We start from the raw sequence: 72,089 nt of genomic DNA on the forward strand, positions 1-72,089 counted from the left end.
ACCTATATAATATCATAACCTCCTGTGACTGGTTCCTTCTAAACGTTAACTTGCCTTGTGCATGAAAAGAGATGCTGTATCTTATGCGAAACAATGAAAAAATAGCTGAAGAAATAACCATGTGTATCAGTCAGTACGGCAGGCGAAACTCGGAGGCCAATCGTACCAATTGCGGACAGAGTAGATGGAAACGCAAATAGGGTGTTATTAAAGGAAAGGCGGTGACTTATTTTTAAAGCTGAATAAAATGCTCTCTCTGGTTGTGTAAGTCTGTCGATCGAAATACAGTTCCCAGTTGATTAATCGTGGAAGTCTCGTTCTCCCCTTTATAGTTCGATATTTACTGACTCGTTCCTTCTCATTTTTGTCAATCGATGAAAGCATTTTCGTCTTCCATATTCAATCTTACTTTGAACAATGTTATATTCTGACCTTTACTGCCATTAGTTTTGATCAACGTACAAAGACGTGGCCTATGCGCCCAGTTGACAAGATGTTTTGCGAAATAGTGAAGAAATATTTGAGCATGGCCATATATGCGTGGGGGCTCGGGAGACATCGATGTCACAGTCTTTCCTGACTGTTTACATGTAGCTTAGGGGATGTCAAAGGAGATGAATCAGTTAGTTGAATAAAACAAAACTTTTCGGACATCATATTTTGTGTCAATTTTGTCAATGTCGGACTTTGGATTTGATTGAGAAACCGGAATCACCTACAGAGATGTTTACATTAAACACGGACGCACATTTGTTGTGCCGCTACTGTCGGTCTCAGTCGTGATGTCTCTCCCATAAAAGTTCAAAGCTATAAGCTTGTCGTTTCGATGCACAGCGGTACACAGATGACCAGATATTGTTTGTGCTTAAAACTAGTCTAAGCAATTTTACGACTGTCTTTGTCATCGTGTCTCCCCGTGAATGTCCTTGAACCTATGGCCGTGACCATTGTTTTACTGTATCCGTTAGAGTGTAAACGCCTGCTCGTCCCCAGCAGAGGACTTGTAAAAACATTATGCTGTACATCCGTGTACACTGTGTGCATAAGCCCCTAGACCTAGTTTAATTCTATTATGGAAAGGTAAGTAACTTTAAGAATAAAGGGTCGTTAGAGTTGCTAAAATTGCGAGAAAAACAGAACGTTTTTCCAGTAGCTTTATAGTTCTGTGCTTTCCGTCCCCGTCACTAGAATAGAATCGTCCCATTCCCGAGCGCTATTGTCCATGATGTGCTGTTGATTTGTATTCTTTCGTTGTGCAATTTCATTCGTTTGAAGTAATTATCCTTTCATATGACTGCTCTGTGGGACTCTTCTGGAAATAAAAAACAACTGTATAATGAAAGACATAAACTTCAACGGTGATAGGTATACAATATCGGTTAGATGTGCGAAGGTATACAGATTACAAGTTATTTTAGAAGTTCTCAAAACTAGTAAAAACAATTCTGCTCATTGATAGTGTCTCCTCGTGTGAACGTCCTTGAATCCGTGGCCGCGACCCCGGGCCGCGACCATTGTTTCTGATGTGTTCGACGGTTGATGATTGGTAGATATATCCAAATTTGAAGACTGAACACTATTACGTGATCGATTGTTGGCATGGTTAGGTAAAAGGCGGTGTAGAGGCGAGACGGCGAAAGTCCACGGGCCAAGGGAGCTCGAGCAGGAACAGTACATCGCATGCTTTCTTACAATGAATGAACCATCGGTTTCCATAGCTACTACGTGAAATCCGGCCTCACCGATGTCCCTGTCCTGATTCGGAGAGCAATTTCAAACTGCGTGTTTAGGTTCAGATGTCCGATTTTTTGATTTACAGAGAACGCCTTTCTTGATTTTACATGTAGCTGTAATTATCACATGAGAGCAATTAAAAATTCAAAGCCAAATAGCCAGCGGGAAAAAAAAATTCGACGACTCGGTCTGACCAGCGCTCGCAATGAAAAAAATTTGCAAAGTCTCTGAAGTCGGTATCATTGCTCCGCCATGTTTATTGTTGGTTGTACGGCCAGTTTAAAAGTCATGGACGTTCTCCACAGTAAAAATTCATATAAGTGCCATACCACGAAGTTCCCTGTGCATTTCAATATGTCTATTTGGAAGCAAAAGCGTCACAGACATCACCAGTTGCGAACTCTACCGGTTTTCGATACGAAAGATGCAATATATTATCAGAGCTGTTCACGTTGTGTTTTGAGTCTGATATCGAATATAACAGGAAAAAACTAACGATTAGAGTGACGACAGAGACCATGCCCGATATATACGGGAAATTGACATCAACTATTGCATTGAGCAGTGACCTGAAACTTCAAACTGATATTTAAATGTCGATAAATAAATAAAACATCGAAATGCCGAGAGAGAGAGAGAGAGAGAGAGAGAGAGAGAGAGAGAGAGAGAGAGAGAGAGAGATTGGTTTACGCTGTCGCGAACTGATTATAATCTTTCGGATATGACTTCAGTATAGACGCTACACAGACATCGAAAATGTACATCTACTTTCCAGAAATTGTAATAAGAGTAGAACAAATCCAAAAGTATTGGTTGAAGTAAATCTTCAGATGTTGGTTTTCCAACTTTGCGAAGTCAGACCATACTTACAGAAAATGGCCGTCAGAGACTTCTCTTAAAAATATTATCTGCAACACCACGTTTCTTATGATCGGTGATGTCAATTTTTATTATTTTTACAAAATATAATGCATTAAACGCTCTTAGATTATCTAATCTGCCTGTGACGGAGTTGCAATATATTTCAAGGGCCGGCACACGATGTCACATTCGACGATTTCAAATCGTAATTATTTTTCTGGTCGAATTGATAGGGTTTTTACGGTAATCAACCCCGCGCTCGCAGAGGCATGCCATGCTGCGATCGATGCAAATTACAAGTGGCTATTTCGCCGCACGAATTTCAATAAGACAAATAATAGCAAAAAGCAAAATCGAACCTGCACAAACTATATTGTGTGTTCGGTGGCAAAAAAGAAATCATCAATCGAGGGTACGCAAAATGCTTGCGACAGGGCCAGCTGAGGCACAATGTAGGTTTGTGAAACTAAGTCTCTGCGGGAATTTCCAACGTGTTTGAATTCCCGGCTGACTTGCAGCGATTTCGAAGCTGTTATCAAATTGGTTGGCAGAATCTTACCGTTACAATTAAATAATACAAATAAACTCCCTAAGTTGTTGTGAATAGTGACAATCAACCAATCAGATATAACCTTGCAAACACGCTGCGAGTCAGCCGTGAATTCGCGCTAAATTTTAGATCGCCAACCTAGAGGGCCCGGCTAGGCCCGACTAGGCCCGACTAGGCCTGGGTTTTTCACTTTGCCCCAAATAATCGTGCTTGCTGTTGTAAAACACAAAAAGTCGTAAAAATACAGTTTTGCGACATGTTCTCTCCGACGACACGGAGTGAACTCACTGTTTTGTATGTGTGCCGTAAAGTGGTATGCTCTTGACAGTGGTTGCCATTCTCTTTGTGCAAGTGGAGCATGAGTCGTATGACAGTCGATCGGCTTCACGCGATAGTGTAATTGCACCCTGTGCTTGGTAAATGGATGTAAACTTATTCGAAGCCATGGATCTCGGCAAGGCTTACTGTTCAACGTAAATCAACACCAAGATGAAAAAGTACAAGTTTACATCGTAGTCGAAACGGGCTCAGTCGACCAAGGAGGCCACATATTGCAGCTACGTAGTGCGTGAGATGCAGACAGTTTCAAATTATGTGACCTTGGTTGTTAGGGATCGGCTCTCACTTACCAGAACACAAATCTGCACTGAAGAGTAACGAAAACGAAACTTGAATCTGCTCTCTTGACGGATATATTTATCAAAGTAAAACTTTGAAAGACGGCTGTGCTCAATGAGTAAACATGTAAACAGGTAAAAGGGTTGCAGATGTACATGTGCGTATGCATTGGCAGATAAACACTAGCAGAGCAGTTGTTTGTGATCTCAGCTTGATAATAAAGAGCTGCAGCCAGCTATGCACATTGGAAATCACACAATCTTATTACTCTTATGCAAAGATTTTAATTTGGATTAGGTTGTGGAAAAATTCCAAATTCAAAGATGTTTTCTAGATGGCCAAATCTACAGAAAACTAATTGTAGTCTTACATTTCTTCTGCGACATTTCATTCACATTTGGTAATAGTCCTTCATTTAACAAGAATGTAGTTCACGTTTGAATCTGTTTTTTCCCTCTTTGAATTCACTTCATATGGCCAAACTCTTGCTTTCTGTTACAAATTACTAGTACAGTTATTATAAATTTAGGGCAAGTAATTTTTCCTGTCGGGGCAAATAAAAATGAAATTCACGTGTCCCACGGTTGGTAAGTTTGAAATTTTTTTCGAGGCCTGCTGTATGGGTTGATTTTTGTGACGTGTACTCACCAATTTTCAAGAATTTATAAATTAGAATGAGTATGTGGCAATGACAAAATGTTGTATTATACCAATCACAAAGTGCCACCAGATTTTTTAATAATTGCCACCTGATTTTTATATCCGGTGGCAAACTTTTGCCACAAGAAATAAAAAGTATTTCTATCCCTGCTTATTAAAGGGACATTATTTGTATCTTTGACCTCATTGTTGCAAACAAGCAGTAGCCGACCATAGACAACTTCAATCCCATTTGCGTACACCTTAAAGAAAAACCTTGGGTCTGAGGTTTATGGAGGTTACTGTTAACCTCAGAGTTGGCAGGTTTACCTGAGATCAGTAACCACACTGCAAACTGCTATCTGGGCCGCTGTAAGCATCCGCGTGTAAAAAAATAAACCACACGAAGTGAAAGTCAAAAGTGCAGTATTGCAGTTTCGGGATTCCCTATTACTAATCCAGTTTGCTCAGTTACATGTTGACGGTCAGTTTTTGATGGAGATCTTGACGGCCAATCCTGCTTTTAGATACACCATTCTTTACTGCTACAGAGCACATTTTGGGCATTTCAAATGCCTACCAGTACCAGCTGACAACGACAAGGCCTATAATTGCGGATCTTTTTCATCTCGTTTGTTCCTCCGTATGCATATGTAGACTTGCCCAAAGCCTTTGTGCATAGAAACGTGAAAACAGAGTAAAATGACGGGATATTTAACTTCAGTAGACAGTCACGTTATTGTCGAGGTGATCGCGAAATTGAGCAATGTACCGGTACTTTGGCGACTGACACTTACATTATGTACCGGTACATTGTTGGGTGAAAGCTAACTCTGCGTGGCAGGGCAGTGCCAAACCGCTGGCAGCACCACGGTTGCGGCATGCAGTTTTCTCCACCAAAAACAACCCATTTTTAATCCAAAACTTGCATTGAGTTTCGTTTTCAAGCACACCCACCTCGCCTGGGTACACGATTAGCCCTGCGTACAGGTCTGTGTGTTCCCAGCGTTTTACGGCGTGGAGGCCGTACGCAGGGCTTTACTCGTGTAGGTACATGATGTGCTCAGCTGCGCTTCTTACGTAAAGTCCACTTTTGGGAGTGGGTCGGAGGCACAGAGGCCGTAAGCGAACGGGTCTAGGCAACTGTAACTGTGATGTACTCACTTTTGGTTCGAAATGCGATTCAACTGATACAATTAATTACACGATGCACAGAGAATAACAACTTTCAAACCAGATCTTGTGTGTCGAGAGGTGACTCCAATCGCGAGTAGTATCAATGACAGTACTCCCCGGCGCGGTGTCACAATGTCACTGATGCTACACACCGTGCAGTGTTCAGTCCGAGTGCGATGTTTCCAGGTTCAACAAGTGATCATGTCGTGTTTGCAAATGAACCAACGTATTGGCAAGAAAATGTCCTAAAAATCTTAAAAATTGACGAAGTTTTGCTAACGATCAAATGCACAGGAAATGCATTACTCTGTACCTGTTTCACTATTACCACAGCAATCTGACATCGATCGTTTTAGTTTTACCATTGACCCAATTGCGTCTATGGTTTCATTTGTTTCACAGTCCGTGTCATCGATACTAAATTGAAACTTAAAAGCAAATGCCCTGCTTAGTTTCACTATTTGACAGTAGTTTGTGATACGTGCATTTGTTTATGCGCCGTGTGCTCCTCGATATCCATTGTGCTGAAGTTAGTATGTAGGTCACAGGCCTTTTATGTTCCAGCTGTACTTTGATGGTTGACGTATGCGTAGTAATATTGGTTATGTGCAGGGGTTCAATCATGGTGGTTGGTTCAAATCGCGCTGACCCCCTACCAACATTGAACCTTGCCGTAAAAAAGAGCAAGAATGTGGTTTTACATATCCTTGAAGCCATCCATAGTCACAATTTAGGTCTTCCATTGATTTGACCGGGGATTTCAGTCATCGAAAAAATGAAAAAAAAAAGCCAAAAGATACAAATAATGTCCCTTTAATTATTATGCATATGGTATCTAATTCTAGGCTAACCAATAAGGCTACAGTGCTTATTTTTGGTACACAGTGCAAAGCATGGGATCAAACCATTTCGCCGACATGTCAACTGGGGTCAAAGGTCAATGACCCTAAATATTACAAAATGCGAATTACTAGGTAACTTAAAGATATACTGTCACCTGTTCCAATTGTGCCATAGTTACTATTGAAAGAGAACATCTAACCAACCACAGAGTTTAAGCGGGTGGCCACTTTTTAAAAACAGCGCCCTCACATGGGCATTTTGAATACCAAGGAATGCCCTTTGACCATACATGGGGATATTTAGATTACAGGTGATTGTATACCTTTAAAGGGCTAGATGGTTAATATTTCAAAGGTTAAAGCACCTATTGCAAATTAACATATACCTCATAGATTATGTACATACCTAATTCTAGGCTAACCAATAAGGCTAGTGCACTAATTTTTGGTGCACATGCAGACACTCTCGAATCTGGGTCCGAAATTTGCATATTTCTAAACTATGCAAATAATATGTTAATGAGGTTTGGTCATCCGCAGGTACAATCCAAGCATTAGGGGAATGCTCCATTAACTTAGAAGTACCCGACTAACCCGAGTTGGTTATCAGAGGATTAATCTCTATGTCAACATATGCGAACAGATTACCTTTTAGTGTAAACAGAACATTAGCACTGCCGGAACTACTTTTAGCATGGCCAATGCCAGTCGGCGCCTGACTTGATGATGGCTCCCCTGTCCGGCATTCAGGATTTCCGACCAGCGTTAAAAGTGCCGTCTAGCACTTGCTGTTACTTTGAGGTCATCATTTAGTTCATAAAATTGCATGAAGAGTTTACAAAAACAATGGTAGTATAGAATCCCTTTCAATAAAATGCTGTTAATTAATGTACGCTGATTTTGCATACAGAAAGCTATTTTAGCTGGTTGAGGGTACATTCACAAAGATCATTGCCCTTTGAACTAAAGTTTTCCTGTCGCACAATATCTCTGTACGATCGAAAGGAGACAACTGAAGATTTTTTGCTTTGTATGAATGTTTATAACCCTATAAAAGAAAGTACGTAGCGAAAATCAGCACAACAAAACAGGACTTTTACTAAAATGTACTCTTTCAATTTCAGTTCAGACTCAATGAGTGGCATTGCGGAAAGGTGCATGCAATGCAATGAAAGTCACGAGTTGGTGTCAACGGATCCAGTCTTTGAATTATCAATGAACACTCACTTATTTTTCTGGTCAAAGAGCCAAAGGCTACTTGTCCATCGCAACAAGCCCCTCTGTTTGCAGCGTGTTCATTTTTAGCCAGATGCCGGCCAAATTGACCGGCTACTTCCGTATTTTGGCCAGCTACTTTTCAGCGATGTTTCGCTCTCTAGCCCCTAAATTCTGGTTTTGATGATAATATTTGATATTTTTGTTGTCTTGCAAGCCGGAGATAACATTTCAGAAGTGCCGATGTGGCTATATGTAGTCTAGCAATTTACGCCCACGAATAGCCGACCATTGCTGAATAAAGCCGACATTTGTTTCTCTCAAACGCGAAAGAGAAGAAAGATTCTCAAACGCGGAAGAGAAAGTCGACGCTTGAGAGCTTTGGTTTTCTGCGTAAGAGTAGGGCCTTGTCTGATGGGTTTGGTAGGTTTTTGATCAAAAGTAAAGCGACCAAACGTTACTGAGTCTCATTTTTATGTAAAACTTTAAAGAGCTCCCCACCTAACTATCCAACTATCTTGTGAATTTTGCGTACGGTCTCTCGCTGCTGCTTCAGCTGAACTCGGCTACATACTCGGGTATGTAAATTTGGTTTTATCCCCAAGTAAATCGTCTTGTGCAGAGTTCATAGTTTGTATACATATTCATAGTGTATATCTGCATTCTGATTGGAAGTTAAATGCTTTCTGACCTTGCCAACGAAAACGACGCAGTGTTTAATGCTGGCGTGCAGCACTGGGTAGGGGCAAATGCGGAAGTAACTTGTCGACGAGTATTTTGCTCTAGCGACTGTTTATTTGAAGATACCAGGCTATCATTCTTCACAATGATACTTGTTTTGCTATTTACTTCCTTGGTAGGCATTATTAGTGAATTTATAACATGAAACCAGTTTTTATACCATTTGTGCACGGCAACATCGCCGAGGGAAGTGTATGCAGTACAGCATGTACTGTGTGGGTTTCACGCTGTGTTGGTATACCGTACCGGACTATCGGCTCCATGCGTGAATACGTGATGACATACCTAATTAGACATATGGACTTATTAAGCTTAAAAAGCAGTCATTTTTCAGTCTACATTAAAATTGTTGAAATTCAATGAGAACGCAGTTGAACTTTATGTATATACACATGTGTATCATTTGTTTTAATGATCTGCCACCTTGGTGTTGGTAGTAACATGGATGTACATCCATGGTAGTAATTGTACAGACAACACATTGTGAATGACAGAAAATTGATCAGGATATACATCAGTCATCGGAACTGTCTCCATCTTCTTCTTCGTCATCTTCATCTGTCTATTCTACTACTTCAACCATGTTTTCTTCAGCAAGATCATATTTGATATTGATCTCATCAATGTCTTTGATTTCCAATGCTTCTGTGGTTTGCCCTTTGTTGGTTTTGTCAAAAACAATGTCATCAATTAAGCTGTCACTCTGATCTCCCAATATTGGCACAATTTAAACAATTGCACCTGGGCCACAGGCATTATTTGACTTTGTACATTTGCAAAATTTATTTTTGCACCCAGATTTTTAACATTACACCCTTTGGTATAGAATGCCATCCTTTCCTGTACTTGGGACAAATTTTCTTGTGAATCCCATATGGGTGATAACTTGTTACCATTGACAACATAGCCAGAGTTGTCATATCCACGTAAGACAATCTGGCCCCTTTCTGACTGTGACCATGAATCAGAGATGAAACAAGTTCTGAGCCAATGGTATTTTAAAGCTGTTGGGTTTGGAATTAGATCCTCCTCTCTCTGAATTCTAACTTGGATGGTATTCTGATTTTTTCAAGCCACTAAATATGTAATTCCAATTCAGTGTCAAATGTTTCATCTCGTTTCATGGCTTTAAAGGCGCCCTTCTCAATCTCAGGTTCTCGCATTAGCAAATGTGTCAATAGCTCATTTACAGTTTGTCATTCTTTTGTTTTCCATTGAATATTTTATCAAGTACATAATATTTATATTAGATAAATCTGATAATTGAGTGGGGGCTTTAAACTGGTCATATGGGCTGTCATGTTGTGATTCAAACTCACTGTGATGTTTCTGGTAGTAAATAGTTCCAATTAAAAGAAAGAGAGACAGGTCTTTCTCCCAGGTGCCACACTCTGTGTCTGCAAGAGTGCCTGAGGTCGCGGTGGCAATTCCACCAGAAACAAATTCTGAATATTGGAAAAATTCTTTCTGAAATGCTGCTTTTCCACAGCCAACAAAAATGACAAAAAAGTCACAACCAGATGTGATATAGAGAGTTTGGAGACATTTTGCTCTTATGTCTTGATCAATTTAAGCAAGATCTGGATCATTTGCTAAGGCTTTAATTAATTTATTTAAATGTACATATGACTGATCACCTGCACGTGCACTGAGCTGTATAAAGATGTTTCTGTCTGATAGCTCAGATGCCATCAGAGGTAATCCGATGTGGTAAACATCTGTATCTGGCGAGTATATGAGTATGTTCTAGTATGTGCTAGGCGACTGATGCCGTATGTTGTGGGTTCGAATCCGATTGAAAACTATCCGTATTTTCTATCCTGGGTCGGTAACACTGCTGGTGGACAGAATTGTCCCCGAGGTTATCGTTCGCCCAGTTAAAGCGATGAAATTCGTTTCTTCGCTTCGATAAAGTGTGTATGTGCGATGTATGATAGTGAGCATGCGTGCGTGAGTGCTTCACGAACTCTACAACGTGTTGAAAGGGCTCAGTCAGAAAAATGTAACAACTTAGCCGGCTATTGAACCACTCTTTTTTGGGAGTGGAGATTTAGCCGACTGGTTCTGTCTCAGGCCTCTCAGCTAGGCGACTGATGCCGTATGTTGTGGGTTCGAATCCGATTGAAAACTATCCGTATTTTCTATCCTGGGTCGGTAACACTGCTGGTGGACAGAATTGTCCCGAGGTTATCGTTCGCCAGTTAAAGCGATGAAATTCGTTTCTTCGCTTCGATAAAGTGTGTATGTGCGATGTATGATAGTGAGCATGCGTGCGTGAGTGCTTCACAAACTCTACAACGTGTTGAAAGGTCTCAGTCAGAAAAATGTTACAACTTAGCCGGCTATTGAACCACTCTTTTTTGGGAGTGGAGATTTAGCCGACTGGTTCTGTCTCAGGCCTCTCAGCTAGGCGACTGATGCCGTATGTTGTGGGTTCGAATCCGATTGAAAACTATCCGTATTTACTTAAACAGGGACGTGGCGCCATATACGTGTATCAGTTTCTTCATGATTTGAAAAATATGCAGGGTATTCATGAGAAGGGTAATTTCCACTCACAATTATTGCTTTGTCTTTCTTTTGCCCATCAAACCCCCTGCAATGACAAACTCCTTGTCAACTCCAAGATAGGGCTTCAGAAAGTCTGGAACTTCTTCACACAGAAAATTCACCAATAACCGCTTAGTTTTTCGTCACCAAAAAAACATCCAATTTTCTTTTGGAAGTACTGTTTGCAGGTCACTTGATTCATATGCTGTACATTTTTTTTGCTTTACCATCTCTACGTCGCTCTTTCCAATCTTTAGGACTTGGTAAAGTTTCAAAAATATAATATTACAAATTGATCGAACTTCAACGTTCAAAAATTTAGTTGGGGATTTACAACACAGGGCAATATAGATGGACACCAGCAAGGGATGTCAGCAAATTTTTTTATTTGCTTCTGCTTGTGACAAGAACAAGTCTAGATATGGATGTCAGCCTTACCTAAGAATACTTTCAATGATGTGTCAGTCACATTTGACCAGCATGGGTAAAACTAATCTTGCAGACAAAAATCTGGATAATTCTATGCTATAGATAAGTACTTTTAATAAAAGGGAAACCCTGATTTCTCTGCCTACACAATATGCATTTTGATTGTTATGATATGGTTTAATATACTGTTTAACTCTTACACTGTTCAAACTTAGTAAACCATCACCAGATAAATGAGTACTGGTATTCTTATTTCCATTTTGGTAGGGGCGGATTGTTCTGGGGAACACCATAGGAAACACTCTATGATTAAATTAATTCATTGTTTGATTTACTGCACAAGTTTGATGAAATACTCAATTTTCCATGTTGTCAGCACACTTGTAAATGTGGAACAAACAAAAAAAAAAACAGTTTAAGACTTCACTGGACACAAATAATGACACCACTGCTCAAGTGTCATCAGGCTAGGCTGACAAACTGAATCAATATTGAGCATATCATGCTAAAATACAGCAGCTATAATACTAAAAAATTCTGAAATCTTATGAATTTATGTAACTCAGAACTGCAAAGTAAACAACAAAACCAACATCTTGTCCACACCATTGTTTAAAATAACAGTGACTGACAGGCAAAAATAACAAAACAGCAAACATGGAATTTAGCCATTTTCATATTGGCCATTAAAGGGACAAAGTCACTCATTTTTGACCAAATTTTGGTCATTTTAATTTCTGTTGTATATATGCTTTTCTGCTGCTCACTGAAATAGGCTAAATTGCAATCTCTGGTTGTCACAGCTCAACTCATATGCATGCAAGGAAGGTATTTACCAACAATTTTAACATAGTTAATTTCACATGTTAATGTGTCTTATTAAAGATGAAAATTGAATTGCAATAACCAGAGAGTGAGCATATTTCAGTGGGAATAATCCATCAAAAGAAATTTAAATGGCAAAATAATGTCAAAAATGAGCAACTTTGTCCCTTTAACTTGGAACATATCTAGTACAGATTCTTGTCAGTGTCAAGCAGCATGACCATTACACAATTGAAGTAATAAAATTGTGGCAATGAATATTTTTTTAAAATTGATGCATTGACAGACAGTACTGTAAAATGTTGACAAAAATAGCTTTGTCCAAAGTATCATAATATTAGCCATTTCTGAACAGGATGTAAGATTACACCACCATGTGAACTCATAAATATTTCCAATGAAAGTGCAGTCCTCTGATGAGTGACGCTGAATCATGTACCAGTATGTTGTACACCATGGAGGCAGACACCAAGCATAGCATTATGTGAAAAAATTTAAAGTCTTTGTACTAGATGACTGCTTAACAAGATTGGCAGTCTGCTTGTTTCAAAGCTATTTAAAAGCTTTCTTCTGGGCCTATTTGATATCATACTTGACCCTCTGGACTTGACCTGCAAGCTTGGTACGTACATTGTATTATGGAAAATGACAGTAACTTTTACATTATTTTAAGTCAGAGATTCGTCATACAAGTCATTAATTTCACTCAATTATTTCTGTCTGTTCTTTCTGACTGTCAAAATTGATTGAGGGTCTAAGTATTGAAAGTACTTAATTTAATGATGATTTTCATAAATATGTTTCACTTACAACTGGACTAAATTGTCACAACTTCCAAGTGTGACTGTGAACATCATTCTGTATATATATACAAATAACTTCAACGCATTCAAGTTTGTTTACAAGTGTCGCGCTGTACCAAGAAGTTCTCTGGACGTACACTGTACATTTTAGCCTATCATTTTCAGTAAATAAAGGTCTGTATGTTTAAATGATTGACTTATTGGTTTATGAAAAATATATTAAGGATCAGTTGTGTGTAACCGGCGTTTTACAGCCTCCTACCACAGGCCGTATATTTGGACTTTATTTCCTCTCCCAGCAGCAGCTTCATCCAGTGTTTGGTGAGTTTTGCAATTTCTGCTTCACCACACTCCTTAAGTGTGTTGTTGAGCAATAAAGTAAAGTATAACACTGGTAATTAACGCACAGCCCTGCCAAGCAAAGCTAGGAGCTACCACACTCTTTTGGTAGTACCGTGGTATCATATATTGCTTTACGTAGCTGCAGTTTCGAAGCTGAAGGTTTTGCCTTTTTTCAAATTTAAGCTTTTAGTTTTTAGGATTTGATCAAGTTGACGTCCTACCTAAACACCAGTCCAAATATTGAGGTACAACAGCAATATTGCCCTATGCTAGGAGGATACAGTTGTACTGTATGTGCACCACTGTCGCTACGCGAAGGCTTACATGTACTTACCCAGAAGAGCTCTCTCTACTGGGTGCATAGGCCTTTGCGTTGCGATTGTGGTTGCACCTGTGTGTGATGAGTATGCCATTGTTGGAGGCAATCAAAGCAGCCAATAGCTGAATACTCTAACCATTCCCGTAGGGCTAAGACTGCTACACCAAGTCAATGGCATATATCATGTAAAGTAGGAAGTAAATATGTGCCCTTTCACTTTGGCTTTGAAGTGCAGATGTGGAATGCTGTGATTCAATAGGCTGTCCAACAATTCCAATAATGAATGCCCAAATTGGCTTATAATGGAGTAGAGCACACTTATACTCCACTAAGAATGATTGTAATAAATAATGTTCTTCAAATGTTTTCTTTTATATTAATGCACAATTGTGCCTGCCATTTTTTCTTATGAATTATAATTTAACATTTATCAAAATATTAGTGAAATTCATAATTTTGGAATGTATCACGTTGACCATTGAGGGAATTACTGCAGAAACACGATGTGACATATTGATCTCCACAGCAATATAATTGGTTCATGTACAATATATTGAGCAGTTTAATCTCTACGTGGGGAGGAAATAATGGAAAGTATGTTTAAAGTGTATTCCTGGTACATATATACAACTACATGTGTGTGCATGACCCAATTATTCACTGAATTTATTATATTTCCAATAGACCTGTAGAGAGCAGCCTAGATAAGGGAGGATTAGACTGATCCTGATTTGACACAGAAGTGGCAAACACTATGTCATGATAATCAAGTTTCATATTCTGAAATGACATTGGGATTTCACCATATTTAACCAAGTTCAATCTGAATAAGTGATCAACATGGCTAATTCACTGTATAAATTACCCACATTAAATTTCAACAAATGTCATATATCCTGCCATCAACAACACAAATGAACACTATCCATTCCAAAGATAGTACCCACGTAGTAAAGCCAATATAAACTTGAAAAATGCCACAAGTAGCCATACCAATCAGATGACTGTACCTAAATATTTAAGTATACTAAAATCATTTTTCTAGAATCAAAATTATCAATTATCACACCAAAGCTTGCTCTTAATTTCAAACAATAGTATCTCTAAAAACTAAAATTCATGTACCTAAAAAGTGACTGATGCAGGGTGGAGCTTGGCCTTAAACTTTAAAGGGAAGTGGCTTATGCAAGAGAGGGAACTTTTGTTGATCAACAAAAAGTGGAATGAGAAATAATATTGTCAAATAGTTAGGTTCAAGATTGACTACATCAGTAGAACAATGTAAGATATTGTGGTAATATCCAGCAGTGTTTTTGTTAAGGGCGGTACCTAGGCAAATGTTACCAGGGTTCCCAAGTCATTTTACCAGGGTTAGCCTTGGTATATCTGTGCAGTCTTACTAGAGGACAACAGAAATTTTACCAGGGTTCCCATTGTTCCCCAACCTTAGCAAAAACACTGTCCAGTGTTTATTAACAAAACACACTACATGGTACAATGTGCAGCCAGAATGCCATGAATCATAATATCCTTTTAATATGGTGGGTCAGCTGAGAAACAATAGATTGGATTTGCTATAAACTTAATGGCGATAAGAATGGCAACAAGAGAGACAATTCTGTTTAAGATAATGGTGGGGAAGAGATACACAGCGAGTTGGGAATGAGCACTTAATAAAAAGTAAGAGGCAGTGTGTGAGTGATGTCATGTGACCATAATTGCCTACACAAACAATTTTTTTCTTCTTTTAGTGCACCGACAACAAGCCCAAAAATTTGTGTCCCTCCCCCTTAGAGGAGTTCAAAATTTGTGACCCTCCCCCAAATCCCCCTGGCCCTCCTTTCTGCTAATTTACGTCCAGTCCCTTATGGTATAGATTAAGTAGTCTTTGAAGTTTGATGATGGGATCTTACAGTGTTTTTGTTAAGGCTGGTACCCAGTAAATGTTACCGGGGTTCCCCAGTCATTTTACCAGGGTTCCTCTTGGTATCAATGCAATCAGATCAGGGGACACAGAATTGCTACCGGGGTTCCCAAATCATTTACCTCTTTTCCCCAACCTTAGCAAAAACACTGTCTATTGGCGCACACTGAATCAAAACATACCTTCAAGTATTACCATTTCAGCTGTCCAATTCTCAGGCAGTGCCTCACTTATGATGCTGCATGTGTCATATCTTTTTTGTAATACTTTAGTTGTGTTTGATTTTGAGCTTTGATGGTGCATAGACCCATCTGCATCACAGATTGCACGTGGGAGGGGAATAAATTGCACAAAGCCTTTAATAGGCACACCAGATTTTATTGAGTGAGCAATTTGCCTTTTTAAACAGGTGTCAACTATTTTTTTGTCAGCATCAGCTGTACGTGTTCTCCTTTTTACTACAACCTTCCTGAACATGCATTTTTAATTTTCTCCTCCTCACAGGAGCTTCTGTACAAGGTTTATGTAAAAGCCTAGTAGAGATGTAGTCTGCTAGAGCTCTTTGACCTACTTCATAAAATGTCATCAAGTCTTCCTGAACAACTTTTCCAAAGATTTTTTTTCAGGGGTTGCAGCAAAAACAGAGCTCTCACAGATTTTTTTATAATACGCTCGGCACAACCCCGCAGTCTCCCTCATTCCCTTCTGCATTTATCTGTATCTGTACACTTTTGCCACTCTTTTCGGGGGTTATTTCAGAATGCAGATTTTTAAGGCATGAAGCCCTGAAAGGTAAATACTTTGCCATGTTGTCAAGCAATTCAGGAGAGGGCTTATGAACTGCAGTTTTGACACTTAAATTGATAAGTTGTTCATGGGCTTCATCAAGTGCAAGCTCTCTCCAGCTGAAGCCAGTTATGCTTATTGTAAATCCCCAGACTGCAGGTGATCTAGGATGCAAGATGGTGCTTGCAGCAAATCATGGAGATGCCTTGGTAGGAGACGAAGATACTAGGTTGACCAATCAAAAGCATGATACAAAGGGGCTAGCTGCTTGATTGATGCCATTCTCAGTTGCCAATTACTGCTACGGAAAGCCATGTAAAGAGAGATATAAGCAAAACAACCTCTGTGCACAGGGAAACTATCTCACACAAAAAATCTCATTCATTTTACTTTGTATCACCTGCAGTCCAGCCAATCTGGCATTAGCCTGATACCATGGATTTAAGGGCATATTTCCATTGTCAAGGTCACAGAGGTCATAGTCACTATCAAGCCATTCTGTGTGTAAAAGCAATGAATACAGACCATCCCCTTGTCGAATGATTCGAAAAGGTTCAACATTCTGAAACTTTGAGCCAAATGTGTACAATAGCATTTTGTCATGGGTATATATATCTGAACAGGACATTTCATGGCATAGCATAGACAGAGCAGCTCTGCGTAATCACCAGGTACTGTACTGGTTTGACCTTTTGTGACCTTTCAAAAAAGTAAAAAAAATCAATGGCCAACAAGATAGTTTTGTTCATCGCTTGGCAATATTTTCTCAAAATACGTGTCTCATCACTAGCTGCCAAGCAAGACAGCAGTATAATTTCTTATCACAAGTTCTAGCTATTTCAACACAGCTAGACTTGTAGGATCTTGCTTTAAACTGCCCTGATGGGCTAGTTTTCTGAGTACAGGATATGCAGCTATTGCAAAACATTAAACAGTGAAGTGGACTGACATTGGGTTGACCTACATCAATATTTTCAAGACTTGTAATGACAAAACTATCTGGGGTGAAGCAACTGGCAAAGTTTTCCTTGTGGGGTACTCAAAACTGTCCTATTCATGGTATCTCTGGCCTTAGACTTTGAACAAATCATGCCAAAAGAGTTGAGTAGGGTAATTAGGGAGCCGTCATTATTTATGGCCCGGGGGGGGGGTCAGAGGAATCTGAGGTGGGTTCACTCAAAAAATCGAAAGTTACAAGGGTAGGGAAAGACACTAAGGGTTGTCCGATTGCCCAGGGCAAAGGAAAGTCACGTTCGGGCAATTGAACCTCTGATGCCACTTGCCCTACAGGACAAGTGGAAAAAAGTAATTACCTAGAAATCGAATTCACGAGAGCGATTTTCTAGCGAGGGAACACGGTATCATATTATGTCATTGTGAACATTTCCATAAGATTTTTCGTAAAATTGCATGAAGAATTGATGAAAGAATCATATAATCACGTTCAATAAAATGCAATTCAAACAATACCACCGGTTAAATACCGTACGCTGATTTTGCATATGAAAAAGCTGTTCAGCTGGTGGAGCGTACGTTCACCAAAGTTCATTGCATTGACTTTGAGGTTACGGTGTCTCACAATATGTCGATACGGTAAAAAAAAGAAACACACAGCGGTTTTTGTGCTTTGTATGAGCGTTTATAATAAGGTAAAAATAAAGTCCAGTGGTGAAAAATCACCACAAAAATGGGACTTTTACTAAGACGTACTCTTCAATGTTAACTTGTTGAGTGACAGTGGATGGCATCATGGCAAGACCGCATGCAATGAAAGTCATGAGCAAGCTTAGATGTCAATGGGTCCAGTCTTTGAATTTTCAATGAACACTGACTTAATTTTCAGGTCAATAAGCCAAAAGTTACTTGTCCGTGGCGACCATTGTAATCTCTCTGTTTGTGAATTTTCCCATTCTAAAATGACTGTCAAGAAGCAATTGGAGCGAGATTGACATCGACAAATTCAGCTTCCAAAATACATTGAAAAACACCGACGCCTTAGGTTGCTGGTTTAAATTCTATTTAGTCTGTGCATGAGCATTAAAGGCTGTTATTATATGTTATTATACAAACTGTTATTGTGTATGTTATTATACGAACTGTAAGAATTTTTTCTATGAATATGAAAGCTGTAATCTTGAAATTTGTTGATCTAAAAAAGGCTTCCTCATAATTTTCTGTGGTTTTCTTTAAATTCTACCTATTTACAGGATATAGTCATTCACTGCTTTAAAAAAAAAATTCTTTATTGAAAAATTGGACAAGTAAATTTACATTTTAACCATTATTTTGATTTCACGCCATACTACACAGAAAACAAAGCATGTGTGTCCCAGTTAAAAATATTCAACACTTTGCATTACTCTGTTGTTTCCGTGAATATTCAAATGATATATGCACGGTGTACCTGTTTTTGCTATATTTGCATGGGGTGCCATGGGCACACATTTATTATTTTTCTTGTTCAAAATTGCATATGCAGTCTCACTTGGCAGTTAACAAAACCGATGTTTTAGCTTTTTTCAAACACGTAAATTATACTGGGCAAGTGGTTTTCCAATTCGGACAAGTGAACTGAACCACCCACTTGCCCGAAGGGCAAGTGGATAAAAAAAGTGTCTTTCCCTGAAGGGGTTGCTCAAAAGTGGAGAACAAGAAAGGGGGGGGGGCTACTCAATATGTACTGAAGCATTTGGTGGAGGTACAAATTAATACAACAATAATAGTAAAGATATGTATATTCATACCTGGTATTTGTGTACACACACACGCACATATATATATATATATATATATATATATATATATATATATATATATATATATATATATAGATAGATAGATAGATAGATAGATAGATAGATATATATATATATATATATATATATATATATATATATATATATATATTATATATATATATATATATATATATATATATATATATATATATATATCATTGTCTCGCGCTGTCGATGCCAAGGCAAGTCGGCCATCAGCGGACATAGCTTTCACCTCGCCAGCGACGGATAGCCATAGTGATTTAGAATATGTACGAATAGATATATGAAGTAAAATGCAACAACATATTCGAAACAGTAATTCTCATTCTTAGGGATGCCGTGGCTTTTGAAAATATCACACAAGTTTTCGACCGCGACCTTGGCGAGCGCGAAACTGAGATTCAGTTCGATGACACACATTGCATGTTTGTTTGTTGCCACAACGCTGCCGTCACCGGTCTCCGCCAGTGTAAACTCGGATCCTGATCTTTCGTCAATGTTGTCTTGTGACGGACTGTTGTGTTTGCAGTGTCACATATCTCGCCCGTAGATACATCCTAATTTTTTACTTTACGGAAACGAGATCTGTTCTGTTGTGAGTTTCGTCTGAGTCAACTTTCGAAATACATCGGATTCCACTGCACTGCACTGCAGAGATTTTAATACAGCTTAAGGCCATCGTCTGGGCTAATGTCGGTCAAAATGCTCAAAAAATCAAATTTTATTTTTTTCCTTCATTGTCACCCTCGACATGAATACTTTCAAATAAGCTATATCATTCTTCAAAAAATATTAACTAAAATCGAGAAAAATCGCGTTTTTTTCCCACTGACCCCTGGTCAAATTTTATTTAGTCTAATTATATATTCAAAACAGGTAAATCGCTATTTTTGGTTGCCTAAAAACTTTGTTGAGTTATGGCATCATGTATGAAGTAGTGACCATTTGCTTGCTTATTGAAGCAGCTTTTTCAGAGGTAAAAATATGGCGTTGTGGAAATTGTGAGTTTGAGACTAATTGCAGTCTAAAAAAGCCAGATCAATGAGTAATCGGGAAGAAATTTGCAACAAATGATTCTGTTTTATATTTTGTGTGGATATTACTGTAAGGCATATGAAGATTTTCATTCAGGTATAGCAATTAAACCAGAAAACAAACCATATTAGACGTTATGGTGTCCATATACATAACAAGTAAAGAATCTCACATGAATTTCATTATCATGCTGATTATAAAATCAATGTTTTTTTTTATAATTAACAGTTCATTTTTCACTTAGAAAGCAATTACAACCAGGCTTTTGTAAATAGAATTCTAACTGACAATTTAAACTTGTCCAATACCCTATTTTGAGGTCGTAAACTTTGCATGAAGTATGAGTATCACCTTTATGTTGTAAACATTTCAATCCAATACTCCTAACAATTGTGTTTTGTACTGCATTCGTTTCTTGTGGCAGTAATAACTCTTGAAAGAATGGTTGGAATGCAATGAAAATCAGCCAACATATGTGAAATTTAATACTTTACAAAATAAACCTCAAAAAACAAGGTCATCCAATCATGTCATAGTAGAAACTTGACGGAAAGTTGTGAAATTTATTAATTTTCAATCTTACCGAGATGACTATGATTTAATTTATATTGACATCTTATACAGTCATAGATTTAGGTTCATATTGTAATACATATACATCTGAATGCTACAGAAAAAATTTGGTTGTTGTATGACTTTTCGTTCAATAGATATCTTTGCCACAAATTTCCTCATATTTTTAACCCTGAAATTGTCGCCATGCCAACCGAATATCCGGTTTTCCCCCTGCACTGCATTTTACCATCTACTGCAACAAAAAGATGACAAAATCTGAAAACAAGGTACTACACGGTTAGTGTTTTAAAATAGCCCAGACAATAGCCTTAAGAGCTGTCTTCGCTACAGCCTTACTCTGCGCGCTGCAGGTTTGATTCTGAGCGAGAATTTTCGGAACTTTTTGTGTGATGAAGGACATTTATCGTTGTTAGTTGAATGACTTTATCCTTTTTCCTCCTATGTCGTTTTCCCGAAGATTACACCGTACTCATTTATTCAATTGAACTTACGTTGAGGTGTAGGTTTCAGGTTTATCGCCAACTGGGATCGCCAGGTACGACGTCCACATTGAGCCTTGCCTTACGACTCGACTGAAGCCTTATAGGCGCAACGCGACGTTACTGAGCCATTAAAATAAAACGATCGACGGTATACCCATTCGATTCTCGGGATGGCCAGAGTTTTAGATACTCAAAATTTCGTTGCATATGCCTTCTATGTTTCCATGTGCGGTATTGTTGGGTCAACTTTTTGTAAAAATGTCATGAACACGTCATCGATCACGATAAATCGGTCTGTGTCCGTCCTGACGTGCAGATATGAACGGTACCATGCAGGAAAAAGTTCCAGTTGATGACGTACAACAGGGGTAATATAGATTTCTTATCTGTGCTGGTGTACGTCACACAGGTGAGATACGGGCCAGTTCATTATATATATATATATTATATATATATATATATATAATAGATATATATATATATATATATATATATATATATAATATATATATATATATATATATATATATATATATATATATATATATATATATATATATATATATATCACACAGGTGGAGATACGGGCCAGTTCATGTGATAAATATTAAAATATAAAAATATATATATATATATATATATATATATATATATATATATATATATATATATATATATATATATATATATATATATATATTATACACACAATACGGGTGGTTTCAAGTAGAAACTAAAATGTCATTACACTATGTGTTTCACATTATTGTGATCTTCAGACGAGAATGATCAGTTATTCGACGTGGCAAGCCTTATGTTAGAGGCTAGTGTTTAGTACATTTTCCAGTATTTCCTGATTAAAGATTGATATACTTGCCTGATCATCGTGAGAAAACGTCTGCTTTCTATATTCTACATTGCATAGGTTACCGATAGGGGAAAATGTGTAAAGCAAGCCAATTCTGATTCTATATGAAGTTTAAAACCAGTGGAATGCCTTAATAAATATTGAATTTGAATCAATGTATGTCTGTTGCTACTTTTTTGTTTTCAAAAAAATATAATTGAAATCAGGGAACTGGAATATAGGTTTTTGAATACTGTCTCAGATTTCTGTTCCTTTGAGATTTTAATTTATAAAAAAAAACCTGGAAAAGTAATCCCCAAGTGCCACCAAATAACACCATTTTAATCTTTTTTTTTTCAAAAGCTCCTACGGCAGGAGGGGGACACCCCTGACCTCCCCCGCGACCAATTTTGCTGTCGCTTGTGGCACTTTCGCATCACATCTTCGCCCTCTTTTAAAAAAATCCTATAGAGAACATTGCATGTCATCAGAGCACTGGATACAGACATATACATCAGCCCCTGTCACAGCCAAGGAACCTCTTTCCAACACAGACCTGTATCACAGGGTTTAATCAGGGTCTGTACAGGGCCTGTCACAGCAGTAATCCATTTTACAGTATAGATATTTAACTTTCCCATTTTTTTTTATTTTTTTTTTTGAGGGGGTCACTCAAAATTTCTGTAGCAGAGAGGGGGGTTACTCAAACATACATGTCATGGTTGGCAGGGGGGTACTCGAAATTTTGGAGTTTCTAAAGCAATTCCTCCGACCCCCCAGGCTGTAAATAATGACGGCTCCCTTAGTGTAGTTGAGCCACTGTATGAGTCAATATAGTCTGCCAGTATGAAGTGCAATGGATATACACATTTTGTTGCAATATATGAAAGGTGACACAAATTATAGAACACCTGTAGCATACGCTTATGTTTGTTTAATGATGTTGGACCGTAAAACCAAGATAGTGTTCACCAAGCTGAATGATTTCCTATGTAGATCAGATCTTTCACTTTTGTTCATTGTAATCTAAAATAAGAAATTTACAAAACTGGATTTGTGCTGGTAACAGCATCATTGATTTGAAGCTGTGATAAATCAGCAGTTTCATACTGTTCAGAGAAACTGTCAGCCTGTTTGTATACTCTGCTATTAATGTCATAAGCTACAGCCAGTAACATGTTTGTAAAGCTTGGAGACTGATCTCTTGTTGTCTTTATAAGATTTTGCTCAATTTACTTGCATGTGTCCTCATGTTTGTCAACCAATTTTTTGTGTGAAAGTAATGCAATGCATATGGAGCATGTCAGTTACATTTGCTCCCAGACGCAGAATTAGAGTGCCATATTTTGCATTTACCCTATACCCAGTACGTAGAGATGTAAATTGAATATGGCCATCAAATATTTTTGCCTATTCCATTCTGGAGAATGTATTTGATTTACTATTATAATACTGCAAATCTTGTTCATGATCACCTTTGATCCATACATTTATCTTACAATCTCACAATAGAGATCTCTAGCCTCTTGAAGAAGGACAGACTCTTTTTTAATAATTTTAGCCCAATAAAAAGTGACATTTTGTTCAGGGCTATATCAGTGATATCAGTTGTATTTTTGATACTGGAGGCAATGTCTTCAATGACTTGCTAAAGGTCATTATAAGTCTCGAGAGATTGCACTTGATGTTTTTTTTTCATTTTTTCAACAATGTGGTAAAGTTGCATGTAACATTTTCAGCACAGTTGACTTTTTCCATCAAAACTAAAATTCATGTAGTCACCATGATCATGGAAGAAGCCATTGATTAAGTCAACATTTGACGGAAACCACACATTCGATGTAATGCGCTTTCTACAATCTGGCATGCTGCAGTATTTTCAGTTTTTTTCCATCCATTTATTGTAGTGTTCTGGACAAAGACACACTATGTCAGGAACGGAAGTATCGATATCACTGGAGTAGAGATTAAACTGTGTGAGAAAGAGGTTTTTGTCATCAACATCAGTGGAGTGTAAACCTGGGCCAGTTAAAGTACAGATAAACAATTGGCCTCTGTGACATCAATTATTGGTGCTTTCTCATCATCCCCTCCATCTCTTCCAGAAAATTCTTTATCTATATAAGCTAGGCGACACGCATCGCAGAAACAATACTGTTCATTCATGCCCCTAGATTTTAACCAGCTCGGACATATTCCTCTCTGGTTTTCCCACAACATGGTATCATCTGTTTGTTTTTTTATCCCACATTTACAACATGGACCACACTTATTCTTATCTGGATGAGCTTTTGCTTTATGTGACCTCACACCTCCAAGTCCAGAGATATTGATCAAAAGCACTTTCTTGTGCAATGTGTGTGACTTGAAACAGCAATACAATGGCTGGTCTTCTGAGAATAACTTAAAACTATGGTAGTCTCCTGTAAACCGAGACTGTGGGCCACCTCTTTCTGAATATCACATGAAAGCGATGATTTTAAAGGAAGAATAAATTCGTTGCCTTCTAGCACAACAGTTACATGGTGCTTTTCAAATTTGTGGCATCTTTTTAGCACATACTGGCCAATTCTGGACAACCGTATTTCAATATCAGAGAGCAGGCCAATGTTACTTTTACTTTCCATGACATAACTGCATCAATCTTTTTTCAACAGTATCATTTCTTTGACAATGAATGTGTTTTTTGTGCACTGAGCATCCTGTTTGAAACTTAAAACCCCTTGACTATGGAGTTTCTGACAATGTGAAACAGCTTTTGAAATCTTGACCCAGGCTCTGTGTACACTGTTTAGAGTTTTTTCAGGGACAAACAAATATTCACATGGTTCAACCTTTGTGCTGTTGCATATTGCAGTCTTTGAGTCACAAAATTGGCAAAAAATAATATGCCACTTTTGCGATTGGCCTGTAATATTATTAAGTTGCCCTCCATTTAAGAAGACTTGCTGCCGAAAGTTTTCCTTCTGTCAGGGGCAACCTTCCATGCTCTGTGGCATATGGCATACCATAGTTTATGCAACTTCTCAATAAAGCATCCTTACTTGCACTGCTTTATATGGCTAAGGATCCAAACACTCTCCTTTTTCCAACAAAATAGATTTCTTTCAAACATTTAATTCTTATTTGTCAAAACTATGACAAATGATTTCAAAGTACGTGAATTTCTTGTGGCCAAACTTTACCATAAACTCAAACTTTAGTAAACATAGATACAGGTACAAAATACCGGTGAATATTGTAAGCCATGTGCCATTGCCAGAACGGGCTGTGGTAGGTTAGCAGCCACAGTATATCTGCAACAAAATGTAAAGACACATGTATTTCGGAAATGGATCATACTTAACAAACAAAACCATCATTATATATATTCTTGATCATAAATTTGCTCAAAAAATAAAGATTACAACAACTGGGATACTGAAAATACGCAATGATATGTGATACCAACGCGTCTCAAGCTGTTTGCGTGTGCATGGCCACCATATTTATTGGATTTAACGGTATTTAACACCGAACAGACCTCATTTCGAAGGCGTGTTAAGTTCATATTTGTCCGTTTTGAACACCAAAACTTTGCAGAAAATCATAGTCATGAGATTCAAATCCGACCAAACCTGGTTGCAAATTGAATTAAATGTCTTGCCAACGCAAGCGACGTAGTGCTGTATAAGGCGAGGTCAACATGTCTACAAAAATCGTATCTGGTGATTTCTATAAAAGATTTGCCCTGATTGTTGAAAAAATTTACATAGGTCACGACTGGAGGCAATATAAATGGCAAGGATATGGAAAATTTCCATAAATACTAACCTTTTGCAGTGTTTTTCGCAGATTTTTCTAGCCGTGAAAAATGGTGTAACGGTCATCGAAACTAAAGAGAGGGCGCCCTTCATTTGAAGGAAATCCCTTATTATGCATGAAATGAAGGACCCAACTTCGAGAGTGCGGAAGCGTTGGATCAAACCATTTCGCCAATATGTCAACTGGGGTCGAAGGTCATTGACCGTAAATATCACATAAATGTGAATTACTAGGTAATTTAAAGGGCTAGATGGTTCATATTTGGTAGGTTATAGCACCTTATGATGAACTGTCATACACCCCATCAATTATGCTGGGGTTAAAGGTCATTACCCTTAATATCACATAAATGTGAATAATTAAATAACTAAAAGGACAAAATGGTTCATATACCGGTATGGCAGGTTAAGGCACCTAATGGCACACTATCATATACCTCATTAATTAGTCCCCACAAACGAACTCCAGGGACTTATAGATTGAGTTCCGTCTGTAAGTCCGCGCACATGCATGCCTTCCCCTGTTCACGCAGATATCTCAGACAAGGCTTGGTCAATTTCTTTCAAACTTTGCACAAGTATAGCACCAGACTCCATACAGATGTACGTTGATTTAATAGTTTCACAATATGACCCAAGATGGCCACCTAGCAGCCAGTTTTTTACAAGTTTTTCATGTCTTGAGCCGTAACCAAGACATGTGTCAACTGATCTCTTTCAAAGTTGGTGCAAGGACATTACCTATGTCGTACATATGCTTGTAGATTTTTCTTCTGATACAATCCAATATGATCGCCCAGTGGCAATTTCATTACAATTTTTTCATGTCTTGAGCCATAACCCAGTGTGTCTCAACTGATATCTTTCAAAATTGGTACAGGGACATGGACCTATGTCATACATATGCATCTCTATTTTTGTTAAAATACAATCCAATATGCCCTCCAGGCAGCCATTTTGTTACGATTTTTTCATGTTTCCAGCCGTAACCCACAGCGTAACCCAAACATGTCTCAACTGATTTCTGTTGAAGTTGGTACAACGACATAGACCTATGTTATACATGTTCATGTTGATATTTATTGTGATACGACCTAATAGAGTCACCAGGCAGCCATTTTGTTACGATTTTTCATGTCAGAACCCTTTTCCTGCCAAGTCCATATTTCACCATCAGGTCAAGATGGTTGAAATTAATGAAACACAACATATGGTGTATTTTAACATAATATTGTACATTTGAAAGCTGTTGAAGACATCAATACTATAAACTTGATTTTTTTACTGAAGATGCTATAACAGACCAAGCCAAGTGTGTGAAAATACTTCATGTTTTTGGCTCAATACCGCTTTTTACTGACTTGGCTGATGGGGAAGTAATATTTAGTCTTAATACTGTCTGGCAGGAAAAGGGTTAAGCCATAACTCAGACATGCCTCAACTGATTTCTTCCAAATTTGGTACAAGGACATTAACCTTTGTAATACATGTACCTGTCAATTTTGTTGTCATATGATGCAATTGATAGCTGCCAGCTGGCCATTTGTTATGATTTGTTTATGCCTTTAGCCATAACTCAATACGTCTCAACTGATTTCTTTCAAAATTGGTACAAGGATATTAACCTGTGTCATACATTTTATGATACAAGCCAATCACACTTATTTATTGATGCCTCGACATGAAAACAATCACTGGATTCACAGTACATTGCTACACCTTATACAGACTTCATTTGAATGCTCTATGAAGACTGATGTCGCAATTCTGTATGGGGACTATGTCATTGACAATGACTTCAACAATAACAAGGCAGTATTGCTGAAGGCAATGAGTACTGGGGCCGTGATAGAGTAATTTTGAGGATAATATATACTACTATTCAAATGTGGTCTTGAACTTCCTCCTGTCAATTAGGCATTTGATTAACTGGTTATTAAATGAAGCAATGGCATGACAACGGCAAATATGTCTAGCAACTTTTGTGGAGTTTGAGGCAGGGGTCTTTATTTATAGTGGAAATTGCTTAAACTCCTTAAATATTAAAATTACAGCAAATTTCTTTTGTTCTCGATGGTAGATGTCTAATATTTAGATGGGCATATTTAGATTTCTACCCTATAGTTATCCCTATATACCAAAAATCGGACATCAAGCTCTATTGGCTTGCTCAGAATTATATATGCGCATAATTATTGAGGTACAATATGTGGTTCTAAGTTCCCATAAAGTGTCCCTCATACCAAATATGAAGGGTGTAGCACTTGTGGGTACTGAGTTGTGGACAAATATATATATTTGAAGTCAAAGGTCATGTGAGTCACGTGACATTTTGTCAAAATAATTGTATTGCTAAGTTATTCCTATATACCAAACATCAGACCTCTGGTTCTATTGGCTAGCTCAAAATTAGATATGCGCATAATTAATGAGGTACAATATGTGGTGTCATAAGGTGTCCTATCATACCACATATGAAGGGTGTAGCACTTGTGGTTACTGAGTTGTGGACAAACATATATATTTGAGGTCAAAGGTCATTGAGGTCACATGACGTTTGTCAAACAAATTATATTGTTAACTTATCCCTATATACCAAAAATCAGACCTCTAGCTCTATTGGCTCGCTCAAAATAAGATATGTGCATAATTAATGAGGTACAATATGTGGTGTCATAAGGTGTCCTATCATACCAAATATGAAGGGTGTAGCACTTGTGGTTACTGAGTTGTGGACAAATATATATATTTGAGGTCAAAGGTCATTGAGGTCACGACGTTTGTCAAACAAATTATATTGTTAACTTATCCCTATATACCAAAAATCAGACCTCTAGCTCTATTGGCTCGCTCAAAATTAGATATGCGCATAATTAATGGGGTACAATATGTGGCGTCATAAGGTGTCCCATCATACCAATATGAAAAGTCAAAGGTCATTGAGGTCACATGACGTTTGTCAAACAAATTATATTGTTAACTTATCCCTATATACCAAAAATCAGACCTCTAGCTGAGTAACTTGTGGTTACTGAGTTATGGACAATAATGTATATTTGAGGTCAAAGGTCACCAAGGTCACATATTTTGTCAAAATGTCTGAGATATCTGCGTGAACCGATGGACTCACTGATGGACTCACGGACGGATATGACCCAATCTATAAGCCCCCTGGACTTTATCCGTGGGGACAAAAATCTGTGTCACTGCATCCTTTAGGCAATATGAATACGATGAGAAACTAAATTTTTTTTTCTTGGCCTTATACATAGGAGTCTATGGAGAACTGCCTTATACATGGGAGTCTATGGAGGTGTAAACTAAAAAGTCCTCTGACACGGCCAAATTCGATCGCATTGTGAAACAAATTGACGTGCATCTGTATGGGGTTGGGTACTATTCTTGTGCAAAGTTTGAAAGAAATTGACCAGGGCATGTCTGAGATATCTGCGTGAACGGACGGACGGACGGACTGACATGACCAAACCTATAACTCCCCAGGACTTCGTCCGTGGGCACTAAAAACAACGCAACAGTTATTACAGCCACACCAGCGGTAGGTTCATATCCAGAGCCCTGTACGGTCTGCCGCTGTCGCTTCAAAACAATCTCATAAACCTGGCCCTATGGGCAACTGTGTATGGGCAGCAGCTGGATGCTTGACTTCCCGGAGAAGGCGAGCTGTCACGTTCAAGCTCAGGATTATTTGTCGATCAAATTTCAGTAAATTTACCTTACCTAGAAATTTTGTCTATAGGCTGAAATTTCGCCGAAGTTTGACAAAATTGCATCGATTTTTCAGGTTCATATCCAACATTTTTGAGTTTTGAGTGCAGACAGAAATAAGTTTTGAGGCAACATGGCTGCGACCCATGTTGACCCCCAGCCCTGCGTACGATGCTATTTGCTACAGCTAACACACAGCATCATCACGGTACGCAGGGCTAGCGAGAGAGTTGCCGACATCGACGATTATTTATGAGACGTGAATAAAAGACTGTCATTTTTGGAAGCGATCGAGTAGCTGAGGTAGGCTGGGATACGACTTGGGCCCAAGAACACTGAATTTCGGCAGTAATTTGGCTTTTTACGTCAAGTCCCAAAATGGATTTGAAGTCACCGACCCTACGTACGGGTCTTTGCAGGGCTGTGGTGAGCGAGGCGATTAGCTGTAGCGGAACACACAGCATCGTACGCAGGGCTAGTTGACCCAAAATGTGTTTGCTATCAAATCTTCCTATATTTTTTTCAGAATTTTCGACAAAATCATTGCTTCTTAAATCTTTTGTAAAATATAAAATACTAAAATAAAAATGCGATGTGCCATGTCTCCAGATTTCTAAAATATCGTTCGTTGACCGTTCGACTGAATACTCATTTCGCAAACTTGTGACGCAGTTGAAATTCAATACTGACCGCCAAATAATCTTAATGAGACGAGATCATTCTAGACATCCTCCAAATTATCCAACCATTCGCGTTAGAGTTCAGCTCGCTTAGAGTATCATAACATTCTTCGGCCTTCGTTTAGATCGACCCTAATCTCTCCCATTTAGGAAATAAATACACAAGCTACCTCGACAAAACTTCGTGCACCATCCAAGACCAAACGCACTACAAATCTGTCTTGACGTCATCATCTCCTTACATGGTAATCGGCATACCATATTTTTTAGCAAAGGAGACACAGAATACGTCGGAGTATTCAGTTTCAAAACGTATTACATTGTGTGATGTTGTCAAAAAAAGGTAATGTTACCGCAGTGGTATAAATTACAAAACACAAAAGTTCAAATCAGTTTATTTTGGACTGGCTTTACCCAACATTTCATATTGTTTCTTATGCCAGATTTGACCACGTGCTTACTGGCGACCCCTTTACATGCAAATTTTGTGTCAAATGGTGTGTTCTCCTGGAAAAACAAACGTACGATTTCTAAATGAAGGAGGCGAAATTTGCCCTCAAGACTCGAAACCACCCCTTTATGGGGTGTACCTAGCTATTTTGAACGAGCTTCTCGAATCTGCAGCTCTATTTCGAAATGATGGTCTGGTTTTCTCAGCTCAAGGATGAGTGTTCTCCATCGCTGTGGGCATTACTATTCTCAACTGGGGGTACAGTTTCCAGTCGTAATGTTTTTCATTGTGTCCGGGATATAAAACCTTTCCTTTTCACAATTTCACTTTGATTAACACTAGTCCACATCTTGTCAGTGATTAAACATGTTTCAAGTTTAAATGTTAAATTCTGGTCTCGAGCCCTCCTGTTCGACCAAACTGAAATTACCCCTCCCACTTTGGCTCGTCCAGTGGGTGTAGCAAGGGTCGTGTCATCGCCTATGAACGGAGGGTGCATTAATTGTTGCATTTCGACGCACAATTTGATTATATCCAGAAGATTTTGTGGCAAAAACTCAGATAGAGAAGCATTAATATTCACATCTCACTTATTCAAGACTGGCTGAGAGCAGCACTTCCATTCAGTTAACATCATTACGCCATTTATTATGCCAAGAAAGATGAAGCCAAGACATTTTGCCCTCCCTGGTCTCAGCCAGAAATGGTTATACCTTACAGAGTTTTTTTCCCACGGAATGAAAACAAATGTACTTGGGCTGAGGCCCAAGTACAACAATGGTGATTACTACAGAATGGGTGTGTTGATAAATTACATCAGGCAATTGTTTGCAGAATACAACAAGAGGCCACTGTTATAATACACACAAAACTGAGACAATACACCTTGAAAGTTTTTCAAGAGTTACTGGGGCTTTAATCTTCTTGACACAGATCAGGTCTGAAAAATCATCATTCCAGATTTGATGGCATTTGTAAATGTGAACAACGAAACTAATACATTGCCACAACATATGTTGACTTGTAAAAAACTGGGTATGTTGGAATTCACTATGGAGGAGAACAAGAAAATGGCATTGCCACACACACCCACAAAAACTGAAAATACCAAGCAATTAAAGGTAGTGGCCTGCCTGTTAATTTGATAAAAAAAATAAGTGCTGCCCTGTGCTCTACTTTGTGAGGACTAGGTGCCATCTGCTTCCAATGGTAACAGAATTCACGTATTTTAACTTCAGTGCCTTCAAAAATAACAGTGTAATTGATTCTAGCACTTATAAATTGCTTTGATTGATTGATTGGTTGATTGATAGATTGATTGATTGATTGACATATCAATTGACAGCTAAATACTTCCATAAAATACAGGGATATACAGAATCTGTGGCAGTCATATAATTGGAAATTAATTTGTGACAGTATGATTTATCACTCTCAGATATTTATGATTACTGTCGGAAAGATGGCAATAAGAAATTAAGATTTCATCTTGAATATCCTTTGTATACGGCTAGTTTTCAATCGGGTCCGAACCCACAACATACGGCATCAGTCACCTAGCAGAGAGGCCACAGAGATAGCCGCTCGCTGGTACAAATTATCTGCAAAAAGCAAGTTCAGTATTATGCGTTGCATGGTCTTACATGATGGTGCTCTTTCCTATGATTATTAGTTGCGAGTGAGAATATGCAAAGGAACACTATCCACCCAGGGAGTTATATGGAGTCCTCTGCAGAAAAGAACAAGAAGCAATGTGAACATGATGAAACTTCTGAAGGTCAGTGATAGTCAATGATATACTGACATATATGTACCTGTAACCAGTAAACATCTATTGGATGACTTGCCATGAAGGTGACATCACAAATCTGTTCCTTGAGCATGTAACAGTAGATCAACAGAACATCATGTGCATAGCATAGAGTTTAATATTATTTGATTGTCTTCCTTGTGTAATACCTAGGGGGAAAATAGCTTTCCACATGAACCTGTGACCCCACAACCGTTAAATCAGCTAAAGACAAACAGATACTGGTGTGCAACATATTGAGCTGCCTTGTGGGGTTTGTTTGTATTTATGTAGGGATTGCGTTAACCCCCAATTTTGCTTTACAGCCTCCCGATTTCGCACTAGGACCCCTACAACATTTTAGTGAGGAAAGGTCCCATTCTTCAGAGAAATACAGATATTTGAATTTTGTTAAGGCCTGATTTTATGAACCATTTTCTCTATATTTCCTCACTATAGTTCGAAAAAAAGCCTGTTGGCCAGTAAGTACTGTGAACTGAAGCAGAAGGAGCCGCCATTGACAGCTATTTCATGTGTCACATCATAGATAATTAAACAGTCACAAAGGCCGAAGATGAACATTATGCTTAGCAAATGAGAAAGTTCTCAGCAACAGAAATTTGAAATTGCTGCAATGGCATGTAAAAAGCAGAGCAATAGCATATGAGAGGAAAGCAAAGAAAAAATTGTAGAAGACGTATAATGATAGCTGTTTTGCTTTCAGATTGTTAGATTACCTTGACACTGAGTTTCTGTATGTAAAATGTTTTCAGAGTTAATATTGTGGAGTTACCCCATGAGGTTAACCACATGGCAAATTCCTAGCTCTGTTGCTTTCGGTGTGTTCGAAGACAAACTTGACATTTTTCTGATATAAAAAGTGAAGATATGGTACCATATATATTTTTCTTTTCGAAATTAGACTTTTTGGAGTTTCCTCATGAAGGTTCTTTTTGGCCATATCAAGAACCCAACAAAATTTGGAATTTGACATGCAATGACTCTCATAAGGTAACTCCAAAAGTGTAACTTTGAAAAAAAATATTAAATACCATATTCTTCACTTCTTTCTTTCAAAAATATGCAAATGGTTGTTTTGAAGCACATCAAGACAAACAGTGTTAGGAATTTATCATCTGATGAATATCTTACAGCAACTCCAAAATTTTAACTTTGAAAAAAATGTCAACATCAAGCACTATATTAGTCTTCAACTTGTTATCTTCCAAATATTCCCAACAGTTTCTCTTTGAACACAGCAAAACCAACAAAGTTAGAAATTTTATATGTGATGAACCTAATGAGGTAATGAAAAAACTGTAACTTTGAAAAAAAGTATCTGAAGTGCCATACTCTTCACTTGTTATCTTTCAATAATGTCCAAACAGGTTGTCTTTGAACACAGCAAAACCAATAGAGTTGGGAATGATAGAATCTCACACCCCCAAGGACCTTGGATCAGATTTTGTCTCACACGAGCCTGCGGCTCCCCAACTGGTGTGAGAAATCTGATCCCAGGTCCTTGGTGTGTGAGATTCTTTTTCTCACATGACCACAAAATGCGTTAAATTCACATTGGACATGTACAACATTGTCCAAAATCGTGACAAGTCTGTCATCTGCCACTGTACTTTGACCTGCTTACTTTGTAGTTCTGTCTGTGTGTTACTCGTCGTGCCATTGGATAACATTTTGCGCGTGGAACAAAACATACTGTTTATCATCCAATCAGAGCGCGTGTAGTATTTACTGCAGAGTGTGGGACGGTTTCTGAGAGTGTGGGATCAATTTTTCCCACACTGTCGATCCCGCACTCCCAGCGGCCAGGAATGTGAGAATTTACCATGTGATGAACCTCTTGAGGTAACTCCATAATTTTAACTTGGAAAACTGTTAATTTTTTTTTTTTTGCTATCTTTTAATTTAACATGTCCAAACAGTGTGTATTTGAACACATCAAAACCAGCAGACATAGGAATTCATAATGTGATTATCTCATGTTGTAACTCCAAAATTATAATTTTTGGGGGTAAAAATACATGAAGTACCATATTCTTCATATACTACATTTGTTGGCTTTGAAAAATGACCACTGTTTGTATTTAAACACATCAAAAGCAACAGAATTCAGATTTTACCATGTGAAGAACCTCATGAGGTAACGCCATAATATTAATTCTTGACAAAATGTTTACAGCAGGTACCATTCTTTTCAACTGTTATTTTTCAAAATTTCAAAATCCCACCACTTAGTCCTTGAACACAGCAAAACAACAGGGCTAGGAATTAATTACCAAGTGTTAGCCTCATTAGGTAACTCAATAATTTTAACTCTGAACTAAAATGTTTACATGAAGTACCATACTTTTTACTTGTCGTTTTTCTAAAATGTTACAAAAAGTTTGTCTTTGAAAACATCAAAACCAACTTATCTTCATAATTTCAGAAGTTCAAATGGTTTGTCATTGAACACTGCAAAACCAACAGTGTTAGTAATTTACAACGTGATGAACCTCATGAGGTAATTCCAAATTTTAACTGAAGCAGAAGAAGCCGCCATTGACAGCCATTTCATGTCACACATTAGAAAGAATAAAATAGTCACAAAGGCCGAAGCTGAAAAATGCTTAGCAAATAAAAAAATGTTTTGAGCAACAGAAACTTGAAATTGCTGAAATGGCATATGTTAAAAGCAGGGCAATAGCATATGAGAGGAGAGCAAAGAAACAGTTGTAGGAGATGTATAATGATAGCTGTTTTGCATTCAGATTGTTAGATTACCTTGACTCTGAGTTTCTGTGTGTAAAATGTTTTTCAGAATTAATATAATTGTGAAGTTACCCCCTGAGGTTCAACACATGGTAAATTCCTACTTGGTCTGTTGCGTTTGGTGTGTTCGAAGACAAACTAGATATTTTTGAGATATAAAAAGTGAAGTTATGGTACCACATTTTTTTCAAAATTAGACCTTTTTGAGTTTCCTCATGAGGATTCTTTTTGGCCATATCAAGAACCCAACAAAATTTGGAATTTGACATGCGATGACTCTCATAAGGTAACTCCAAAAGTGTAACTTTGAAAAAAAGGATATGAAATACCATATTCTTCTCTTCTTTTCTTTCAAAAATATGCAAACAGGTTGTCTTTGAACACATCAAGACAAATAGTGTTAGGAATTTACCATGTGATGAATATCTTAAAGCAACTCCAAAATTTTAACTTTGAAAAAATGTCAACATGAATCACTATTAGTCTTCAACTTGTTATCTTCCAAACATTCCCAACAGTTTCTCTTTGAACACAGCAAAACCAACAAAGTTAGAAATTTTATATGTGATGAACCTAATGAGGTAATGACAAAACTGTAACTTTGAAAAAAAAGTATGTGAAGTGCCATACTATTCACTTGTTATCTTTCAATAATGTCCAAACAGGTTGTCTTTAAACACAGCGAAACCAATAGAGTTGAGATTTACCATGTGGTAAACCTCTTGAGGTAACTCAATAATTTTTATTTGGAAAAATATGTTAACTTTTCACTTGCTATCTTTTAAACATGCCCAAACAGTTTGACTTTGAACATATCAAAACCAACAGGAGATAGGAATTCAAAATGTGATTATCTCATGGTGTAACTCAAAAATTATTATTTTTCGGGGAAAAATACATGAAGTACCATATTCTTCGTATACTACATTTGTTAGCTTTCAAAAATGTCCACAGTTTGTCTTTAAACACATCAAAAGAGTTCATAATTTACCATGTGATTAACCTCATGAGGTAACGCCATAATATTAATTCTTGACAAAATGTTTACAGCAGATACCATACACTTCACCTGTTATTTTTCAAAATTTCAAAATCCCACCACTTTGTCCTTGAACACAGCAAAACAACTGAGTTAGGAATTTACCATGTGATAACCTTATTAGGTAACTCAATAATTTTAACTCTGAACTAAAATGTTTACATGAAGTACCATACTTTTCACTCGTTTTTTTTTAAATGTTGTAAAAGTTTGTCGTTAAAAACATCAAAACCAACTTTTCTTTTCAAATTTCAGAAGTTCAAATGATTTGTCATTGAACACTGCAAAACCAACAGTGTTAGTAATTTACAACGTGTTGAACCTCGTGAAATTATTCGAAAGTTATTCGAAATTTTAAACTTTGAAAAGAAAATGTTTACCAGCGGCACTATAGTCTTCACTTGTTATCTTCCAAAAAAATACTATCAGTTTGTCTTTGAACACATCAAAACCAATAGAGTTAGGAATTTACCATCTGATATACCTCATGAGGTAACTCCAAAATCCTAAGTTTGAAAAACAAAATATGTGAATACCTTCTTCTTCATATTCTACATTTATTATCTTTCAAACTGTCTGAACAGTTCGTCTTCCACAAAGCAAAACCAACAGAGTTAGGAATTAACCATGTGATGAACAAAATGAGGTAACTCCAAAATTTGAATTCTGATTAAATGTTTAAATTAAGTACTGTACTCTTCAATTTTTTCTCTCAAAATTGTTCAAACGCTTTGTCTTTTAACACAGCAAAACCAACGTTTTCAGGAATTTAGCATGTGATGAACCCTCATGTGGTAACTCGCAATTGATAACATAGACAAAAAAATATATGATGTACCATACTCTTCACTTTTTTTTCAAATAGGTTGTCTTTCACATGTAAAACAGTTTTGAGAGTTACATTTAGCCTTATCGAATTCTTGTTCCTTCATTTTTATGTATTAGTTTTCATGGAGTTGATGAAGTTTTTATAGCTTACTTTTGCTTTACCAATGTGAGCTTATTGTATAGGCTGAAGTTGGCATCAGTATGTATGTATGTCACGTCACAGGTCCTGTGATAAAAATACTTTGATACAGATGGCACTCAATGGCAAAGAATGAGTTCCATGGTAATGAAAAACATAAAACCAATGAAGGCCATTATCCTAAGGTCATTAAATGAGTCAACCGGAATTAGTTGACAAGATGTTGCAAAACAGTTTTTCATACTATCCTAACACTAATAGATTATCACCGGTACCATATTTCATAAAGTTTAATGCAGTATTTACAACACTATGAGATCAACATCTGTATCAAGTTTCATCTAATTTGACGTTGTATCTGTGGATATATCACTCTAATTAGGAAAGTTCATTACATATGCAATTACAAACTAATTAAAATGACACTGATAAATGTCTTTTCACTGTTAAAGCAATGTGACCTTAACATCTGTACAAAGTTTCATGAAATTTAATGCAGTATTTCTTGACATATCAGCCTAATTATGAAACTTCAATAATTGACATGATACTGCTACATGATGTGAAACAAATTGACGAGCATGTATGAAATATGTCAATGTCCTTGTACCAACTTTGAATGATACTGGTGGAAATATGTCTGAGTTATGGCTCACTACATGAGAAAATCGTAACCGCCGCCACGCAGCGATATTTGATCTTACTGTTTAAAAAATCAACACGTATATGTATGACATAAGTCAATGTCCAGGTAGAAACTTTGAATAAATGAGACTTACCAAAGTCATGGCTCTCGACATGAAAAAAAAAACATAACAAAATTGCCACCATGTGGCCATATCGGACCATATCGAGAAACAAATCAAAGTACATATTTATATCGAAGTACATATGTATACTATAAGTCAATGTCCTTGTACCTACTTTGAATAAATTTGCTTGATACATGTCTAGTTTAGTTCAGGACATGGAAAATCGTAAATAAAATGGCCGCCTGGCGGCCATATTGGATCGTATCACAAAACAAATTGATGTGCACATCTATGACATTGGTTTATGTCCTTGTACCAACTTTGAATAAAGTCCGTTGAAACATGTCTGAGTTATGGCTTTGTACATGAAAAAATTCTAATAAAATGGCCGTCTGGTGGCCATATTGGATTGTATCGCAAAATAAATCTATGTGCATCTGTAGGTCATAGTGCTATGCCTTTGTGCCAAGTTTGAACAAAATTGGTTCAGCAGTGTCTGAGAAACTGTTGATGACGGACGGACGGACGGATGCACACACGGACGGACGCACACATGGACGGGACCCAATCTATAAGTCCCGCCGGACTTCGTCCGCGGGGACTAAAAAAATAGTGTCAGGACACTGTGCTCACATGTTTTGAATTGGTACATTCGAGAGTGATATAAACCAGCAACCTAGCAATGTTTCCCATTTTTGTTAAAAAAATCTTCTTACTGAAACCATAATTCCAATTTATTTGAAACTTGGTACGGAGGTTTCTTCGGGTGATCTTAAGTCGGAATTGATGACATTGTAATGAAATTTGCATATTTGTAGTTTTGGGGCAATTTTTCCCATTGTTGGTAAAAAAAAATCATCTCCTCTGAAACTGCATTCTAATTGTTTTAAGCTTTGTATGTAGGTTCATAGGGGTAACCTCTGTCATATTTGTTTGAAGTTGATGAAATTTGCATAATTGTATGTTTGGGTAACTTTCCAATTTGTGGTTTTAAAACTCTTCTTTGAAATCACTGGTTCAATCATTTGAAACTTGGTATGGAGGTTCCTAGGGGTGTCATCATTTCAATTGTCCTAGATATCACAAAGGGTCTATATTGGTCCCAAGGCCGCTTGTCCACTTAAGTATGTACACTGATAGTTGATAACACCTTCCAATGTGACGTGCCTCCCACGCCCAGTGCCAAGGATAAATGATATTCTGCATACATATCACATTCAATTTTGAAATTATAAACTTTTCCTTTTGTCAACCAATATACCATCATCTCAAGCTTATGATATATATATTCATAACTTCTTAGATACAGTAGAGCATTCAATGCATATGAAGACTTTTGAGTGAGACACGGACTGTTAGCACAAAATTTAGTGAGGCAAGGATTCTAAGAAAGTAGATTGGTGAAATTGGTGATGTACATTGACTAGTCATTGCTGCAGTGCTTTCTTTTCATCTATGTCCCTATGTTCACTCTTGTGACTATATAGAGAAAGGCGGTACTAAGAGACTCCAGGAAAATGATAAAGTAAGAGAGTGGATGACCACCAATCAAGTTCCTAAATATTTTGCCAAGGAAATAGCAACAACAATGGAAGTTGATGTGGTTCTTGTCAAATTTGACATATGCAGAAAAATAAACTCTCAAAGGCCTTACTATGTACTATATTGTAAAATGGCCACACTTTTACTGCTTATGGGGTGCATATAAATCACACCCATTGGATCCATAATTCAGGTCAGCCCAGGATGGCTTCATAAGTCTACACTGCTACAGAAATGTCATTTATGCTTATTTCTAAAACTTTTATGATTTATGTGTAGTCTGACTGGAATACTTTAGAATTATTTTGTTTTTGTGGTTCTAACACTAAAGCAACATAGGGGTCCCATAAGTGTCATTATAACTGGCGTCTCACAAGTCATAGTACACGTGTATGTGTGTGTGTGTGTGTGTGTGTCTGTCTGTCTGTTTACACGATAACTCAAAAACGCCTGAACGGATTCAAGTCAGATTTGGTACACAGGTACCATATGCTACTTGCAAGAACTGATTAGATTTTGGTTAGTGTGGCTTGCATATTAATGAAGTTATGCAATATCGTTTTTTCCGTACAATGGTTTCCCTATGGAGACGGTAATGACAGTGTAGACATATATCAAGAAATACTGCACAAAATTTCATGAAACTTTTCACAGATGACAATCTCAGAACATTATGATGATACTGTGAGTGTCATGTCAATCGCCTTCTCATTTGCATATTAAATGAACTTTGTTATTAGTGACTAAACTCTGAAATTCCTGCACCAAACTTGATGATACTTGCAACAAATATTGATCTGATATATATCTAATTACATTTAGAAGCATTGGACAGTGTCAAGTTAATAATTAGGTCATTTGCATATTTTATGAAGTTTTGTAATTATTCATATAACTTCGATATAGCTTCACCAAATGTGATGAAATCTGCTGCAGATACTGATCCGACTGATATCTAACTGTAGTGTAAAGCATTCAGTAGTGTAAAATTAATTAAGGGTTCATTTGCATATTTAATGAACTTTGTAATTAGGTATATAACTCTGAAATTACGGCACCCAAGTCTTTGAAATTGGGTACAGATATTGTTTTGATAAATATCTAATTGTACTGAGAAGCATTTGGCAGTGTCAAGTTAACAAATAGGTCATTTGCATATTTTATGAAGTTTTGTAATTAGTGATATAACTCAAAAATAACTGCACCAAATGTTATGAAATGTGTTGCAGATACTGATCCAACAGATATCTAATTGTGGTGTAGAGCATTTACTTGTGTGAAGTTAATTACGGGTTTATTTGCATATTTAATGAACTTTGTAATTAGTGATATTACTCCAAAATTACAGCGTTAAATTTGATGAAACTTGCTACAGATGTTGATCTGATAAATATCCAATTGAACTGAGAAGTATTGAACAGTGTCAAGTTAATAATTAGCTCATTTGCATATTTCATGAAGTTTTATAAGTAGTCATATGACTCCGCATCAAATGTGATGACAACTGCTGCATACACTGATCTGACAGATATCTAATGTGTTGTAAAGCATTTAGTAGTGTAAAGTTAATTAAGGGTTCATTTGCATATTTAATACACTTTGAAATTAATTAGGTAATTAGGTATAACTCTGAATTACGGCACCAAATTTTGTGAAACGTGCTACAGATATTGATTTGATAAATATTTAATTGTGCTATGAATCATTGAACAGTGTCAAGTTAATATAGGGATTATTTGCATATTTAATGAACTTTGTAATTACCGGTAGTGATTTACTCTAAAATTACTGCATTAAATTAAATAAAACGTGCTACAAATGTTGATCTGATGGATATCTAATTGTCCCATGAAGCATTGAGCAGTGTCAAGTTAATTAACAGCTCATTTGCATATTAAATAAAGTTTTGTGATTAGTGATTAAAATCTGAGAGTACTGTGCGATGTTGATAAAACCTGCTTCATTTAGTGATAACATATATCTTATTGTTCTGTGAAGCGTACTACTATTAATGAATCTGTTGTAAAACACGTGAGCATATTCAGTTCATATTGGTTATGAATTGCAATTACTATCATGAAACCGTTTTCGATCGTCATTTGTGTCAGCAATTTTAGCTTGAAATGATCGAAAAACCGTGAACAGTACATTATTGTTGTTTTGTCATACTGTACAGCTACTTATAAGACTGTATAGATTTACAATAATATGATTATATGTTAACGCTATGCTGGAAACAGTCAAGTTAGCATGACAGGACCCCACCCTATTTTAATCATAGCACGCTTGTACTTACCAGTCAGAAAGTCAGATTCTTCTATGTCTGTCACTTTCGCAAGATGGGAATCTTTTCCTTGACAGTTGGCTTCCGCTATACGGAATGTTTTGATGTCTTGTTCGATGTTATAGCAGTGGTCATTGTAGTAATGCCAATTTTCCTCACAAACTACAACGATTGACATGAAACCAAGGACAAGGAAACGAAATAAGTCAATAACAATCTATCGAATGTTCCTAAAAGCTATCCGAGAATTGATTTTACACTCAGGGTTTCAGTAGTTTGACTTTGTACCGTTGTCAATCAGTACAGGGATTTACCTGTTCATATCAAAAATTGCGATTAAAAAAACCCAATTGTCATCGAAATTGTGGGGACATTTTAGGCATGCTAGCGATATATTTCTCTTGATTTTTCATTTTCGGTTTGCGCTCGTAAAAGTATGTGTTTCCCTTTAATATATAAAATGCATGTTGACTGGCGTTTACAACAATTTGACCGATTAAGGTAGATGTGCAGGTCTAATTCTAGAAACGTTGATTAGCCCCGTCACTCAAAACGAAACCACGCCACAAAATGTCCTAAAAAAATCCTTCTCGGAAGTATCCATTTCTATTTTCCTACACGTAAAGATAATTTCCCCGATATACATTTCGTCAACAGTCGCCATCTCGCATCTACGTGAACAGATACTTCAAACAAGTAAGAACAAGTTGTTTTTCGGTGTTATCAACTTCAATATCACTATAATCGAGCCAAAACAGCCTCTTGGCGTTGGTATTATGTGCACAATAGATGTAATAAAAACTTGTAGGAATTACTGAAACGAAAGTAGCAGAGTTTAAGAAGTTGAATTTTTTAGTTGTGATTTTCAAACCTAAAAATACCGCAATTATACGGTGTCGCTCAAATTTGATCAGAATTGGTATATACCAGTATGGGTTACAAATGATCAACAATAAATGTTGTTTCTATCTGTTCAGTGGAGGAAAATTCTATGTTGATGTTATGACAATGATTTCTGCACAGTACAACCAGAAAAACAACAAGAAATATTTAAACCAGAAAAACAGGAATGACAAAAGTAATTCAGGTCTGAAACTTTAGGTACTGGAGGTCAACTTTAGTAACATGTATAGCAGAACAAGCCCCTCGTAGTTTGAGTATAGACGGTCTTCGCCCCCTCTACTGTCTATGGTTTCATCAGGTCTGTTAATATGTAACAGTTCATAAACATGACAGGCCAGATCAGTGGAGTTGGCCTGTTTCTTACTGGCCTGCACATTTGCAGGATTTCACTTTTTCTTACCTCATTTGCATATTTTGACACTGATTGTTCATTTGAACAAATTCACATCTCAACCCCTACATCTACCTGTACACCAAATACTGAGACGGTAGCTTTGGCGGTATGGGAGCCTTTGTGTGTGACGGACATACATCCGCACATACCCACAAATATACAGACATGCAAATCAGATGCAAATGAACTGATTCAGCTTATACGATAACCTCACATTGGTATACCAAATGTGAGCTAAAAATAACATCTCAGGGTGACAAAGTAAAAATTGCTCGCAGATAACAAAGCGATCTGAAAGTTAACCTACATTTGTTTCAAAAAAACGTTGCTGGATTCGTCTACGTCACAACAAATTATTATTATGCCATGGCCATTTTGTACCAGAACTTGTCTTGTCGCATAAACCCATTCCATAGTGGTGCATCACAACTGACAAGATCAATAAGGTGTCGCTATCGATAATTCTTGACAGCGTGACAGAACACTGTCACATCTGACTTATGTGTAATCTAGTTATATGCTGTTACTTTGTAAGAGAATTTTAATGACGTAAAAAAGTTTTACGGACATTATACAAAGCATTGTAGGGGCAGTGTTGATCGCTTTTCTATATTACGTGTCCCCAAAAGTTAGTTATTTTGTGTCTGTTGTTTCTACGGAAAACTTCTATGTGCGTGCGGACTTGTGTCAACCTTGTATATATACGTATTTTTATCCCAGTGAAAAATAATCTCGACATTTGTAATGATGAATGCATGTACGATTGTACCCTGTCCTGGATTTTCCTTCGGTAGTTTAAAACACAGTAGAAGTGAATTTGAAATTCAAAAGTTAGTTTTTTGTCAGGAAGATCACTCTCCAGCGTCTGGCAATGTAATGGTTATACTATCTCGTATTGAGTTGATCTCTTCTCTTTGCTCAACCAATTTTCTGGTTTGATTTGCAAGTATCTGTTGTTGTTCTTCATTCTCAAGCTTTAGTCGCCAAAGTTCTGCTTCTTGGGCTTCAGATTTGGCCCTGCTTTCGTCTTTGAATTGGTCAAGTGTGTCGGAAACACTTGCGATATATCTCTGACTTTTCACCAAACTTTCATCGTGTCTTTTGAGATGTGTTTTAGCTTTACTAAAGCTGTCGACCAGTCCGTCGCTTACGTCAGCAATTTTTTGAATACTTGATTCCTGCTTGTTCAGCTCATCTCTCACCGTGGTCATGGCAGTTACAGTGTCCTGGCGGCCTGGACAAGTCTCATCGTCGTTGGCTGGAAAGGTGAAGACATAAGCACACACATCGGATCTGTAACAGTATTCATCATTGGATGGGCACTCACGCTGACCAAGATAAGTGACAGCTGCCTGTGTAAGTTGGTTGATGCAGAAGAGCAACGCTACAGTCTTCACGAGAGCCATGGAAGTTTCTCAATTCAATCAAAGTATAGCGTTGTTGTTGTTAAGTTTGCCTTTATATACAGTGCAAATTGTATCAATATTGAAATAGGAATTTGAATATAAGGCATTGTCAGTCAAGAGGTTTCCTGTTATCGAACATTAAATCTGATAAATTTGTTATTTTTGCACAAGAACAATGTCAATTCTTGTTTATACATTTGTTGGACGGACATTGTAAAGTACCTGGTCGGCACGCTTCACCTCAAATAGATAAACAAACCTTGGTGACCCGGTTTATGTTTGTCAACGTATGTAAGTCTATCGACTATCAATATCATATGACAGGAACCCTCGCGTGATTTTATTTATCCGCCACTCCTGAGTTCACCGAATCCGTAAATGACGTTTTAATCTATTTTAATTGTCTCAGAATGCCCTTATTGCACAGAAATGCTTAAATGTACGGTTTTGATTGTTTACAAGGATATATTAACTGAAACAAATTTAATCACTCTCCCATCCGTAGGGGTTGCTTCATAAACCACCTCATGTATGCTGACGATATTTGTTTGTTAAGTCTTCCTGTCAAAGGGACACAGAAGCTGGTAAATACATGTAGTAATTATGGTGACATGTACAACATTACCTTTCATACTAAAGACTGAATGTTTGTGTGTCGCTCCTGACGAGTCAAGTACTGTTCGTTTGTCCACGGTGTAATGTGTTAAACTTGTTTTCGTAGAAAATAAAAAGTTGAGGGTCGCCTAAAACAATGCGGCTCGGATATTTCTAGGATTTGATAAACGGAGTAGTGCCAGTGAAATATTTGTTACCAATAATTTGTACAACTTCGATGCACTTCGTAGAAAACAAATGTACGGTTTTATGACAAGCTTATTGAGAAGTGAAAATATGATCGTGAAGCTGGTACATGATCGTCTTTATTTCATCTCTGATATTTGTAAATTGTGGATCGATTCCCTGTATCTTTGATTTTGTCTTTCTCTACCAACACAACAAACATATTTTTGTAATGCTCTAAGAAACTTTTCCTTCTTGTGAAATCAGAATTGTATGTCCGAAATAAAGTGAAATAATAATAATGTAATTCCTAGGTTTTCTCAGGGCACCAGAGACTGAAGAAAGAGATCTTGCCAAAGTCTCACCTTCATGAATAGACTGAAGATATCTAACTGAATGTTCCTTGCTCTTATAAAGAATGCTCAACATATTGTAAAACATGTATTTGATAGTTTTGTCACCAAGCACTTTCTTTTTTTAAGATAATAGATTACCACCTGGTGGTGCAGTATCGGCAATTCCATTGATTTGCAATATTTCAAGGATTTTTGCGTCAAGGAGTAGTCATCTTTAATCGTGAGAAAGTACCGTGTTCTACTGCAGCTGATGGACAATCAGTATACTTCACAATGAGTTAAGATGAGCTAGGTGTACAAAACTGCCGAGCAAAGTTGTCGCAATTATAAGAGCACGATTTCGGCCTGTCTCGTGGATATTTAGCACTAAATTCTACTATATTTGAGAGAAAATAAAAACTTTTCTGAATGAGAAGGACATTGTTGTCAGTATTAGGCATATTAATAGCAGTAAGTAAGTAAATCAAATTACTTCCAACGCTGCTGGCGCACTGATCCTCCATTCACTTGGCTTTTGGATTTTTGATCTTACAGGATTACAAGTATAAGAAAGCGCGCCCTCACTTATCGATACATCAAGACCCATTTTAGTGTCACAATCCATACAGGCGATGATATTTTTCGCCGCTGCAAGTAATTCTCCTTTGTATACTAATCTGATTAAAATCAAATGTAGAATATACTTCCGCGGTATTCTCTTGCTGTCGCCTCTCAGACGCTGGTACGTGATCTTCCTGTCAAAAAAACTCATCTTTTGAATTTCAAATTCACTTCGACAGTGTTTTAACTACCGAAGGAAAATCAAGAGCAGGGTACAATCGTTACCTGCATTAATCATTACAAATATCGAGATTTTTCACTGAGATAAAAATACAAGTTCGGCACAAGTCTGCACATGCTGCACGCTCATAGAAGTTTTCCGTAGAAACAACAGATACAAAATAAGTAACTTTTAGGGACACTTACTATGGAAAAACGATCAACACTGCCCCTACAATGCAAGTATAGTGTCAGTAAAACTTTTTTCTCTAAACTTCTCTTACAAAGTGTGAGCATTTAACTAGATCAGACATAAGCCCGATGTGACAGTGTTCTGTCACGTTGTCAAGAATTATCGATAGCGACACCTTATTGATCTTGTCAGTTGTGGTCCATCACTATGGTTTGGGGTTATTGCACAAGACAAGCATAAGTACAAAATGGCTATAAGGCATAATAATAATTTGTTGTGACGTAGAGGAATCCAGCACCTTTTTTTGGGAAACAAATATAGGTTAACTTGTACTAGTTACAGTGGGGCGATATTCGGTATTCAGCGGGCGCTCTAATTTTCCTTTAAATTTTCACTCCTTGGGCAACTTAATGAATAATAGGCGGGCATTCAGTAAGATTTGTGATTTTTTTCCAGTTTTCAAAAGGGAACGAGGGTAAAAATATGGCAGCAAGAGGAAAGTGATGTTTAAATTTGCGATGCAGAGTGGGAACACTGGAAAGAAGGGGAGAAATTTTTCAGATCGCTTTAGAAGACAACGTTACCTCCGAGCAGTTTTTACTTGTCCCACTGAAATGCTATTTTTAGGTTTTATAATTACAACTTCAAAAATTCAGCTTCTTAACCTCTGCTACTTTCCTTTCCATAATTCCTACAAGTTTTATATTACATCTATTGTGCACATTATACCAATGCAGGCATATTAAACTGAGAGTTCCGAAGATAGACAACCTTCGAGGCCACGCCTGCGGCATTCCCAGCACGCGACTTCGGCACTACGTTTACGGAACCTCCCTCCCCGTATTTGCGAGAGACTATACCAATAATAGAAAACAAAAGGCACAAAGGACTTTCACAGTCTAATGAAAATACTATACGTCATAGTTGAAATCGATATCGTGCAACTACAGCGTTGACGAACCTTGTAACCTCATTTGCTGGTGCCATTAAATGCCTTGTCGTATACAAGTGTCATTTTTCGTGGGAGTGTTGACACTGAGCCAGGTTGTAGCAGGGTTTACACACGTACAGGGAGTGCTCGATCGGACGAAAATAGTAAAACTAAGCGTGGAAATTTCACACAACGATATTCATTAAGCCATCAAAATCATCCATATATTTTTATAAAGTATCATTAGGTCTCATTCTGTTTTGTGCCGGCCTTGTTGCGTGTATTACATGTCACTGCGTTTGTCTTTTAGTAGTAGCTGAAAGTCACATGACTATGTATGATGTATGACCTCACAGTAGGGTCAGTTTTTATCACGACCTTTCCTGAGACCAAACAGGACATGACATTTCCCAATTCAAATTGCAAATACTTCATGTCGAGCTTTACCGTTAGCCAGCGCGTGTCGCTTAAAACCCTCCTCCCAGCGGCAGAGGTCACAGGCAAGTTGGTTCATAACAGGTAACAACTGAACCAGAGGAATATTTGCATATTAATGCAACCACTTGATAGGAGGTAAAGGTCACTACAGCCACAGTGTACGTTGTAACCAACCTCGTTACAGCGGGAAGTTCATAACGGCCTAAGTTAATTCATACATAGTGCTTTAGGACTACGTTATGGTGAGTAGCGTGCTTCCATGTTCATATTTTATAATGTTTATGATACATACTATGTGTAACCAATATTGACGTTACACTGGTGTGTCGGGGTACATTTTCACATCCTTGGGTATTTATAATTACACAGTGTAAAACACAAACAACAGTGAATCAATTGGTATTACTGAAGTGTTGCTTGGATTGCGACTGTTTTACTCCAGATACACAGGCATTTACTGCACCATTGTCTGCAATGAGGGTGTATCTTTAAACAATATACTGTGTCGGCCACGACACCTATTTTAATGTGTCACTCTGCAGTTGTTTGTTAAGTTCCACAATTTCCGGGTATTGCGTATCATTGTAACAGATCAATGACACTAACCTCGATGTCAGACAACACTCAACTCTTTTGATCAATTGGCGCTGCTCGTCGTGCTGTTAGACTCTTAAACAGAAGCTGTATTTGATGCACAGCATACACTATGATGAAAACGAATAGGAGTTATCGCTCACTGTGTTGATATTTTGATCACACAATCAAACATGGCCGAGCAAATCGGCACTTTATTTATAATAGCTTTTGTCTACGTAATTAAGCCCAATGCTTCCTGATTTACGCTAAGGTCACAAGCATCAATTGGCGCTATGTGCCCTCTCTCTTGTTTCAGAATCCGCATGGATTCATTGGATCCGCATGGATTCATTGTTAATTTTGTTTTGGTTGTTAAATTTTAGACTTAGTTTCAACCAGTTGGTTTCCGCGACATCATTCACAAGAACTAACGCCTTTGTGACAAGGGCACGCAAGGTCACGTACTAATTGACCGGATACGCACACAGGCACGAAAACTGTCACGCGAAAAGAGCGCACTTATGAGAAGTCGTTGCAAAGTTACAAAAATTCACAGAGCAGGTATTGATAAATGCTTCAATTCTACAACAGTGAATCCTGTTACGCTGACGTTTCTTTTTTTTCCGTAATTTCAAATTATTTAAGATGGCCGACAACGATATCTTGGTAGCCTTGGAACAACTTGACACGAAAGATGTCGAACATTTATGTGTGCTCTGTGAATTCGAGAAAGACTGGATTGATGAACTGCTGGCCGATAGGAACACAGGTTTACCTGGTAAGGTCACGGCAGTTATCGAGGAGTTGATGGAAAAACATGGAGCCGATACTTACAAACTACTTGAGAAAAAGATGAGTGTCCTTGGACTGCTACCACTGGACGAACGGAGCGTCATGGATGTCTACCAAGGAAGAGGTTGGTTATTTTCTATTTCTGGTGAGCTTGTACACCTTTGGAGTGCAAATGTTCATGTGACATGTTTGACATGTGTCATGTAGAGCAGTGTTCTTCATTGGGTCATGGCTGTTTTGCCATCATATAGTTTCAACTTTAATAAGTAATATCAGTTTGTTTAGTGAACGTCATTGTATTAAAGACATGTGTTATCTAATAGTCGAAGTTTTTTCATTAGAATTGGTTGCAATTTTATTGACAGACAACGTTCGGGGCACATTCGCTGCTGTGAAATATCATAGGGAACTGCACAAAAGTCCGTCCCCAGGGGTAGGGGTGCTTGGTCCCAGACAAGGTTCTTCTTGCTATGGTTTATGTTATTTTCATACGTTTGACTATGATATATATTGCCAATAAAGATTTAAACACCGACCTTTCTTTGCAGCTTTTGTGTCTTTGTCTTATGTTAGCACTGGTTTTGTAACGATTTCTGTTTTTGTATTTGTCCTTTGACAATCTTAATCGAAGTTTTGTCACCGTGTTGTGTCTATTATCTGATGCGTTTGATTGCCTAATTCGCAAAAGCAAGCAAGGATAAATTACTAATCTGTGGACGCTGTCACCAGATTATCATCGGATTAAATTTGACTAAGTCAACAACGAACGCACCAGCAAGGTAATTACCTTGCTGGTGCGTTCGTTGTTGATTTTTTGTGAAAGTTTATTTGCTTTGGCGAATTGGGCAATCAAACTCTTCAGATAATAGATGCTGCATGCTGATAAAACGTTTACAGAAGATTGTCAAGGGCAGTGCTAAGTTAAGACCAAAACACCAAAGGTTGGTGAATAAACCTTTATAAGCAATACAAAAAACACCTACCCACCCCTGTGGACGGACACGTGGGCGACCCTGTGGAAATATCAGGAATTCGATGTAAAATCAGAAGTTGTTTCTCTACGTGCAATTTACTAGTAAGTTATCGCTGAGGAAACACACAGTGCCAAAATACAGCGCGGGGTGAAAGATAAGACATTGGATTAGATATTGCACTCTTCCTCATCAGTATAGCAAATACATTTTGACGTACATGTACATTCCACTATATAACGGCAGTATGGTGAGCACAATGAACCATATATGCACAAAAATGAAAAGTGACTGTACATTTTTATGTTATCGGCAGGAACATGGCGACCAATAGAGAATGGTCATGACGACACAGCTGGTAAGCAAAAATGACGTAATACGGTCACCGAGGCGCTAGGCTCTCCTCACTTTAAAACAAAATGTGTAGAATTATTTGAAGTACGTTCCTCATCCCAACTCTATAAAAATCATTTAATTTTAATTACTTCTCCTTTAATGTGAAGTGTCCATTCAGGTCCTATTTGTTGAATTCCATACACAACTCTTTTCTTGTCGTTTTACCAGGAAGAGCATCTAAGCTTGTCAGTTGCCTATATGTCACGTTTTAAACACTTTCTGTGCAGTAAACAAGTAGATAAAAAGATGGGTCTTATACACACACACACACACACACACACACACACACACACACACACACACATATATATATATATATATATATATATATATATATATTTGGTTTAATTAATGTTATGTAATGAAAATCTAATGACATGTTGACTGTACATAGAAACAAAGAATGCCTGTATACCACTTTGTTACCCTGCTAATTACAACTGGGATGCCGGTGGAGGGACTCTGATCAAAATGGACGACGATGACGACGATGACAGTCTCGTGGTCTGTCCCGACGCCCTGAATCTACTACGTGGAATAGACGGTCCCATTTGTCCCGTCGCTGTACTGGGACCCGCCAGATCTGGAAAGTCCTACATTACCAGTCAACTGCAGGAGCCTCGACCAATCGATTGCATATTTAGAACTTCGAAAAGCATGGACCCTGAAACCAAAGGTAGGCCATCAAATCGTGATATAAGTTAAGGCGCAGAGAGTTCAGCAGACGATGTGAATATTTCTGTAAGAAAGCATAGAGAATCGAAGGACCTGTCCAATTTTGTTGCATAAGTTTTACAGAATGTGAAGATGCATTAGTGTGTTGTTATTTCATTATGTTCACGTAGCTATTGGAATTTGTTCAAATACAGTTAATCTTAGCATCAACTAAGGAAAAATATGGAGTCTGTGGAGTCATGTTTCTTTTCTAGGGTATCCTAGCAACAGCTCTCTTCTTATACCGACAAAATCATTCTAAAGGTTAAGTCAAAGGTATGTTGACACGCTGTAGATATGTACATTTATGAAAGAAATATTACCATATCACGTGAATTGACTATAAAAACATGGCCTGGCAATTTTAATTTCAAGCCTTTCAATAGTTATGCATTTCAGATTCATGTCATCATGTGGTATACAAAAACGATAATTTATATAATAGAAGATCGATGGGTAAAAAATTTGCATTCGGCTGTAAAAGACAAAATCGCCACCGTGTCATTTGATTCGTTTCAAACAGGTGTATGGATCAGCACTTCACCGTTCAAGAAGACTCTTGATGACGGGACGGAGGTCACTGTCATTCTCTTGGACACGGAAGGTTTCGGTTCACACGCTGCGTATGGCGACTCCGAAATTAACATATTCTGTTTGACCGTCCTCTTGTCGTCTGTTTTGATTTATAACAGTGTTGGTGTGCCTAGGGCTGATGACCTGTGCAAATTTAAGTACGTGAATAATCTACTTCACTCCCCCCCTCTCTCTCTCCCCCCCTCTCTCTCTCTCTCTCTCTCTCTCTCTCTCTCTCTCTCTCTCTCTCTCTCTCTCTCTCTCTCTCTCTCTGATACGAACATTCAGATAAGATAGAGTTGATGAAGCACAAGGTCATTAGGTTAAGTAACTCATATAATTGTTGAAAGACTAGTTTCAGATCTTAAACCCTTTTAAATAGATTGCAGTAAAAGACAATGAGTGTTAAGACGCCAAAGTTCCTCCTTTCATAGTAAGAATGATGTGGATAGTGAAAAGCGGAAAGTAACCGGTTTGCGACACCAAACATTTATTCTAAAAGGCGAAATAAGGAACAGAGTGTGAGAAACGATAGGGAAGTTTAAAATTGGTAAAAAGCTTTCAAGAAGAATGTCATAATACCACCACCGTCAGCATTGTCTTTTTATTTTCCTGATTTGTTTGCTGCTATCGTCGTCGTTTTGAAATGTAAGTGCATGATACAGTTTTGATAAAAGTAACAGTACCGACATTCAAGACGACTAACTAACGTGCAAATTAAGACTCCAGATAATACAACCCTTTTACTCTCCAACCCTCCAGCTGGGTTCTTCAGCTTGTAAACGCGGTGAAGATCAGAAATCAAAATGGTACAACAACAGAAGAAGAATTCATCCATTTCTTTCCAAACTTCCTGTGGCTACTGCGCGACGTACAACTGGTTCCTAAAATTGACGATGAAGAAGTTGACGTTAAAGAATACATTCTACGAAAGGTGCGGAAATGTACTTCTTCCTTAAATTGGTAATGGTGGCCTATTTTAGTGAACGACATTTTAAAATTTATTGGTGTGTAGTAGCGTGACTTTCGCTAAATGAATATGGTAGACAGTATGTACTTCAGATTTGATAGATATTACGTATACTGATTGAGGCTAATGTTTGTACTACAAATTCTGTCACATTGCTCAGAAAGGAATCTTAATGTAACCTTATACTTTCCACAGGTATTCCAACTGGAACCGAACGAAAAGAAACGGGTGACTAAACAAAACAACGAGATACGAACAGCCATGCTGACCTACTTTCCAGACTTTGAGGTGTACTCACTGCCTCTACCATCTGCCGACGTCGATGTCCTTGGCAACATGGACAGTGGGTTTTATCGAGAAAGTCTGAAACTCAATTTTGTCGAAGCTGTTGATGATTTCCCTGCAGCCACAGCTAAAACCATGAAAGCTAAAACAGCGTGGCCTTTTGCAGGCTGTGTGAATGGCACACGTAAGTGCATATGTATCTATGTATCTATGTATATGTATGTATGTATGTATGTATGTATGTATGTATGTATGTATGTATGTATGTATGTATGTATGTATGTATGTATCTATCTATCTATCTATCTATCTATCTATCTATCTGTCTGTCTGTCTGTCTGTCTGTCTGTCCGTCTGTCTGTCTGTCTGTCTATCTATCTATATCTATCAATTGATCCTATCTATCGACAGATATATATATATATATATATATATATATATATATATATATATATATATATATATATATATATATATATATGTGTGTGTGTGTGTGTGTGTGTGTGTGTGTGTGTGTGTGTGTAGAGAGAGAGAGAGAGAGAGTGAGAGAGAGAGAGAGAGAGAGAGAGTTAGTTAGAGAGAGAGAGAGAAAGAGAGAGAGAGTTGGAGAGTTAGAGAGTTTTAGTTAGTTAAATTCTGCCATTTATTTAATAAAATCATGACCACAATCGAACACCATCCAAGTTCTAGATATCTGCATGCCAGTTATGAGGGATTTGTATGGCTCTTGAAAGATTTGTAGTTGTTTAATGTGTGTCATAGTTTATGTACTTAAGTAACATCCCGTATCACTATATTCTAACCGTTATTTTTCGAGACGTGCAAAATGTCCTTCGACAACATGAAAAATTGAAAAATATTTCTCCAGTGTATATTACTACGGTACGGATTCGACAAACATTTAGCGTTCGTTTAAACATGTTCATATCTTTAAGAATTTGCTGAGCTGCTGACGCACTACGTACAATGTCTCAAAAGTGGTCCCGTAGACTTGCTGTCTGTCTGGGATAATGTGTTGAACACGGTCTACCACTACGCTGTCAGTAAGGCTTTCGATCACTACAAGGCAGCCATGTTGGATTTCGTCAACAAGGAGAGTCCATGCCACGAGGATGTAATCATAACGGAACACGGCAAAGTTCACCAAGGTAGCTTGGGTATTTTCAAGGAGAACACGCGGAGCATTAAGGTGGCTACAATGACAGAAACGTATGTGCAGCAGTTGGTGGTAAGTCCTACAAAAATCAATTCATGTCACTGATATCTTGTCGATCGTTATCTTGTCAACTTACAGTAACAGAAGGGGTCTTTTCCATTTTTATGCAGAAGAATTACTAAACTGGAGTATAAACAAGGCAACCTGACCCGAAAGACAGTTTTAGAGATAGCTACGTTATCACAGAATAAACACATCCGGAAAGCAAAGCAGAAGTTTTATATTGTGATAAATCCGCTGGCACAGAAAAAAACCCAGCTTGGTCGAAGAATCAATGATGGGATCTCGTTTGTTTCTGTTCTCAGATTTGATACTTTGATACTGTTAATCTCTCGAAGTTCGTCAAGGTCACTGCCGTAATTAAAATCCCTCTAGCTGTAACTCTTGAAATTTGTTGACCTGGAAAAGGCTTGCTATTTCCTCTGGTTTTCTTTAAATTAATACAGATTTAAAGGATGTAGTCTTTTTCCCACCGAAAAATTTGACAAGTACATTTAAATTTAACCGTTATTTTGATTTCCAGCCACTTTTAAAAATTGGGAATATTACAAGAAAACATAGCATATGGGGTCCCAGTGGAAAACATTCAGCACTATGCATTACATTGGACTACTCTGTTGTTTCTGTGAAGATTCCAATGCATATATATATATAATATATATGCACTGCGTACTGTATTTTTGTTTATTTGCATGAGGGCGCCATTTTATGTTTGGGCAAACATTTATTATTTATCTTTCTCAAAATCACAGATGTTGTCAAGGTTGACGGTTTATTCTACCTGTATAAACACCACTCAATGAGTACAATCCCATGAGCTTGTTTTAGTTTGGAAGTAAAATCACAAAAAATATGCTAAAAAAGGTGAAATTATCTACCTGCATGATCACAAACACGTTTATTCGTCTTCTACTTGTACATATATTGACTAGATTTTGCTTTCAATATTCAACTTATAGTGACATAAACGTACATGTATGCTGGAACAAAATTTCAAATTCGGCAAAATTAAACAGAAAGACAAAATTATTAAATTAAAAGTAATAGCCGTTAGACGAAGATAGTATCACGATATTCCTTTGCAAAATGACAACTTCAAATGACATATGTATTGTAAACACCACTGGAACTAATTCGCTATAATTGGATAGTATACCAATGTTGGTTTCATATGATAATGGAAGCTCATCTGCTTTTCTTTTTTGCAAGGCACTTGTTTTTATGAGCAATTTGTAATGTTGTGACTTTCAGCTACAGGGAACCTAAAATTAATATAAGTTAATATATATATATATTTGAACAATTAAAAGATCCAATTCTGCCAAGTTAGTTCCAACCGTGTTTGTATTATTTTGCTTTGCTTGTGTCGTTCCCAGGAAAAAATCGCTGTCTACGATGAGATGAACAACGCATACAGCACAGGTCTCCTGCCTCAACTCCTCGAAATAAACATCAAGAGATCGAGGGCGTTTTGCCGTGGACTTGCCAGGGAACTTGTTGAGAGCAAGCTAAGGGGTCTGGATGTGAAGAAATGTGCCGACGACGATGCCACATTCAAGGACATCGAAAAGGTGCTTCAGGAAATCGACGAAATGTACGACGACCGCGCTAGGGGGCCTCAAAAGCTAGAAATATATGAGCAGGAAATAGCAAAGGTATGTTTTATATTAGAACTGATATGATACGATTGAAATTGTTATTTCACTACTTTCTCGGGTATCAGTATGTGCCAGTATGTCAGTTGTATTTGTCAATTAATACGTGGCATGTTCTTGTCCATTTTCAGGCAATTATGAGGTTCTACAATGATAACATTGAGTATTTAAGTCAGTTGAAATACTTCAGACCTCCGCAGGAAGCAGAGAAGATAAGAGAAGGCGAACTGAAAGCAAGGGCAGCAGCAGATGCAATGGTAATAATTTTTTTTATCGGGATGCTGCTACAATCAGTCGGACCGCAACACGAAACAAAATAAAATCAATATAAGAAAAAATCAACATATGACATTGTTACAACAGTAAAATTGTAAATATATATCAATATCGTACTAGCATTTAACCGCAATTGCCAACTTGAGCAAAATAAGTACCTTGGGATGCCTGATGCCGAGATTTCGAAATCACAACCGATTTTCCGCTGTCTTGCTCACAAATATGACGAGGCACCGATTGTCATCAAAGCAGATTTCATGGAACAATGTCTCTTAAATGGAATATGTATGAATCTTATTCAAGGCTTGGCTTCATAAAACCTGTATAGCGCCAGCATAGTGTTTCCTCTGTAAGCTCTTTCCACGTTTACTTTTCCACAGGAGAAAAGAAATTCTCAAAAGAAAAGGACGACGGCAAAAATCAGATTGAGAAGACGGCTGTGGTGAGTTTAAGGTCTATCTTGATCGTAAGATTTGAATTTACGTAATCCAGAACATGGCCAAGTTACAGACTTTGGAAAATAGTGTATTTTGTACCAGATCCTCGTGTTTTACTTGACGGCCAAGTAATTTCAATACTGACGTGCATATCTGTACAGTGTGGATTTAAGCTTATCCTGAATCAGTGGTACACATACCGCTGATGCAAATAGGATTCACTAAAGCACACAGTTTAAAATACAATCAACATAAACACGAAACATTTCTATAATGGTGTCAATCCAAGACGAAGAGAATTTATCTCTTGACTCGTCGTCCCTAGGGTACTATGTGTTGCGAAAGAGAAAGTTTTGCTCAAACTTTCCCAGAAGGAAAAATTGAACCGTTTTGTCGCCTAATCAATCTAAAATTAGAGATGGGATTAGAAACAGATAACCAAAGCTTTAATAGTCTTTAACTTTCAAAACAGCATCCACAAACGTACCCTGTGCTAACTAAATGCAGAAAAAAACATGCACGGCGAATATTTTAATTGCATTCCATCGGCTTCAAAATGAGCATACACGAACAGCAGACCAGAAGATTGTTTTACAATGATTGCTTCCCAACATACACGTGAGATCGTTCTCTCAAAGAGGATTTTGATAGTTTTGTTTGCTTGCCAATGAAAATACATTTCGGTTTATAGAAACATTCTTTGTACTGATGAGGTTGTCCGTCCCTTATTAAGATCATTCACTTTACATGATATATTGAGAGGCATCGCCATATCTTTCAGTTACTCGCCGCCTTGGAAGACGTCCGTGGAGAGCAGAAACAACGTACAAACGATACAACTGTCATACGCTCAGTGTTGAGACAGAAAAGTCAAACCCTTGGCAAGACTCACGCCACACTCATTGGTAAGATAGAGAAAATTGATAGGCAGTTGGAGAGAAAACATACTGTCAAAACTGACGAACTGGAAAAACGCACCTGTGAGGTCGAAAATCGCCGTAAGTATCTAACCAGAGACAATGAACTTTGAACCTGTAATGTTTGCGATACTGTCAATGTAAGCGACCTAAAATGCTTGTCACGTATATGACACCAATCTTGTGTTCTGGACGTCCAGCGTTTACGGCCTCGAACATCAATATCTTTATAGCTACGACGTTACCGCTGTTAGTGTGCCTAGTATTTCAACACCTTACTTCTCTGCAGACTCTTGTCAGCCTTATAGCATAGGGAATGTAATGTATAAAGCAAGAGATTAGCGCAGCAACTCGAGCAAGCTGTCACCAATATTTTTATAACGGTTTTCTATTCTTTTTTTAACTTCAGTGAGAAAAGAAGAAATAAAACTGGAAGAGGACAGCAAAAAACAAGAAGAAGGTGAGATTCCACATCGTCATCGCCAAGTGTCTCACGCTATAGATAATTTGTGAATTTTTTTTTCGGTTGCCAGAGAATGGCTATTAGTTCAAAGTGTTACTCTTTACGTATTCAGTAATTTCTTTCATATATCATTGCAAGAAGCAGCACTTCCCATTTACAAAAACAGTCTGCATCGTAAGCACGTCTAATTATCACAATATCGTAGTTCAAGTTCACTGAAGTCCTTTACTTTTTTACTTCTTTAATCAAGAGTATTCACGTGAATCCGAGAAGCTGAAACGAGAAGGTTGGTGAATGCCATTTTGTTATAGTATGTGTCGTGCATAGATCTGTTGTGTGGTGTTGTGTGGTGTGTACGTATATATGAGAGAGAGAGAGAGAGAGAGAGAGAGAGAGAGAGAGAGAGAGAGAGAGAGAGAGTACTCAATATGGGGCCAGTTTTAATTCTTTTTCGATAAAGTATTACTATTTTCTCTTTACAGAAACCGACTGGAAGAAGAAAAAATCGTCATGGCATTGTTGTTGTCTCTGAATGACGTTACTATTACGTCATCTCTTTTTTGACATGCAATATGTACTGTCCCTGAAACCCCAGTCAAAAGTCTGCTATTTGGTTGTCAGTATTGAATAGTTTGGAGTGTGTTTTTATATATTTCTGAATGCAATATGCACTGGCCTTTAAACCTCAAAAGTCTGCCATTTGATGTTCAGTATTATACAGTTTGGAGTGTGTCTTTATATATTTTCGGAAAGCTGTTATCTGTAGTCATCATTTTATTCAATTTTGTGTGACTTATTTTGTTATCTAAGTGGTTTGTTGTAGCTTTTAATTTGCAGTCAGAGGCAGTGCCATTATTTGAGTTCTGTTATTTTTGATAATTATGTCTCTGTATCTGGCAAGAATGTATTTCACAAATGTATCAGTTGTATACCATATCCTATTCTCGCTTTGAAGTCGATTAAACTCACCATTTTTTGCGTGAATTGACAGGGATTTTGTTTCGGATATGATGGGCTTTAAATATAGACTTTTTTTCGCAGAAATTGCATAAACTGTCATCGTGTACTGATGGTTACCGTGCCATGGACAGAGCTACTAGGACAGTCTAAGGGAATGTGCGATCGGTTAAATGTTAACCCGTGTGTAACCTGGCATAATATATTTCCAACAATGGGGTGCAATGATGAAGATAAATAAATAATTTCACCAATACTATGCAATATACTACATATTTTTGTCTTCTTGGACGGGGATGATTGAACAATGTTTGATCTAGCTATTCATGTAGTCAAATATGTTAATAAAACGCTAGACAATTTTCCCAATATCTTTGACTTTTACCGTTTTATTGATGCCCTTCGATGACCTTGATTTACATGTTAACGCTGTTGTCGATGAAGTTAGAATACAAAGATGTTGGACTTATTTCCATAGTATTCTGTAGTATATACGTCAATTAAAAGTGCAAAAAACACGCTTAGTTGCAAAGTTTATCTTTTCCTAGCCAAGGTTTTTACCTGATAATAAATCTGAAAAATGACCTGGATAATGTATTCGATCAACACTACCATAAATTCATGTAATTCATTATAACAGTTTGGAGATCCATACAGATAGCTCTGATTAATCGGACAAAGATGAGTAGAACAAGTTAGTCTACGTAAAGCAGGGGGTGGACGAATCAATCAATAAAACGTTGGATCGCATATCATTTCTCTTAATTTTACTCAACAGAACACTGTATATTGAGTGTGCAGGTTTATGAGCGGTCGTTTTTTACACGAAGAAAGAGGTCATGCAAGTTTTACACAGCAATGTCATATACGTGCCTCAATTTGTTAAAAGAATACATATACAACATGGTCAATCATCATAAATTGAATCTTTACACCCGCAGAGTCAGAGTGAAAAAACACACTTGACCGCACTAGTTAATATTCAACAAACAGCAAACATCGATCTTACACTGTGGCTGCAATTTATAACCGTAACGATGATAAGCAAACGCCGATCACGACTGACATAGATCATTGTGACGGTTCGTTTTTGACATTGGATTGCGACAATGCGCCCAATATGACTGGAAAAACTTACAATAATCTCTGATGAAACTATTTGGCCAGTCTTTGATTCAGGTGGGTTAATTAGCTACTACTTGATTGTAGGATCATATGGTACTGTTGTTATGTTAAATGTACTTTATCTCCTATGCTGTCAGGTCAGCCTTCTTTTGACAAGTATACGCAAATAATGGGGACGTACCGCTCATAAACTAGAATACCCCTTATGTGTACACGTAGCAAAACATGTGCTGTCAGATCGAAATGCATATATCAAATTCGCATGCGCCGACATTAATTAAGTATAGGCATGATTCAATTCGACTGCAAAATAGTATATTCTTTGCAAGTTTTTTTTATCCTCAAGTATCTCCGAAAGAATCTTACGAAGGTTGATTTTCATAGAATCTCGTATCTATGACTCCGCCTTTCGTATAACATAGACATTACTAGCAAATAATACAGTCTATGGTTTAACTATGGTGACGAAAAAATGGTTTACTTGAGCTATTTTGCTAGTCTTCCTTCAGTAGTTGTCGTGCTTTTTACATTTGAAAACATTTGAGGGGAATCCATCCCAGACCGTACCGTATGATGTGTTTGTATTTTGCTTGGTTTGACCGCTATCAGCGTGTGTAGTCTGGTTTGATCCAGCTATCGTGACACCAGAGAATGATCGTCACTTCCCAATCGAAAATTTATGAACCACATAACTGAACAATAGTAGTTGTACCCCTTAAACCGTGCGATCGGTACCACGGCCAACCTGGATTGTTGACAAGTTACCATTACCGACCGCATGTACCTGTTGAAGGCCAAACGAAGCACTGTGAGTTTGTATATCGCAATGAATTCAGTTGCCATGTTTAGCTATTTTACGTGGTCACCTAGATCTAAAATATAATTCACATATAATATATATAATTAAACAATTATAATAATCTAGGGCACATATGTCGTCGTTGCTTTATTTTTCTATGCAAGAGACTTATTTTATGTCATATTTTCACGAGATATAGTAGTTGTCATGATTTATTGCCTGATATCCAAACTAAGTCTTGTAATATTCTAGGTCGTTATTTGGGGTTCTTTTATCTTGATCAATAATGCCAAAAATACAACAAAAGGGGGCAACAAAAGGGTGAATTAAAAGCACTTATTTAGAGAAAGATTGTGACAGGCATACTGACAACGAATCCACATTGTTATATCCTCTTTTCATCATAATTTTGCACTACTTGGGTCAATTTCCATTGTATCTGCCAGATATAGATTTCACTAGAGAATCCATAAACATTTCTCACCGTTAATATAAGAACAAAAACAAAAAAGGGGGAGACTAGGTGACGTTTTATCATAATCCGAGTCAATTGTCATTTCATATAATAATAATAATAATAATAATAATAATAATAATAATAATAATAATTTATTCATTTATAAAGCGACTAAATCCACACAAATAGTGTGATCAGAGATGATGGGTAAAATACAATTAATTTTACAAAAGGTTACAAGAATTAAAATCAAAACAAAAAACATAAAATACAATGGATGAGTTGAGTTAAAATCAGAATTGAACAGAACAGAAGTGTTTTAAGACTTGATTTAAAACTTGACAGGCTTTGGGAGCGACGAACCTCAATCGGAAGGTTGTTCCATAAAAAGGGGGCGGCAATACTGAAGGCACGGTCCCCATATTTCTTTGCGCGCGACCTGCTTTGACACAGTTTAAATTGGTCAGCGGACCTTAGATTACGGGTTGGGACGTACAAATTAACTATGCCACAAAGAGAACTTGGACCGAGTGAATGGATACATTTATAGGTGAAGATAAGAATCTTAAGGGATGGACCATAAGATCCTTGGAGGGGTGGTCAAAAACAGAAAAAAAAAATCAGAGCAGAAAGTTAGGAAGAAAAAATCTTCAGACTAGTTTTCAAAATAAAGAAAAATAAATAAGAATACAAATGCTTAAAAAAATCTCCAAAAGTCTTTAAAATCTTGAATTTTTTTAGATTTTACTGTCAGGAAGCAGCTTTCTGTATTTTTAGTACATCCTCAAGGCACATTTTAAATTTTATTGTACCGGTATACCTTTAGAGAGACTATGGTATGGTTGTCAAGACAGAAAGTTATATTTGCTTTTTAAGATCAAGGTGAACAGATGCAGGCCACATCAGGTTCATTTTTTCACAGCATTTTATTGCAATGATGAATGCAAGAATAGGTGAACAAGTAGAAAAAAGTCAATAATGATAAAACAACATATCAAGTCATTATGTATTATTTTGCTTTTAAAACGGCATTTTCAGTTCTTTTTTCTCAAAAAGCCTTAAAAACAACAGCAACACATTTTTAACATTCAACAATACACTACGTAGAATGCCATCTATCCAACAAATACCAACACAAAAACACACAGAAGGGTTGATTTTTGAAGGTTTGATTTTAACCAATACCAGTCTGGCACCGGCGATACACCAGCATGTGGTTCAGCGTACGAATAAAATAACATGACAATAAATTTGGATACGCGGTTTCAATTCGTTTTATTCTGTTGGTTTCGTCTTTGTCGAGTTGGCGCTGGACAAAGATTGATTTTAGAAATGGTTTGCCAGGGAGGAGGGGTTGGTAGCGTATGCGTGATTTTTCATAGCGACATAATTACCGATTGTATGTATGCTGTTACAGAATGATGCTTGGTTCGATTTTCGCACTTCCTAACTTTCGCTTGGGGGTGGGGGAGGGGGTTGAGGCCAAAACGCACTAAGTTGCGTTTTCCTTGCGCATGGTTTAATTATCTACGGCCCTTAAATGATCCCCTACAGAATTTTTATGGAATATTATTTAACTCACACGTATTGAAACGAAATTGAATATGATTTTCTTCAAACGATGGTGTTTCATAGGCAGCAGCGTATTTTTTTTTTCACGCAGATAACAACTTCTGAAAGACAATAAAAGAGTTTCTTCGAACATGCTTTTTTGTGTTATATTGCCTTAAAGGTAGATCACGGACAAAAGATTTAAACTTTCGCTCAAACTTTACTTAAGAAAACTTTCAACCAGATATTTAGCAATATTGAAATAAAAATTGCCGTCACTCCCGTGCTATCTCAATTTGGGAAATACAATCCACTATTGTCACGAAACTAAGACGGGAAAACTCTTCAAATTCCACTTAAAAGTGAGCCCCTATTGGTAGGCAACAAGGCATGCTGTAACGGCTTGAGAATCAAAATATCTTCCCCGAGGCGTAATCCAGCTTAATATCCTTTACCGAGTCTTTAATTTAACATTGCTGCTATTATTCCTCTTTATTCCATTTCTAGAGCAAGTTTATCAAACAGAAAGATTAAATTCATAATTGTCATTCTCTGTTCCTTCTGGCGATCAATTTATTTAGGGTGTCACACAGTGTGTTCAGTGTTTTGATGAACTTGATAGACATAAATAAGGTGTCCCGTGTTTTAATGAGCTGGCTCAAGTATGAATGGGCAATAATAATAAGCTTACCTTGCATTATTGAAAGATTTATACGTTATTCGAGGCCAAGAGTTTAAAGCAGCTGACGGTTATTTTGGAATAAAAATGAACTATTAAATAAATATGATAAGATAATAGGGATATATATGCAAATGGTAGAACACATTTGATGCGAGATTAATTGAGGATGTCTAATTGTGGCGTAGACTCTATGATTTGAAGGTTGTATGACAAATTCGTAAAGGTAAACGAGATGAAATACATTTGGATGGCACGGTGTTTTCACGGAAAAGCCCCGACATCATCGCACCCTTCGTATTTGACATCATCTGTCAAACTGACCACAGGGTCAATTAATTACTATATATAAAAAAGTTTGCAACACCTTCTTCGACGGTGCCAGGTTGTGTTCGTGTTCAATACTTCAATAACAAGTCATCGCTGATGACACAGTCCCCACTTGTTAATAAGTACTTTATAAGTCCTCAGAGAGAATAGTGTCCTCTTCATTAATTAGGTCTGTGATAAAATACTGCGATACAGATGGGGCTCAATGGCCAAGAATGAGTTTCAAGGCGGTAAATACAAAGACCACATGTAGCCCGCAATCCTAATTACAGAAGGTCATTGAATGAGTCAATTGGTAATGTATCAACAGGATTTTGCCAAACACTTTTGCACTTGTACCATATTTCATAAAGTTTGATGCAGTATTTACAACACTATGAGATCAACATCTGTACCAAGTTTCATCAAACTTGACACAGTATTTATGGATATCTCACTCTAATTAGAAAAGTTCATTACATATGCAGTCACAAATTAATTAACATTACGCTGATAAATGTCTATTTCCCTGTTAAAGCAATGTGAGTTTAACATCTGTACAAAGTTTTATGAAATTTGATGCAGTATTTCTTGACATATTAGCCTAATTACGAAGCTTCAGTTATTCACATGATACTGCCACATGCCCTGAAACAAATTGATGTGCATATATATGACATAGGTCAATGTCCTCGTACGAATTTTCAATGATCCTGGTGGAAATATGTCATAGTTAAGGCTCTCTGTAACATAACAAAATGGCTAATACGCAGCCATATTTGATCTTACCATCTAAAAAATCAACTTGAATATGTGTGACATAAAGTCAATGTCAATGTACCAACTTTGTATAAAATCGGTTGAGACTTGCCAGAGTTATGGCTCTCGACATGAAAAAAAAAACAACATAACAAAATGGCCGCCATGTGGCCGCCATATGTATGACATGGGTTAATGCCCTTGTACCAACTTTGAAAAAATCGGTTGAGATGTGCCTGAGTTATGGCTCCATACATGAATGAATTGTATCAAAATGGCGGCACAGCGGTCATATTAGATCGTATCACAAAACAAATCAATATGCATAGGTATTAAGTAGGTCAATGTCGTTGTACCAACTTTGGACAAAAATTGGTTGAGACGTGCCTGAGTTATGGACAAGGAAATAAAAATTGTAATAATATGGCCGCCATGCGGCCATATTGGATCATATCGTGAAACAAATTGATGTGCATATGTATGGCATAGGTTAATGTCCTTGTACTAACTTTGAATGAAATCGCTTGAGATATGCCTGTGTTATGGCTCCGTACATGAAAAAATCGTAATAAAATGGCCCCACTTCGGCCATATTGGATTGTATCACAAAACGTGCATATGTATGACATATGAAGTAATCCATGTACCAAGTTTGAATGAAATCGCTCCACGCGTCTCTGAGATATCTGCGTGAACGGACGGGCGAACGCAGGCATGTAGGCACGCACGCACAGACATGACCAAAGCTATCAGTCCCTCTGGACGGTGTCCGTAGGGACTAAAAAGGAAAACAAAATAGTCCATGATTGCTTTGTCAAACCTGGTCCCTCTATTAGTTTTTGCTACCGATCATCAATTGGGAAAATTTTTATCCTCTCGGAACAACTCGTCAACACCTCAAAATGTAAAAGACTGATTTGACTATAATACTATACAGAGATAGCGAGTGAATAGCTTCAGTCACAATCTAGCCCAGCTCTAGCTTCTGTCATTATATGTTCAATGTTGTAGTCAATTATCTGACGATTAATAAGTCAAGGTAATAGTCTGTGGCATTTCATTGCAACTCGTTATTGGCAATGTGACAGATAGGAAGTACAACATCACCATAGCTAATGATCGTTCGAGTTAAGGTCTTCGATGACAAAGCCTTGCTTTGTGTTAACCAACTGTGGTGGAACTACCGTTGCATACGTGCGGTTTGAGGCATTCCTGATCCTATGAATGTAGAAATCTGATAAGTTGAACAACGTAAAGTCTTTAACAATGCTGAACATTTTGGCACAGACTAGCTTCAGAAAATTTGTTTTTTTTTTAATTCTAGCAGAAAAAGCTTGGGCTTTTAGGTTCATAAGTGCCAGAAAACCCAGAGGATCAACGGCAGATGAAACAACTCGAAGTGTTTCTCTCTTCAACGCAGCTGATGATATTTTGTCCTTGTCTAAACCAAAAACAGTTAGGGAGTAGTCTTGCACATTCCAGCTGGAAAATGAATCAACAAACATTGAGAATTTCATGACCAATCAAAACATTTCATGGACATACCTTGAAGTATTTGCTTTGCTTCAGTGTAGAAATTATAGGGTTTTTTGAGAAGAATCTATCCCAGTAGTCAAATTATCAAAAAAAAATATTTTTTTATCTGATCTGCTGTGGGACTTCAATCGTTTTATGGGTGATGATCGATGGTAGCAGCAAGAAAAAAAGACTTGACATTACTCAAAATGGCTTCATACAAAATCTGTAAATTTGAATGTTACCTTCTACAAGATTTGTTTTTGGTTTTTCAGATAGAAAAATTGAGTGACATTTTTATGTGGATTTTGTAAACCAACCTGAAGGTAAACCTTCTCGATGGCAGCTGTGATTGCAATTTCGGACAATCTGATTCGCATCACCAAGACACATACGTTTTTCAGCATATTAGTTTCATCATATATGCACTGACATTAAGATTCTTGCTTGCTTTCCCAATTTTCGCAGATGCATCACAGACAATGCGAAATTTATTGCTTGATTTTTTATTGATGACAGAATGATGTGTAATTTCGTGCTTGATAGGACCCTCTTCCATTTCATCCGTCAAAATCTCAAAAGTATATTTACTTGAGATTGTCTGGTCGATCAATAATGATAGATTTTTAGCTTTCAAGCAATTCATGAATCTTTGTAAGTTGTTTGAAAAGTGACTTTCGGGTAGCTTCTTCTTCCTCCTAAGGTCAATTGACATAATATCGTCAATCTTGGAACTTTGACAGTTTGATTGAAGTTTACCGGTGCTTGGTCTCTTCAGATTCTTGACAGGAACCTTTCATGCCAATTTTTCCAAATGACGAAAGTCACCATAGTCTGGCCATATTGGTAAGGAAGGATCTTGATCGGTTACTCACCTGAGTACCAAAGGTAAGTTTCAGCACATTTGGGTCTGTGTGCTGTTAAGGTAGTCCACTTGTTCTACCAGTGAGCATTCTTTCTAATCTAGAGCCAGATAGGTGAAAAGCCAGGATGAGCCTGGTTTTGAAGCCAGGATCATATCTTAGTAGTAGTCATTTCCAATGAGCATCTCGTTGGTAGACGTTTGGGAGAGAGTCAGCAAGTGGAATATCATCCCATAGTGACTCAAAGTTTTGGCAAAGTTCTGGAACAACGGACATTCTTTGGATTGTTCCAGTAATTGTTGATATCACATTTGCTGAGATAATAATTAAAGTATTGTCTTGGAGAACTAATGTTAGGGGCAGTAACAGGTGCTCTGGGGATTTTACTTTTCTCAGTCCCAAATAAAACTAGAGAATTTCTTCAATCTTACTGAGCTAGCTTCAGTTTTTCTACCTGTTGCTCAGTTATGTAGGACCTATGACTGCCTGAGTCTAGTATTCTAGTAGTAAACGAACAGAATCAGAATTCTACTCGTCGCGCCTAGTCGTCTTGAGTTCCACAAGTTCTTCAAATCTTCAATTGATTCAGGTAGGAGGTCTTGACATCATCTTTGGCAGTCCTTATTTACCGGATTTCGGCACTAGATTGTGGCACAAGATAGTTAATTTAGAGCAGTCAGTTGCAGAGTGCAAAGTTAAAGTACATTCATGACGTGTAGACAACAACACATAACCAAGAACTTTAGTGCAAAACAAGTATCAAAAATATAACAAGTAAACAGAAACTTTAGTTAGGGTTGTAACACAACATAGTTTGAGTTCTTAGTTTAAAATTTCATGTACGTGTTAATTGCCATTTAGTTCTCTCATATCTAGAGCATGATCTTTTCGTATAGCTTTAGTTGCAGTATATTACAACTGGTATAGTCACTAAGTGATGACGTCAAATGTTTGTATGTACTCATGGAAATAAGGTCGAAGGTTATTTTCTTTAAGGGGCAATAACTTATTTTTAAGGGAAAGTAGCTCGAGAACAGGGAGAGATGATTGAAAAAGAAGAGTCCCAATTTTCACGTCGAGCCCTCCTAATGTCTCATCCTACTCTACTGTCCTATAGCACTACCTATAGCCAGTACTTCATGAGTTCAGATGCAAAAAGGAGGTATAGTGTCTCATATAAGGTTAAGATGAAAATGCTACACACGAACTGGCTGATTTATTCTGTTCACATGTAATGACTAAATTGGCTTAGGTTTTGTTTAGTCTTTTCTTTATTTAATTAATGGCCTTTTATGTTATCATTTATTTATTCCTATTTTGGTTTTTTTATTGTCGTGTTTTGTGTGTTGGTTTGTTATTGTTTTAATAAACTTTTATATTATTTGTTGTTTGCATGGTTACTCAAGAGCTGTGGTTGTTCAGGGTGTTATGCTGAATACTTTGTTTTTGATATTTTTGTTGAAATTTGTCATGTTTGCTTACTTGTGTTTCAATTGGGTTCACAACGTACGGCACCCTGTCATCTAGAGGAGAAGCCACGGACAAAACTACTCAGCCAAATCCCCGATCTAAAAAGATTGGTTCAATAAGCGAGCTTATAGTTGTTACAATACCAAGGATATGGGTTTACTATTGCATTGCACCTGTTATAAAATTAGTTCATCATTCAATATGTATGAAATGTAATATTTCATTGTTATTATAGATGAAAATGTAAACAAATATCGTTGAAGATGTCACGATAGTTATATGATACAAATGCCAGCAATTAATGATGTGTATAACGTATAAGAGTGCAAAAAATCGGTTTTCCATTCCTTACGTCGAGACCATATATTGTCAAAGAAAGGACACATTTCTTTGCCTGATTTGTGCATTTCCAGTGTCACACATTAGCGGTTACGGCCTCTTCAGCATCAAACTTTGACGTGCTGTGAACTGTTGGCTGTCCATAAAATTAAATGGCACAACATGGAGCTTTGGGAAGTTGGGTGGATGAAGGGGCTGTTAATGCAAATGATATAAAACTAAAATATGTAGAGCAAGTTTCTTCCAGGCATCAGCTTCACCACATGAACTCATAAAGATAACTTCCAAAAAACTCTGAAGATGTGGACCCATCCTTCGCCTGGCATGTACCCACATGCCTTTTGATTTGCTGCCATTAATGTGTTGCTTTCATATGAGTGAGGCACACAATTCTTGGAAGACTAGTTAAAAGGAATAATACTTTTTAACTTTGGTTGAATTTTCGTAATTCTTGCTCCATGAAACAAGTACGATTTATTATCTTCCAATACAAGGTCTTAGCAATGCCAACACAATTAATACATAATGTGCAATGTGCAATGTTATAGCTGATACATTAACCATAGTAAGGACTTAAATGCTGTTATAAATAATGGCAAATATGATATCATTAGCAAACGGACTGATATGACTAATTAAGGATGAGGCATTACACCAAATTACTTTATAAACAGAACTAAAAATCAAGAAAAATACATAAAATGTTATAGTTAACAGGACTTCGAACATCCTGATTCTGTGCGATATAAAGGAATCGACTTGTACCAGTTTTGTCCAAGGTTGGCCTATCTAAACTAAATGCAATATTTACCTTTCTGATATTCGGGCGACTCCAGGTTATCAATCTACCATGGATATAAAGCCAGGTTTTTATCTCTCCCGCAAAATTTCCTCGATTACAGTATGATCTATTTCTCACTGTTATGACAATTGCCTTTGGTAAATTTTAATTTTTAATCAACCCATCTTATATTTTGTTTAAAGGTTTCTGGGGAGTTAAAGAGCTGCTGATAGTGATATGCAATAATATTTCTTTTAACATAATATGTTAAGGTAAGGATGTATCTTCCTAAAGAAAATGCCCGCCAAAAAAAATGAAAATTTGACAATACAATCATGAATATGCTAGCAAATTATACTAATGCTATGTTGTCGTCTATACCTAGAATTCAAATAGAATGAAAACTTCAAACAACCAATTTACGTGACCAACAAAATGCAATTTGATGTCAGACCGTATACCCGGGTTACATGCTGCCGTGAGTGTGTGGGGGTTCGAATCCCGTTTGGGTTATAGTAAAAATTTATGTATGTTGACTGGAGTTTTGTCTTTTTTCCACAAGATAGCGATGCAACAATATGAACAATTGAGTAGATACGTTGTTTATTCTACCATATGGTTGTCAGGGTGATAATCTTTACAGAAGTGATAGTCGGTACCGTCAAGTTGCTGGTAGGCGCAGTACACGACTGGACTTGAGAAGGTAATGCTCGTGCCTTCCGGTTGACCCCAATACACTCCTCGGTAAGACGGTTAGGACAAACCTGGATCCAAAAAGCAGAGAGCATAACTTATTCAGAGTGACTGAAAGTCATGTAAGTATTTTTCATTAGTCGCTGAGTACTGTAAAAGACAAAACTGTGGAACATTTGAATGATAAAGAAGGCGGGAGAAATCAGAACATTTTGCAAATTGTAGAATTCAAAATTAATGCACAAAAAAACAACCAATAATTGTTAAACACAATGTATACTGAATCTCTTTGGAAAATCACGCCTAAAAGAGTTCTTCAATTGCAAGCCGAGAAGGTTAGTAGAGTGTTCTAAATTGAAGTATTTGTAATTACGCATGAATTGACAAAGCCTTTTACCAGTTTTTTTTGTTTGTTATTATCTTTGTCTGGAAATGTACATTGTCAGTACAAGAAATGGTACAACGTTCGAGTAAATATTAAGCTAAAGCAATAACGAAACCTATCGGTCCAGATCTGCATTAAAACCAACGAATATGATATGTGTCACACACTAAAATTACTGAAATTACACTACCTGTCTGCAATACAGATACTGGACTAAAAGGTCTCATCATTTCCATATCAACTAATGAATATTTTTGAATACAATGATATATGTGTGAACTTACTTCAGCCGGATCGCATATCACTTCCAGTATGTCACCTTTGTAGTAGTTCAGGGTGCAGTTTAAACAATCCTCATGTCCTTCTTCAGGCAAGAGTTCACCCTGCAATAGAATGGGAAATAATGTCACTGAATGTTTCTATTTGATATTGATTTTTGGTTAAAGGAAACTATTTCCTTTACTCTGCCCTTCTATACTATCAAGAAGTAAATAACTTAGCTACAGACCTAGACCAGATAGGAACAAAGAATGTGAAGAGCAGAACAAGGGAGATAGAGAGAGGCGATAAGGTCTTGCACTACTAAACATCCATACACAGCGACTTTTTTAATGTATAGATATAGATAGATATTCGCGAGAAATAAGCACATGGACCAGATATAGACACTGTCACACATTTCCCGGGCATCGGCAACAACAAGTAGCGGGCAAACAAGGTACAAATAGATACAGACGGAAACCATTTAATATGGGTTTTACGCAAAACATGCATAAAGATGGAGAAAAACGCATAGCGATGGCAAGTTAACTCGAGTGATATTTTGAATAGCGCGTTTACCAAATCAATTGTGTCTACTTGATCCACTACCACAGACATCAGACGGAACGTACGTGTGTTTTCTATGAATGAACCAATGTCGTAATATACATCGAATGCCTTCGCCGGTGTTTCATTTTCAACAAGTTCAGGTATCTCGTTTACGTCTTCGGGACAGTCGACACCCTGTGTAACATACACGTTCCATATGGCATCGTCGTACACGCGTACGCTTGCAAAGGCACACACCACGAGGACGAGTAAAACGCTCCATCCTTGGCGCCAATCTCGGCCGCAAGTAATGCGAAAAT

General features: G+C 37.4%; 1 protein-coding gene across 2 annotated transcripts; it reads left to right on the forward strand.

The window, feature by feature from the left end:
* Positions 1–47,955: 47,955 nt before the first annotated feature.
* LOC139126486 (guanylate-binding protein 2-like) lies at positions 47,956–59,603 on the forward strand. 2 transcript variants are annotated; one of them, XM_070692541.1, is made up of 15 exons: positions 47,956–48,278; positions 49,258–49,528; positions 50,692–50,733; positions 51,166–51,447; positions 52,009–52,216; positions 52,821–52,992; positions 53,224–53,497; positions 54,249–54,541; positions 55,906–56,184; positions 56,316–56,441; positions 56,841–56,902; positions 57,679–57,895; positions 58,224–58,274; positions 58,528–58,563; positions 58,760–59,603. In XM_070692541.1, the coding sequence occupies exons 1-12, from the start codon at positions 48,276–48,278 to the stop codon at positions 57,755–57,757; spliced, it is 2,091 nt and encodes a 696-aa protein (XP_070548642.1). In that variant the 5' UTR covers positions 47,956–48,275; the 3' UTR covers positions 57,758–57,895; positions 58,224–58,274; positions 58,528–58,563; positions 58,760–59,603. The 2 variants fall into 2 exon arrangements, with proteins under 2 accessions (XP_070548642.1, XP_070548643.1); XM_070692542.1 differs by lacking the exon at positions 58,528–58,563 and having other exon boundaries at positions 47,962–48,278.
* The last annotated feature ends 12,486 nt before the right edge of the window (positions 59,604–72,089 follow it).

This window comes from Ptychodera flava, assembly GCF_041260155.1.
Source record: "Ptychodera flava strain L36383 chromosome 3 unlocalized genomic scaffold, AS_Pfla_20210202 Scaffold_27__1_contigs__length_13241970_pilon, whole genome shotgun sequence".
Classification (NCBI taxonomy): domain Eukaryota; kingdom Metazoa; phylum Hemichordata; class Enteropneusta; family Ptychoderidae; genus Ptychodera; species Ptychodera flava.

Coding starts and splice junctions, on each gene's coding strand:
- LOC139126486 (XM_070692541.1), top strand. Junction 53,498..54,248: donor AGGCTGTGTGAATGGCACAC/GTAAGTGCATAT, acceptor CATATCTTTAAG/AATTTGCTGAGCTGCTGACG. Junction 56,185..56,315: donor ATGAGCAGGAAATAGCAAAG/GTATGTTTTATA, acceptor GTCCATTTTCAG/GCAATTATGAGGTTCTACAA.